This window comes from Trichomycterus rosablanca, chromosome 15, assembly GCF_030014385.1.
Source record: "Trichomycterus rosablanca isolate fTriRos1 chromosome 15, fTriRos1.hap1, whole genome shotgun sequence".
In the NCBI taxonomy this organism is placed as follows: domain Eukaryota; kingdom Metazoa; phylum Chordata; class Actinopteri; order Siluriformes; family Trichomycteridae; genus Trichomycterus; species Trichomycterus rosablanca.
In genome coordinates, this window is record NC_086002.1 from 22,537,662 (window position 1) to 22,591,825 (window position 54,164).

The 54,164-nt window shown below is 36.2% G+C and overlaps 1 protein-coding gene and 1 pseudogene across 5 annotated transcripts; one reads left to right on the forward strand and one right to left on the reverse strand.

Moving 5' to 3' along the window:
* The first annotated feature begins 1,680 nt into the window (after window positions 1-1,680).
* On the forward strand, window positions 1,681-11,418 carry LOC134329422 (uncharacterized). Of its 5 annotated transcripts, none has more exons than XM_063010682.1 (10): window positions 1,681-1,720; window positions 3,854-4,091; window positions 7,819-7,896; window positions 8,322-8,390; window positions 8,530-8,586; window positions 8,727-8,789; window positions 8,907-8,963; window positions 9,066-9,286; window positions 9,408-9,567; window positions 11,265-11,409. In XM_063010682.1, coding segments are annotated over exons 3-10 (705 nt in total). In that variant the 5' UTR covers window positions 1,681-1,720; window positions 3,854-4,091; window positions 7,819-7,820; the 3' UTR covers window positions 11,267-11,409. The 5 variants fall into 5 exon arrangements, with proteins under 5 accessions (XP_062866752.1, XP_062866751.1, XP_062866749.1 ...); XM_063010681.1 differs by lacking the exon at window positions 1,681-1,720 and adding an exon at window positions 6,788-6,875 and having other exon boundaries at window positions 4,006-4,091; XM_063010679.1 differs by lacking the exons at window positions 1,681-1,720; window positions 3,854-4,091 and adding exons at window positions 6,671-6,875; window positions 6,953-7,119 and having other exon boundaries at window positions 9,069-9,286; window positions 11,265-11,418.
* A 28,493-nt stretch (window positions 11,419-39,911) lies between these two features.
* On the reverse strand, window positions 39,912-43,851 carry LOC134328388 (NACHT, LRR and PYD domains-containing protein 9-like; annotated as a pseudogene).
* Window positions 43,852-54,164: the final 10,313 nt, after the last annotated feature.

Consider the following 54,164-nt stretch of genomic DNA (forward strand, 5'->3'; position numbering starts at 1 on the left):
CAGCAGTCAGGTCGGCAGTCTTACCCATGAATGCAGTTTTGAGTAATGAACCAGGCTGGGAGTTTTTAAAAGCCTCAGGAATCTTTTGCAGGTGTTTAGAGTTAATTCGTTGATTCAGATGATTAGGTTAATAGCTCGTTTAGAGAACCTTTTCATGATATGCTAATTTTTTGAGATTTTCATGAGCTGTATGCCAAAATCATCAGTATTAAAACAATAAAAGACCTGAAATATTTCAGTTGGTGTGCAATGAATCTAAAATATATGAAAGTTTATTTTTTATCATTACATTATGGAAAATAATGAACTTTATCACAATATGCTAATTTTTTGAGAAGGACCTGTATTTACTAGACTGAACACCCTGAGGAGGGCGGCGGGAAAGTGTGAAAGTGACTGCACGCGCTAGCAGTCTCGCGCAGTTTGAGGGTATAAAAAGCCGTTTTTAACCCTCAGTTCGTTATTTCTGGCTTTAAGGAGTTTACCAGAGCAGAGTTTAGAGGTAAGAAATAAATAAAATAAAACACAAGATATGAAAAATTAATATGTTATAATGGGTGACAAAACAATATAATATACCGGTATATTAATCAGAATAAAATAAATCTTTTTAGATTAACCAGGTTAACTTGAGTTAGCTTTGAGGCTAACACAGATGGATTGTTGTGGTAAATAAAATACCAAACAATATTTTTCATTTTCAGTTTGAGAGGAACAACATTATTAAACGTTTAATATTTTATTAATTCTCGAAATATATAATTCAGAGGAGTTGATTCCTCTACACCGATCGCCAGAGGAGTCGATTCCTCTACGCCGATTACTGTTGTTATTGTAAAGTGTAACGGAATCGTGGATCCCGCTTTGGTCCGCGATGCGTGGTGCCGTGGTTAACATCGAGTCGACTCAGAGTCGTGATTTATTAGTTGACCATCGAGCACCAACAAAACGGAACACTGTAAATTCTCTTAAGCTCTAAGATGTTCAGTAGTAAAACATTAGGCACAGTTTAAACACACACTTTAAACTAAATGTCCAACGTGTCTGACTCCAACAGGCTAAACAGCTGGGCTGCTCACGTTCAGCACAATATCACTGACATATACTGGACAATTACCATTTAAACAAGAACTTAACACATTACCGACATTTCTTAAAGCTTAATTACGTGCCACTACTTTATAAAGTTCAACAACATGAAAGACTCACCTCATCTGATAACAGAGGAGGACAAATCCACGACCATCCCCCGTTCTGCTCCCACACGTGGACTAACTGTTTACAGCTCACTGCAGACAAGAACCGCCTACTTTCAGAGAAAGATCTGACTGACACTTTCCTCGGTCAGGTTTGTGATTAAACATCAGTAAATGATGTGTAATTTATTTTAGAATCCAGTTCTTTTGTGGATTCAATACCTGAGCCTTTTAGTAGAATGTTTCCGCACACTACCATAAAATGCTGTTGGGTAGTCCACAGTGATTTCACATTCTCAAAATTTTAAGTTTAATCTTAAAATAATTATTTTAATCTTGAAATATTATGACTCTGTTCTTGAAATACTTGAGTTATAACTTAAATAGTGAAGTTCTACAATTATGTTCTACAGTAACAGAGCATGACATAAGTAATACTATAGTTTTTGTTATAATTAATATATTTCTCTTAAAACAGATTTCCAATTCTGTGATTATCCTGTGAAGTTTTTCATCTGCATCCAGTAAGTAACCATTGTCAAGATGGAACAGAAGACTGTTTAAAACATTTATTTTATGTTTCATGTTTGGTCTTTTTAAATTCTCAGTATGGCTTTGACAACACCCTCATATTGGACAATAAGAAGAAAATCCAAAGCCAGAGTTAATGAACAATTAATTTCTGTCTATGTAAATGAACTGGGCTGTGGGAGTCCATATCAAAGGCAGGAACAAAATACTGAGGAAATTGAAGACTGTTTGTCCAATGAGGACAACGAGGAATTTTTTGATGCCTTTGAACTCACAGAAACAGAATCAGACACAGACTCAGATTCAGAAGTCCAAGCCTCTCTGCATAGTAGACTGGCATCATGGGCTGTTGAGCAAAATGTTACACATTCTGCTTTAAACAGTCTCCTAAAGATCCTGGCAGATTACCACCCAAAACTCCCTCATGATGCAAGAACATTGCTTGGAATTGTTCGTTCTACAAAAATGACCTGCAAAGATATTGCTGGGGGACAGTATTACCATTTTGGTGTGCTTGAAGCTATTACACATCTCTTAGAAGAACACAAGCATGTCATAAAAGAAACACACCTTCTGAACCTCCAGGTCAATATTGATGGTTTACCTTTATTCAAGAGTTCCACCACACAGTTTTGGCCAATTCTAGGAATTATTGAAAATCTTCCAAAACATGACCCAGTCATAATAGGTTTGTTTTGTGGCAACCAAAAACCAGGATCCCTGGATGCCTTCCTAGAAGATTTTGTGTCAGACATTTCTAATCTGGAAAAAGGATTTAATTACAAAGGAGATTTCCTGTACTTAAGGCTGTGCACAGTAGTTTGTGATGCTCCGGCATGTGCCTTTGTGAAAAACATAAAAGGTCACTCTGGCTATAGTGGCTGTGGGAAATGTACCCAAGAGGGGAAGTATATTGAGAATCGAGTTGTTTTTCCTGAAATTGATGCTTTACTGAGAACAGATGAGTCATTCAGGGCTCAAATAGATGAAGAACATCATCATGGTCCCACACCACTGCAAAGAACATCACTGAAAATGGTAACAGGCTTTCCATTAGACTATATGCACCTTGTGTGCCTTGGTGTTATGCGCAGGCTCCTTTTGTTGTGGCTACGGGGTCCTTTGTCCTGCAGACTGCCTGCCTCTACTGTTGACAACCTTTCAAGCAGACTTCAGCAAATCCGTAAAAATGTTCCCTTGGAATTCTCGCGACAACCAAGGTCTGTAAGAGAGTTAGACAGGTGGAAAGCTACTGAGTTCCGGCAGTTTTTGTTGTACAGTGGGCCTGTTCTTTTAATAGCACACTCATTACAACAGCATACCAAAACTTTCTTCTACTTTTTGTGGGAGTGTTCATTTTATCCAGCAAACAGCTACTCCGAGACCATCTTGAGTATGCTAATGACATTTTGGTTTTATTTGTGAAACACTTTCAAGAGCTCTATGGGGAAAAGTTCATGTCTTACAATGTACACAACCTTGTTCACTTGGCACAAGATGTAAAAATACATGGTGCACTCGATAATTTCAGTGCATTTAAATTTGAATCTTTCCTTCACCAGATTAAAAAGCTAATTAGAAAACCTGGCTTCCCACTCAGTCAGGTCATTAGAAGACTGTCAGAGAGGCCCAAAAAACTGAATCGAAATAGGAAAAGAATGGGATTATACAAAGTTCATGCATGTGGTCCACTTCCCAGGTCCATCCAAACAGCCAGTCAGTATCACGAACTGAGGACACAGAGTTTCTCATTGAGATTAGATGAAGCCAACAGCTTTATTTACATCAACAACAAAGTTGCCAGAGTGAAAAATATTTTCTCCCATGGAAATGAGGTCTACATTGTATACTGCTGTTTTCTCGAACAGGAATCATTCTTCGAATACCCTCTTTCCTCAGCCACACTTGGCATCTACTTAATAGACAAGGTCTCAGGGGCCACTGAATATTGCAAATTTTCAGAAGTTCAACAGAAGGCATTTGTTTTGCCATATAAGATGAAATTTGTATCTTTTCCCCTTCTGCATACCAGTTCATGAGAAATTTGCTACCAGAACCTCCCTTTTCATCCCCACTGAGTTTTTTTAAATTTTCTTCTTCATAATCAAGTTTATTTTTTTTTATAGTTTTCATGACATATGAGTAGCATGATAGATCCCTGTATGATAGGAATGTACCTACTGGTTGAATTTGTGGATGAGGGAACAACAAGCCCGGTGGCAGCAGAGTGGTAACATGAGGGCATATCATGGTGGCCTCCATACACAGACAAAGCCAAACTTCTAAAAAGTATCCGAGGCAGTGAGGTCCCAAATGTGAGCAGAGGATGGACACAGCACCAAGCTCGTATCCTTTACAGCTCAGGTAATCTAAAATGTATAAGAATATTGATTAGATAAACATTATCTATATTATGTACATTATACAGTACAGACCAAAAGTTTGGACACACCCTTCTCATTCAAAGAGTTCATGACTTATTTTCATGACTATGAAAATTGTAGATTCACACTGAAGGCATCAAAACTATGAATTAACACATGTGGAATTATATACTTAACAAAAAAGTGTGAAACAACTGGAAATATGTTTTATATTATAGTAGCCACCTTTTGCTTTGATTACTGCTTCGCACACTCTTGGCATTCTCTTGATGAGCTTTAAGAGGTAGTCACCTGAAATGGTTTTCACTTCTCAGGTGTCCCCTGTCAGGTTTAATAAGTGGGATTTCTTGCCTTATAAATGGGGTTGGGACCATCAGTTGTGTTGTGCAGAAGTCAGGTGGATACACAGCTGATAGTCCTACTGAATAGACTGTTAGAATTTGTATTATGGCAAGAAAAAAAGCAGCTAAGTAAAGAAAAACGAGTGGCCATCATTACTTTAAGAACTGAAGATCAGTCAGTCCGAAAAATTGGGAAAATTTTGAAAGTGTCCCCAAGTGCAGTCGCAAAAACCATCAAGCGCTACAAAGAAACTGGCTTACATGAGGACCACCCCAGGAAAGGAAGACCAAGAGTCACCTCTGCTGTGGAGGATAAGCTCATACGAGTCACCAGCCTCAGAAATCGCAGGTTAACAGCAGCTCAGATTAGAGACCAGGTAAATGCCACACAGAGTTGTAGCAGCAGACACATCTCTAGAACAACGGTTAAGAGGAGACTGTGTGCATCAGGCCTTCATGGTAAAATAGCTGTTAGGAAACCTCTGCTAAGGACAGGCAACAAGCAGAAGAGACTTGCTTGGGCTAAAGAACACAAGGAATGGACATTAGACCAGTGAAAATCTGTGCTTTGGTCTGATCAGTCCAAATTTGAGATCTTTGGTTCCAACCACCGTGTCTTTGTGCGGCGCAGAAAAGGTGAACGGATGTACTCTACTGCAAAGCAGTAATCAAAGCAAAAGGTGGCTACTATAATATAAAACATATTTTCAGTTGTTTCACACTTTTTTGTTAAGTATATAATTCCACATGTGTTAATTCATAGTTTTGATGCCTTCAGTGTGAATCTACCATTTTCATAGTCATGAAAAAAAATAACAATCTTTGAATGAGAAGGTGTGTCCAAACTTTTGGTCTGTACTGTATGTACAGTCATGTGAAAAAGTAAGTACACCCTCTTTGAATTCTATGGTTTTGTGTGTTCAGACATAATAAAAACCATCTATTTCTTATCAGGTCTTAAAATTACATAAATACAGTCTCAGATAAACAATAATGCATAATAAATTACACTCATTCATTCATTTGTATAAAAACACTAGACCAAAATAGAAAAAGCAGTATGTGAAAAAATAAGTACACCCCATGAATGAATAGCATGTAGAATCTCATTTATTAGTAATAAGTTGTAGTAATGGTTTTCTGTATGACTTTATCAGTCTCTAACATCGTTCTGGAGGAATTTTACTCCACTCTTCTTTACAACATTACTTCAGTTCACTGAGGTTTGTGTCCATTCATTTGTAAATGATCTCAAATTTTACTCTAGAATACTTTGGTTTCAAGAGGAGTTCATGGTCGACTCAACGGCTGTAATCTGTCCAGATCCTGTGACTGTAACACAAACCCCTAATCATCACCCCTTCACCACCATGATTGACAGTTTGTATGGGGTGTTTGTGCTGATATGCTGTGTTTGTTTTTTGTCAGATGTGCCATTGTGAATTTTGGCCAAATATCTCAATTTTGGTTTCGTCTGTCCACAGGACATTGTTCCAGAAATCTTGTGGTTTATTTCAGATGCAACTTTGCAAACTTAATCTGTTTTGTCATGTTCATTTTAAAGAGAGAACATTTTCTTTCAGAAACCCTTCCAGCAGGCCAAACTTGTTCAGTCTTTTTGTTTTAGTTGAACAGTCATTAAATTGAACATTTAACATGCTAACCGTAACCTGTAGAGTCTTAGATGAAGCTCTTGGATGTTTTGCAATTTCTCAGAGCATTGCACAGTCTGATCTCATGGTGAACTTGCAGGGACGTCTACTACTGGGAAGCTGCCTTGAATGTTTTCCACTTGTAAATGATCTTTCTTACTGTAGAACGATGAACTTCAGATTTGGAAATGGCTTTATAACCCTTCCCAGAATAATCAGCAGGAACAATTCTTTGTCTAAGATCATTGTTGATGTCTTTCCTACTTGGTATTGTGTTTACACACACCTGAATGGTCCAGACCACAATAAGTGCCAAAACTTCTGATTTTATAGACGTGATCACACTTACTAATCATCAGTTAATCAAGATCATTTGATTAGCAGAACCTGACTGATAAATACCCTCTTAATTCCTTTAGAAACAGTAAGGGTGTACTTATTTTTTCACACACTGCTTTTTGTATTTTGATCTAGTTTTTTATATAAATAATGAGATGGTGTAATTTCTTATGTGTTACTGTCTATCTGAGGTTGTATTTATATAATGGTAAGACCTGATGAAGAACAGATGATTTATATTATGTCCTGATACATAAAAACATAAAATTCAAAGAGGGTGTACTTACTTTTTCCCATGACTGTATATTATGCATTTAATTGTCTGCATGCAAAATATATTACAGATTGTTTGGACAAGGTCGTCCAGAAATGGAGAATATCCTGCGAGACCTCGGATTTAAATTCAGACAATGATTCCCCACGAAAACGAAAGTAATTTTATAACATGTCACACAACATTGTGTAGTACTTCATGAAGATTTCTATTTGATTTTTCTTTTACTTTTTAGACCTAAAAAGCCATTTGAATTTATTGAAAAGTCTCAAGCAAAATGGCATCCCAGCCCTCAAAAACTGAATCTCAAAATGAAAAAGAAAACAGTGCATTCCCTACCACCACCACCAATACCACCACCACCACCTGCTGACCATCGAAATCCTGGAACAAACAGAAGTAGTACGTTTAGTGTATTTTTCTTCCCAAAAAAAAAACCAGTCCAAGATGTAACACTCTTTGCAACTTGAGCTGGACTAGATGGGTCTAAATGGCTGAAGGCTGAACAGATACATACATGCGCCTGGCATTTTTGTGACATCACCAAAAAACTAAAAAAAAAAAAAAAAAAAAAAAAAAAAAGACCCTCAGCCTTATTTTGATAAAATAATAATAAAAATACATTTTGAATCTTGTTTATATACTTATACCACCTTATAGGGCCCCTTAAATTTTAGGAAACACAATAGCTCAGAAGACTTAAATCTTTTCATTCCATTGCCTGAATAAAATATAGTTTGAAAGACTGGGAAAAGCCTGGCAAATCTTTAAAACACAACACTGGCTTTAAAGCTTATGATATTTCACATTTCCACAAGTATTACTGGGCGTTTATTAGAAATCTCATACTGAAGATTGTTAATATTCACTATAATTAGTTAGATACTGTTAAGAATGTGTTTGTTAAACTGTTTGAGGACTAAGCAGTGCAAAGCTAGTCTATAATAATATAACCAATGCCCAGAGAAAAATAAAATCATTTTTTTTCAGTTCCATCATATTTATAGAAGCTTAGTATTTCAAACATCACGCATAAACGCATATTGAAAAAAGCAGGTTTTTAAAATGGACAGTGTACTTACCAAATTATGATTTTTTTAGTGATGTCACAGGATGAGTGCTTCCAGACAAATGTTCAGGGATACTCGGATGAAACCTCCTTCCCAGAATCTAGACAAGGTAAAGTTCATTGAAAATGAAGAAATTAAATATATAAAAACATTACAACACTTTCCAAAAAAGTTGGGATGCTGGGCAACATATAAATAATAACAGAATACAATGATGTGCAAATTATTTACATTGTATTTTTAATTGAAAATAGTACCAAGAAAACATATCAAATGTTGAAACTGAGATATTCTCCTACTAATTAATAAAACAAGTTTAACATATTTAAATAAATTCAATTAAGCAATGGAACAAAAATGTTTCATGCTGTGGAAAAGACTAGATTTAAGAGAGCTTACAGTATTTTTTTCCTTTTATCCTGTCCAACTAATAAAAGTTCTGAAGTGCAGTTTTAATTTCAGTCCACAATAAAACAAACTTAGAATAACAAATTTAAATTATGAATATAGTACATATCTATTTCTTTTTTTCAGTGATGGCAAAGGCCCAGTCCTATCAGGGAAGAATTCAGGATGCTTGGTTCACTGAACCAACACAGCAGAGTAAAATCACATTTGTCATATATGCTATTCATAGAAACCCCCTGCTTGATAAGTATTTATCAAAACAAATAGAGAAATATACATAACCTTACAAATTCATAAAAAGTTTAATCACCCATGCATAATTATTTGCTTTCAGTGATGTCACAAATCCAATTGCTCAGTCAAGATGGACAGTCCACCATCACAGAACAAAGTAAGGTTTCTCTACAGTCATTAACATTACAATTAACTAAAATGTTTCTTAATAATTTAATAGAAAATTTCACTATAGATCTTCAGCATGTTTAAGAAGACAAACTTAAATCTTACCAAGTGCTTACCTTTCTCCTTAAGTGACAGAAGACAATCAAAGTGTTGGTTTGGAAAGCCACTGTGACATTCTGTCAGCAGGACCAGGTAAGATAACAGCACTGCACAAATTACAGTGACTTTATATTTGTGGTTAACCTCACTTATTATTGTTATACTTAAATACTTATGAGTAGACCAATATACTGTCCTTGGTGTTAATAGCTAACGCACCTAGAGTCCGTCTGCCTACAGGCCGACTAGTGCCGGGTCAATGCACACGTAAGTTTAAGTAAATTCTATTTTATAAAATTCTTAATTGTCTTATTTATTGATCTAATAAAGATGTGTGAATAACCATGATATTATTATGTGACTTCCCAGCAGCAGAGAGGGCCATCTTAGAGATGCTGGGGGAACTGCAGCTCCAGGTCCAGCATCTCACTTCTGTTATTACCCAAAGAGGCCCCTTTTTGGGTAACAGCAGCCTGAAGATGCCACCTGCACCAGCAGATAAAGAGGAAGAAGATGGACCACTGGAAAGCATTCAGGCCTTGAATGACTTTGAAGTCCATCTTCAAAACAAGATCTTCAAGCAAAAATTGGTAATTTACTGTACCTTACACACACACACACACACTATATATATATATATATATATATATATATATATATATATTGTACATTGCATGTACATTACTTACAGAATATTTTTGTCAACTTCAGGTGTCAAAACTGTCACTGGTTGGGGGGCAAACACTTAAAAAAACAGTGTGGCGGATTTGTGGCAAAGTGTTTGCTCCTCAACTAGCTGTGCAGTTGAACTGGTGTGGCAGAGGAGAGAAAACGGCCATCAAAAACACACACCTGAAAGACACAATTGTCTGTAAGTATAAACATTTTTGTCAACAATTTTTAGTTCTGTATATTGACTTAAGATATCTTGTTTGTGCACCTTCTAGTCCACTAGACCATAATCAGTAGTCATTTTCTAACCACAGGATCATTGCTGGATGGATATTTTTGTGATCTTCCATTGATTAACAGAGTACAGTAGTCTTTATATGGTGTATAGGCTGTAGTCTTTAATCCTAGATGAATGCCTTACCATTCTCATGTGGAATTGTTTAATATGCCAAAAATTCATAGCTCTATCAAAAGATGACAAGCTATTGCAGTCTAATGGCATTAACCCTCCTGTTGTCTTCGGGTCAAAATGACCCGCCACTGTGTTAAAACCCCCCAAAAAATCCACTAAATGCTATTTTTTTACCTTGAAATTTTATGACTTTTCCTAGATTGGCCCCAACAATAGAAAAAGTGAAATGTTGCTTTTATTCACATTTCCATGTAAGCTGTACAAAAAAAGGTACAAAGGTAGTCTTCGGGTCAAAATGACCCGTGAGGCAAATAGAGTTGAAATCAAGGTCACAGAGTTATTTACAACCCACAGAATGTTACAATGTTTTAGTTGTGTCTCAGATCAAAAAGTAGAAGCGCAAAACTATAAAACTCCTTTCTCTCTCTCTCGTGTGTTTGTGTGTGTGTTATACCAAGATCAGTATAAGACCAACTCCTATCTCTTTGAATGGGGAGATGTCTATTTCTCCGAAACTACCGATAATTACCGATAGAAATACATGTTTGAAATCACTGGTAAAATCTGCTGAAAATGGCGTACCTTACCTTTGCTCTTGGATTAATATAAAAGAAAAAAAAATTATATTCGTCTGGCTATTAAGCATGCGCATCGCTCATCCATAACGTGAGACAAGACTACGATAGGCCCATATTTCCCTCTTTGACACCTTTACTAATATACTGATTGGTTCTTTCTATTCAGGGGCGGGACTTAGAGAAATAGAGACAGATATGGTGACGGTCCGTGTATGGTCCGTGTATAAAAAAGAAAAAAAAAGGACGGTGATATTTGTTCAACACGTCACTAATGAACACAGTTAATGAATGTGAATGAGGGGTTTGAGGCCGACCCCTGTGTTCTCCTCAGTCATACAGATTCAATGTGTCTATTCTCCTGTCACTTACACCACGTGTTCCTCTTTATATTATAAACACACCTCACATCACTCTGAGTTTGAGATAATCCACTGATGATCTACTGACTAACTTGGTGCTTCGATTGCTTTAACTTCAGTTAACTTTAATAAAACTTCTAACTTTACTTTACACTAATAAAACTATTAGGAAAAACAGACAGTAACACTATGACACTATATATATATATATATATATATATATATATATATATATATATATATATATATATATATATATATATATATATATAGTTTTATTAGTGTAAAGTTAGAAGTGTACTATTTGACACAGATTGACCTGGTCCACCTGATTTACCTGTTAAACAGCCTATGTGAATAATTAGACATCTGATGACAAATTTGGAGGAATATTAGTTGTGTTAGCTGATTACTCATTTGGTTGGTTGACTAATCAGAATGTTATTCAAAATATTAAATGTTGTAAATGTCTCAGTTAATATTTTGTATTGTGATTACACAAGAGAAACACAGCACCTTGTAATGATATTTTTTGTCTTTCTTTTAGGACACAGGAGCAGTCGTTTTATGAGTTTTTGCAACCATCTTTAAGAATGGAAAAGAAAGTTCAAGGAAGATATATTTTGTACATTTACTGGTAAACTGTTTGTAATCTTGTTTTAATGTATTGTCACAAAAAATAATGTTATTTAAACATTTGTAATATTATACAGTAAAATAAAATGGCTACATGTGTATTCGTCTTTATTTTACCCATTTTCTTGATTACACATAATCAACACACATTGTGTAAGAACAACACATTGTGTGTGTTAATTATCCTAACACGGTCGGTGTGCAAAAACAGGATGACACATTTACTGTGTTTAAATCAACACAGTATGTGTCGTCCCTGAGCACACTCCTCACATGTGTTGAAATTCCACACAGTGTGTGTCGTTTTTAACACATGACTTTTTAGAGTGTAGTTTTTACATTTATTTTATGTTTTATATATATAATAGTTTATGTATATATAAATACTTGTAAATATGTTCTGTTTTTTTAAAGTTAAGGCTAAGTTAGTAGTATGTAAGTTATTATATATTTATTTGTGTATGTTAAAATAAGAAAAATTTTATATCAAATGTTTTACATAATTTTGCAATTTTTTTTTAAATTTTTAATTCCTAATAAAAGTTTATTGTTAAACCTTTCATAATTTGAACTCAGTTTTGCTAAAAGACAAAACACAAAATAAAAATAAAACATTAAAACAAGACTGTGATAGAAGTAGTACAGAATTCATGTCGCCGAAAGGGAGTTTGGAAAATACATCGCGGAGACATCGGATGAAAGTCGTAGAAGGGGAAGCTGGACGTAGGTATGTCGGAAAATACGTCGCGGATACACCGGATCAGCGTCGTTTTAAGGGCGCTTTTTCATCAAAGCTACGTAGTGCCAATGTGCAAACGACATAAATACTATGTAACGCCAACCATTCCAAGTAGGGAGCAGCGACGTAGCAGCGACGTATTTGTGCTGTCTGGGTAGTGGTGTGTGATACTGCAGAATCTGGTATCAATCCGATACCAAGTAAATACAGGACCGGTATTGATCTGATGCAGATACTTTTTAATGATTAAGGTTTATGCATCATCAAATTGCTAAATCTGAATGAATTTTTATGACTTTTAGGTGTATTCTTGTAATACATACATTTTTGTAAGTAGCTGCTCTCAGTAGGGTTGTAGATAAATTCAGATATACAGTACAGGCCAAAAGTTTGGACACACCAGTCAAAAGTTTGGACACACCTTCTCTTCAATGTTTTTTCTTGATTATTTTTATTTTCTACATTGTAGATTAATACTGAAGACATCCAAACTATGAAGAATTGTGTAGTGAACCAAAAAGTGTTAAACAAACCAGAATATGTTTTATATTTTACCAACTCTACCTCTGCACAACCCAACTGATGGTCTCAAACACATTAAAAAAGCAACAAATTCCAAAAATTCACTCTAGACAAGGCGCAAACATTCATTGAAAACCATTCCAGGTGGAAACCTAATAAAGCTGGTTGAGAAAATTTCAAAGAGTGTGCAAATCTGTCATTAAAGCAAAAGATGCTACTTTGAAGAATCTAAAATATAAAACATATTCTGGTTTGTTTAACACTGTTTTGTTTACTACATAATTCCATATGTGTTCCTTCATAGTTTGGATGTCTTTAGTATTAATCTACAATGTAGAACATTTAAAAAAATTAAGAAAAAACACAGGAATGAGAAGGTGTGTCCAAACTTTTGGCCTGTACTGTATAAAGCTCAGATCTCTTGTTTATGATGCTTTACTTTCTTACAACATTATCATCAACTCATACCATGTAGTTGTGTTTGCTGGGTAAATACATTTGTACAATTTTAATAGTGACCGAATACACTGTAAATTCCATGCATTATTGCATTGAATATGTTGTATGATTAAGTTAGAGTTGATTGCATAATAAAGGGATGCTGTGATTGGTTAATGAACATGCTAATTTGCTATTGGTTGAATTATGCAGACGTGTGCATACAGTGGGTGGGACATAAGGGAAAGTTGTTGGTATAATGGTGGAATAGTAATGTGATATGTAAATGTGCTGATGTTGAATAAAATACGCTTAAACGCCAATAACTCATTGAAGTCATTGATACTGTATACACCCCAACCACGAAAACCACTGAATTTTGGCAGAATTAATTTAAAGCAAAACTCAAGAAAGTTTAACAGAACATGTGGCACTTTTAGCACTTTAATGATCTGCTCAACCATTAGTTTCAATCAAAATATTTGGGTAAAATAAGCTGCCTTTAAATCATATCTTTGATCGGTGTGAAAGACATGCTTCCCTCTGATCGATTTTAGAAAAAAATTCATGTCATTTTATTTTGTAGTAACGAGTAACAAATTTACATACGGTAAATGTATCGGAGAAAAAGTACACCTTTTCTTTAGGAAATGTAGTAAAGTGAAAGTAAAAGTTAATTAATATATTCCAGTAAAGTACAGATACTCCAAAAAACTACTTAAGTACTGTAATGAAGTATTAATACTTCGTTACTATACACCCCTGATTCTTGGTTGGTTTTAGGAAGGTCAATCATTAAATTCAGCAGATATTGAATAGCAAATGCACAGTAAGCAGCAGCTTTTCTTCGGTTTCTACTACATTAAGATCATCATGTTTAACAGAGAAACACATTTAACTTACACTGCACAACACCATGTCTCCTTTACTTATTTTTAATCAGGTAAGATACAAATACATGTTAATTTTTTTTTTTTTTATATTTTACTATTAAAAATTGTTAGTTTTTAAAATAACATTAATATCTGGGTCCCACTTTAAAATAAGGCTCCCTTTATGAAGGGTTTATAAAGGGTTTATAAAGGGTTAACAAACTGTTTGTTAAGGGTTATTAAATAGGTTGTAAATGCCTTATAAGTCATTAATAAGCTGTTATAAAGCATGAATAGAAAGCGCAACCAGTGTCGCTTGCCAAATAGTGATCCTACATCATTGCAAAATAGTGAACCCACATCAATCTGTAATGTTAAACCTCAGATCTTGTCAGATACTTATCTAGCTTTGTCTTCTCGATCAGTCAGCATTAAACCTGTCAGCGTCATCACATGTTAATAAGTTTAACCATTTAACCACCATGTTTAACCATTTAACCACCAACAGGATGCCTTTTTTAGTCATTAAAAATAATGTGGCGAACATCAACATATGAAATGACTAAATTCACATTCTAAGGTCTTATTTATTTTTACCTTGACATTTTCAGCATACTGACATCTTCCTCATGGTTGCCACAGGTTCTGGTTTGCTGCAGGTCACTCTCAGATATCTGTGACCTATCTAAACCATCTTAAACTTATTTTAAAGTGTAACACACTTCACCATTTGTTAATGAGTTATTAACATTTATAACTGCAAAAAAGGAGCCTTATTTTAAAGTGTAACACACTTCACCATTTGTTAATGAGTTATTAACACTTATAACTGTAAAAAAGGAGCCTTATTTTAAAGTGTAACACACTTCACCATTTGTTAATGAGTTATTAACACTTATAACTGTAAAAAAGGAGCCTTATTTTAAAGTGTAACACACTTCACCATTTGTTAATGAGTTATTAACACTTATAACTGTAAAAAAGGAGCCTTATATTAAAGTGTAACACACTTCACCATTTGTTAATGAGTTATTAACACTTATAACTGCAAAACAGGAGCCTTATTTTAAAGTGTAACACACTTCACCATTTGTTAATGAGTTATTAACACTTATAACTGCAAAACAGGAGCCTTATATTAAAGTGTAACACACTTCACCATTTGTTAATGAGTTATTAACACTTATAACTGCAAAACAGGAGCCTTATTTTAAAGTGTAACACACTTCACCATTTGTTAATGAGTTACTAACACTTATAACTGCAACACAGGAGCCTTATATTAAAGTGTAACACACTTCACCATTTGTTAATGAGTTATTAACACTTATAACTGCAAAACAGGAGCCTTATTTTAAAGTGTAACACACTTCACCATTTGTTAATGAGTTATTAACACTTATAACTGCAAAACAGGAGCCTTATTGTAAAGTGCAAAACACATAATTTATTTACAAACATTATTACAAACAATAACATTTAGCTAATATAAGAAATACAATCTAAAATGCACACTGAAAAAGTTTTTGTCTTTGAACAAATGTCCAATGAACAAAAGTGGCCCATCAGTATGACAAGAGCCAAGCCAGGATGACCATTCGAGTACTCTTCTTCTGGCATTCCAACTTCTTCAGACAGTTCAGTTCTTGTTTCTCCTTGTTAAGCAATGTTGCAGTATGGGTTATATCAGAGGCTGAGCCTTAAAAAAAACAAGAGTTATAACAATTAGAATGACAGAACATCTACTGTCTAATTCGATATCATGTATTAATTAAGCCAAAATCAGTTCTCAATTCAGAATCAGTTCTGACTCAGAAACCCTAATTTAAACTCAACAAAAAAATTCCAGAATCAATCCATTCTCAAGATTTTAGCAATATAAAATAGCAAAAATACAATATATATATATGTACATACATACATACAAACCAGAATATGTTTTGTATTTTAGATTCTTCAAAGTAGCCATCTTTTGCTTTAATGACAGATTTGCACACTCTTTGAAATTTTCTCAACCAGCTTTATTAGGTCTCCATCTGGAATGGTTTTCAATGAATGTTTGCGCCTTGTCTAGAGTGAATTTTTGGAATTTGTTGCTTTTTTAATGTGTTTGAGACCATCAGTTGGGTTGTGCAGAGGTAGAGTTGGTAAAATATAAAACATATTCTGGTTTGTTTAACACTTTTTGGTTCACTACATAATTCTTCATAGTTTGGATGTCTTCAGTATTAATCTACAATGTAGAAAATAAAAATAATCAAGAAAAAACATTGAAGAGAAGGTGTGTCCAAACTTTTAGCCTGTACTGTATATATATATATATATATATATATATATATATATATATATATATATATATACATATATAGCTATATAAATAAATTAGACTTAAATTTAAAAGAAACATAATCGGTAGCAATTGTAAATGCAACTCCTATTGTTATGATGTCAAGCTTGTACCAATAGAAGAACTCTTTTGGTGCTTTATAGAAACCTTTTGTCATGCAAAAGGTTCTTTGAAGGTTTCATGGTTCAAAAACAACAATAATAGTAGTAATAATAATATTAGAGATTATATTTAGATTTTGTTTAAATGCATTGTATTTAATTGTATAGTTTTCATCGTGATTCTTTGTGATATACAACAATATTGGGCCTGTATCTTGATTGGAGCTCAAAATATATCTTTCATTCGAACTGATTCTCTTCTATAGTGTCTGACAGGTGTGAACACCAAGTTTGAACCAGGTATATGGTAAAAATGATTCGTTTTGGCAATTTAACTCATTCTGTAATCATAAATGCATACATATATAACTTATTTTTTTACAGATCTATGCTAAAAAATGTGGAGTATTATCAGGTAACCTAAATTAAACTGTAATTATTACTGCATGTATATACACTTGTTACATATTATTAGTTTTGACTATGTTTCGGTTGACTATGTACATGCACTGATTTACAATTAAACTAATTTGCAAGCTGGATGCTACACAGCCACGTAAGGTGAGGTAACGTTAGATTATCGGAATAGTTGAATTAGCTGATAAATCGACATAAAAATAACGTAAAACTTACTTTTTCGCTCATCTGTTGAAGCCTTTGAAACTGGCAGCAGAGGAACACGATTCTTTTCCATTTACATCATCCATAACTCTGCTTTAATCAGCTGCCAAACCCGGGTGAGACGATAGCGCGCGGATCAGTAAGTCTGCCTGTGATTGGATGTTTGTATAACATCGTCTGTGATTGGATGTTTGCGTCCTAGCGCCAAAATCTTTCGTTTGTTTTTTTTCTCGCCTAAATCGGCAACAAGCAGATGGTACCATACAATCTCTGCTAAGATTCACCCACAAACAGGTAAGCACTCTTTAAAATAATATATTTGTCTCACCTGTAAACATGTATGATTTATTTAAACTGCAGGATAGATGCAATAAGCTCTGGTTTTCTCCCTCAGTCTAAAAACATGCCAGTTTGGTGAACTGAAGATATAAAATTGTCCATGAGTGTGTATGTAATCTTGTGTAAAGAGTAACTACCGTTCCTGTCATGACTGTAACCAAAAGTGAAAAATAAGATGTAAAAAATAAGAAATAAAATCTTAATAAATAAATCATGCTTATAAATACATAACTTTTTGTTCATATTTATAAATAAAAAGACAAAACACATTGTGTAAAATTTTGAAGTGGATACATGTACTAGAAATATACTAATAACAATATCATGTAGATGTTCACTTCATTAATTAAAAATATTTATGGGAATTATGTTTTTTAAATCTCTATTGTTATATTATTTTTTCATATGAGGGAATTCCATAACAAAAAATGCTGGAGACATCATTAGGGTTCTTTTGTGTATATTTATTCATAAATTAAATTACACCATGTACCTTATTACTATTGTGACAGTTTGAAGCAAGATTTCCTATATTTTCTGTAATTTGTGTACACTAAATTGATCATTCACCTTTTTTTAGGATGCATGAGGATGGTTTGGAAAAATGTGGAGAAGGAAGAAATGGGTCTTTGGAATGCTGGGAGTCGAAGACAAAAGATGGGTCACTTGGACATTAGTTCAAGGACAAAAAGCTTTTTCAGTGTGCATTTTCATAATGTATTTCTTATATTAGCTAAATGCTAAAGTTTGTAATAATGTTTGTAAATAAATTATGTGTTTTGCACTTTACAATAAGGCTCCTGTTTTGCAGTTATAAGTGTTAGTAACTCATTAACAAATGGTGAAGTGTGTTACACTTTAATATAAGGCTCCTGTTTTGCAGTTATAAGTGTTAATAACTCATTAACAAATGGTGAAGTGTGTTACACTTTAATATAAGGCTCCTGTTTTGCAGTTATAAGTGTTAGTAACTCATTAACTAATGGTGAAGTGTGTTACACTTTAAAATAAGGCTCCTGTTTTGCAGTTATAAGTGTTAGTAACTCATTAACAAATGGTGAAGTGTGTTACACTTTAATATAAGGCTCCTGTTTTGCAGTTATAAGTGTTAGTAACTCATTAACAAATGGTGAAGTGTGTTACACTTTAATATAAGACTCCTGTTTTACAGTTATAAGTGTTAATAACTCATTAACTAATGGTGAAGTGTGTTACACTTTAATATAAGGCTCCTGTTTTGCAGTTATAAGTGTTAGTAACTCATTAACAAATGGTGAAGTGTGTTACACTTTAATATAAGGCTCCTGTTTTACAGTTATAAGCGTTAATAACTCATTAACAAATGGTGAAGTGTGTTACACTTTAATATAAGGCTCCTGTTTTGCAGTTATAAGTGTTAATAACTCATTAACAAATGGTGAAGTGTGTTACACTTTAATATAAGGCTCCTGTTTTGCAGTTATAAGTGTTAATAACTCATTAACAAATGGTGAAGTGTGTTACACTTTAATATAAGGCTCCTGTTTTGCAGTTATAAGTGTTAATAACTCATTAACAAATGGTGAAGTGTGTTACACTTTAATATAAGGCTCCTGTTTTGCAGTTATAAGTGTTAATAACTCATTAACAAATGGTTAAGTGTGTTACACTTTAAAATAAGGCTCCTGTTTTGCAGTTATAATAATAATAATAATAATACATTTAATTTGTAATGCACTTTACATTTGTGTACAAATCTCAAAGTGCCAAAACAATGCAACATTTAACAAATAATTAACATACATACAAAACAACATACATACGCACCAACATATAAACATGTCAATCAAATAAAACCACAAATGGACTCAAATGCCAAAAAAATATTACTTTTCAAATTTAACCTAAATGCATCTATTGTGTGGGACTCCTTTATGAAAAGAGGAAGACTATTATTAGTTATAAGCATTAGTAACTCATTAACAAATGGTGAAGTGTGTTACACTTTAAAATAAGGCTCCTTTTTTGCAGTTATAAATGTTAATAACTCATTAACAAATAGTGAAGTGTGTAACACTTTAAAATAAGTTTAAGATGGTTTAGATAGGTCACAGATATCTGAGAGTGACCTGCAGCAAACCAGAACCTGTTGCAACCATGAGGAAGATGTCAGTATGCTGAAAATGTCAAGGTAAAAATAAATAAGACCTTAGAATGTGAATTTAGTCATTTCATATGTTGATGTTCGCCGCATTATTTTTAATGACTAAAAAAGGCATCCTGTTGGTTAAATGGTTAAACATGGTGGTTAAATGGTTAAACTTATTAACATGTGATGACGCTGACAGGTTTAATGCTGACTGATCGAGAAGACAAAGCTAGATAAGTACCTGACAAGATCTGAGGTTTAACATTACAGATTGATGTGGGTTCACTATTTTGCAATGATGTAGGATCACTATTTGGCAAGTGACACTCCGGTTGCCCTTTCTATTCATGCTTTATAACAGCTTATTAATGACTTATAAGGCATTTACAACCTATTTAATAACCCTTAACAAACAGTTTATTAACCCTTTTTAAACCCTTTATAAACCCTTTATAAAGGGAGCCTTATTTTAAAGTGGGACCAATATCTGTTTTGTTTATTAAATTAAAAAAATGAAAGGAACCATTTGTATCATGTTGTAAAACTCATTTAATTATTTCATTAAAACTAGTACAGAATGAAGCTGCATTTATGTGCATGGATTTAAAATCTTGTGTGTGTTTATTCTCATGAGCAGAAGAATAAAGTGCATCTGATAAAAGATGATGAGGAGACTGTCAGCACTACAGAAGAGTAAGAAATAAATCATAAACATAAACTTAAATCACCTGTATGGATAATGAAGATCAAATCAGCATAGAAGTGAAATGATTGTGTAAAGAAAATAATTACAGAACAGCAGGGTTAGTCATGTAAAACATCTGTTTTTATAAACCCAGTTAGTGCTGGACAATAATTCAATATCAATGTATATCATGATAGAAAATGTTTCAATAACGGTGATATGATTTTTAAACAAATTCGATCAATATACAGTACAATTCATCAGTGCGTGATGACGTACGCCACAGGCACAAAGCCAGTGCTCAGCGTTACCGCTCTGATTACACTCCGCTACCTACAACACGCTGGATATCAGCGGCAAAATGAGTTCATCAGGTGTGAGTGAATGAGCATCCAAAGTCAGGGGCGGAGTTCCCACAGGGACGCAATTCAACAGCGCACCTCAAGCAAGTAGTTCTCCACCAAAACAGTGCAGTAACACACTCAACATAAATGTCAACCACCAATTACAGAAAAAGTACTACTACTGAGTACTACTACTACTGAGTACTACTACTAATGAGTACTACTACTACTGAGTACTACTACTACTAAGTACGACTACTGAGTACTACTACTACTGAGTACTACTAATGAGTACTACTACTACTAAGTACTACTACTACAACTACTACTGAGTGCTACTACTGAATACTACTACTACTGAGTACTACTACTACTGAGTACTACTACAACTGAGTACGACTACTAAGTACTACTACTGAGTACTACTACTACTACTACTACTACTACTGAGTACTACTACTACTGAGTACTACTACTACTGAGTGCTACTACTACTACTGAGTACTACTACCACTGAGTACTACTACTACTACTGAGTACTGCTACTACTGAGTACTACTACTACTACGACTGAGTACTACTACTACTGAGTACTACTACTACTATGACTGAGTACTACTACTACTGAGTACTACTACTGCTACTGAGTACTACTACTGAGTATTACTACTACTAAGTACTACTACTGAGTACTACTACTACTGAGTACTACTACTACTACTACTGAGTACTACTACTGAGTACTACTACTGAGTACTACTACTGAGTACTACTACTACTACTGAGTACTAGTACTGAGTACTACTACTACTGAGTACTACTACTACTGAGTACTACTACTACTACTGAGTACTACTACTACTGAGTACTACTACTGAGTACTACGACTACTACTGAGTACTACTACTACTACTGAGTACTACTACTACAACTACTGAGTACTACTACTACTGAGTACTACTACTACTACTGAGTACTACTACTACTACAACTACTACAGAGTACTACCACTACTGAGTACTACTACTACTACTGAGTACTACTACTACAACTACTACTGAGTACTACTACTACTGAGTACTACTACTACTACTGAGTACTACTACTACTGAGTACTACTACTACTGAGTACTACTACTACTACTGAGTACTACTACTGAGTACTACTACTGAGTACTACTACTACTACTGAGTACTACTACTGAGTACTACTACTACTGAGTACTACTACTGAGTACTACGACTACTACTGAGTACTACTACTACTGAGTACTACCACTGAGTACTCTTACTGAGTACTACCACTACTACTACTACTGAGTACTACTACTAGTGAGTACTACTACTGAGTACTACTACTACTACTACTACTGAGTACTACTACTACTACTACTACTGAGTACTATTACTGAGTACTACTACTACTGAGTACTACTACTACTACTACTGAGTACTACTACTGAGTACTACTACTGAGTACTACTACTACTACTACCACTGAGTACTACTACTACTGAGTACTACCACTGAGTACTACTACTGAGTACTACTACTACTACTACTGAGTACTACTACTACTGAGTACTACTACTACTGAGTGCTACTACTACTACTACTGAGTAGTACTACTACTACTACTGAGTAGTACTACCACTGAGTACTAATACTACTACTGAGTACTACTACTACTACTACTACTACTACTGAGTACTACTACTACTGAGTACTACTACTACTACTACTACTGCGTACTACTACTGAGTACTACGACTACTACTGAGTACTACAACTACTACTACTACTGAGTACTACTACTACTGAGTACTACAACTACTACTGAGTACTACTACTACAACTACTACTGAGTACTACTACTACAACTACTACTGAGTACTACTACTACTGAGTACTACTACTGAGTACTACTACTGAGTACTACTACTACTACTGAGTACTACTACTGAGTACTAATACTACTATTGAGTACTACTACTGAGTACTACGACTACTACTGAGTACTAATACTACTACTACTACTGAGTACTCTTACAGAGTACTACTACTGAGTACTACCACTGAGTACTCTTACTGAGTACTACTACTGAGTACTACTACTGAGTACTAGTACTACTGAGTGCTACTACAACTACTACTGAGTAGTACTACCACTGAGTACTACTACTACTACTACTGAGTACTACTACTACTGAGTACTACTACTACTACTGAGTACTACTACTGAGTACTACTACTACTGAGTACTACTACTACTACTACTACTACTGAGTACTACTACTACTACTGAGTACTACTATTACAACTACTACTGAGTACTACTACTACTGAGTACTACTACTGAGTACTACTACTACTGAGTACTACTACTACTACTACTACTACTACTACTGAGTACTACTACTACTACTGAGTACTACTATTACAACTACTACTGAGTACTACTACTACTGAGTAAGTACTACTACTGAGTACTACTACTACTACTGAGTACTACTACTACTGAGTACTACTACTACTGAGTATTACTACTGAGTACTACTACTACTGAGTACTACCACTGAGTACTCTTACTGAGTACTACTACTACTACTGAGTACTACTACTACTACTGAGTACTACTACTACTAAGTACTACTACTGAGTACTACTACTACTGAGTACTACTACTACTACTACTGAGTACTACTACTGAGTAGTTCTATTGAGTACTACTACTGAGTGCTACTACTACTACTGAGTACTACTACTACTACTACTGAGTACTACTACTGAGTACTTCTATTGAATACTACTACTGAGTACTACTACTACTACTGAGTACTACTACTGAGTACTACGACTACTACTGAGTACTACTACTACTACTACTGAGTACTAGTACTGAGTACTACTAATACTGAGTACTACTACTGAGTACTACTACTACTACTGAGTACTACTACTGAGTACTACTACTACTGAGTACTACTACTGAGTACTACGACTACTACTGAGTACTACTACTACTACTGAGTACTACTACTACAACTACTGAGTACGACTACTACTGAGTACTACTACTACTACTGAGTACTACCACTACTACTACTACTGAGTACTACTACTACTACTGAGTACTACTACTACAACTACTACTGAGTACTACTACTACTGAGTACTACTACTACTGAGTACTACTACTACTACTGAGTACTACTACTGAATACTACTACTACTACTGAGTACTACTACTGAGTACTACTACTACTGAATACTACTACTACTACTGAGTACTACTACTGAGTACTACGACTACTACTGAGTACTACTACTACTGAGTACTACCACTGAGTACTACTACTACTACTACTACTGAGTACTACTAGTAGTGAGTACTACTACTGAGTACTACTACTACTACTACTACTGAGTACTACTACTACTACTGAGTACTACTACTGAGTACTACTACTGAGTACTACTACTGAGTACTACTACTACTGAGTACTACTACTACTGAGTACTACTACTGAGTACTACTACTGAGTACTATAACTACTACTACTGAGTACTACTACTACTGAGTACTACCACTGAGTACTCTTACTGAGTACTACTACTACTACTACTACTGAGTACTACTACTGAGTACTAGTACTACTGAGTACTACTACTACTGAGTGCTACTACTACTACTGAGTAGTACTACCACTGAGTACTACTACTACTACTGAGTACTACTACTACTACTGAGTACTACTACTGAGTACTACTACTACTGAGTACTACTACTACTACTACTACTACTACTACTACTACTGAGTACTACTACTGAGTACTACGACTACTACTGAGTACTACTACTACTGAGTATTACAACTACTACTGAGTACTACTACTTCAACTACTACTGAGCACTACTACTACAACTACTACTGAGTACTACTACTACTGAGTACTACTACTACTGAGTACTACGACTACTACTGAGTACTACTACTGAGTACCACTACTGAGTACTACTACTACTACTGAGTACTACTACTACTACTAAGTACTACTACTGAGTACTATGACTACTACTGAGTACTTCTACTACTACTACTGAGTACTACTACTGAGTACTACTACTACTTAATACTACCACTGAGTACTCTTACTGAGTACTACCACTTCTACTGAGTACTACTACTACTGAGTACTACTACTGAGTACTACTACTGAGTACTAGTACTACTGAGTGCTACTACTACTACTACTACTGAGTACTACTACTACTGAGCACTACTACTACTACTGAGTACTACTACTGAGTACTACTACTGAGTACTACTACTGAGTACTACTACTGAGTACTACGACTACTACTGAGTACTACTACTACTACTACTACTACTACTGAGTACTACTACTACTACTGAGTACTACTACTACAACTACTACTGAGTACTACTACTACTGAGTACTACTACTGAGTACTACTACTACTACTACTGAGTACTACTACTACTACTGAGTACTACTACTACTGAGTACTACTACTGAGTACTACTACTACTGAGTACTACCACTGAGTACTCTTACTGAGTACTACTACTACTACTGAGTACTACTACTACTGAGTACTACTACTGAGTACTAATACTACTGAGTGCTACTACTACTACTACTACTGAGTACTACTACCACTGAGTACTACTACTACTACTGAGTACTACTACTACTGAGTACTACTACTACTACTGAGTACTACTACTGAATACTACTACTGAATACTACTACTGAGTACTACTACTACTGAGTACTACTACTGAGTACTACGACTACTACTGACTACTACTGACTACTACTACTACTACTGAGTACTACTACTACAACTACTACTGAGTACTACTACTACTGAGTACTACTACTGAGTACTACTACTACTACTACTGAGTACTACTACTACTGAGTACTACTACTACTAGTACTGAGTACTACAGCGGGGCCAAAAAGTATTTAGTCAGCCACTGATTGTGCAGGTTCTCCTACTTAGAAAGATGAGAGAGGTCTGTAATTTTCATCATAGGTACACTTCAACTATGAGAGACAAAATGAGAAAAAAATCCAGGAAATCACATTGTAGGATTTTTAAAGAATTTATTTGTAAATTATGGTGGAAAATAAGTATTTGGTCAATAACAAAAGTTCAACTCAATACTTTGTAACATAACCTTTGTTGGCAATGACAGAGGTCAAACGTTTCCTGTAAGTCTTCACCAGGTTTGCACACACTGTAGCTGGTATTTTGGCCCATTCCTCCATGCAGATCTCCTCTAGAGCAGTGATGTTTTGGGGCTGTCGCTGAGCAACACGGACTCCACAAATTTTCTATGGGGTTGAGGTCTGGAGACTGGCTAGGCCACTCCAGGACCTTGAAATGCTTTTTACGGAGCCACTCCTGCGTTGCCCGAGCGGTGTGCTTGGGATCATTGTCATGCTGGAAGACCCAGCCACGTTCCATTTTCAATGCTCTCACTGATGGAAGGAGGTTTTGGCTTAAAATCTCACGATACATGGCTCCGTTCATTCCTCCCTTAACACGGATCAGTCGTCCTGTCCCCTTTGCAGAAAAACAGCCCCAAAGCATGAGGTTTCCACCCCCATGCTTCACAGTAGGTATGGTGTTCGTGGGATGCAACTCAGCATTCTTCTTCCTCCAAACACGAAGAGTTGAGTTTTTGCCAAAACGTTCCATTTTGGTTTAATCTGACCACATGATATTCTCCCAATCCTCTTCTGGATCATCCCTATGCTCTCTGGCAAACTTCAGATGGGCCTGGACATGTACTGGCTTAAGCAGGGGGACACGCCTGGCACTGCAGGATTTGAGTCCCTCTCGGCGTAGTGTGTTACTGATGGTAGCCTTTGTTACTTTGGTCCCAGCTCTCTGCAGGTCATTCATCAGGTTCCTCTGTGTAGTTCTGGGATTTTTGCTCACCGTTCTCATGATCATTTTGACCCCACGGGATCGAGGGAGATTATCAATGGTCTTGTATGTCTTCCATTTTCTTACAATTGCTCCCACAGTTGATTTATTCACACCAACCTGCTTGCCTATTGTAGATTTACTCTTCCCAGCCTGGTGCAGGTCTACAATTTTCTTCCTGGTGTCCTTCGACAGCTCTTTGGTCTTGGCCATGGTTGACTGTTTGAGGCTGTGGACAGATGTCTTTTATACAGACATCAAGGTCAAACAGGTGCCATTAAAACATCGAGTGGAGGACAGAAGAGCTTCTTAAAGAACAAGTTACAGGTCTGTGAGAGTCAGAAATCTTGCTTGTTTGTTATTGACCAAATACTTATTTTCCACCATAATTTACAAATAAATTCTTTAAAAATCCTACAGTGTGATTTCCTGGATTTTTTTTCTCATTTTGTCTCTCATAGTTGAAGTGTACCTATGATGAAAATTACAGACCTCTCTCATCTTTCTAAGTAGGAGAATTTGCACAATCAGTGGCTGACTAAATACTTTTTGGCCCCACTGTACATGTCCACTCTACGAAACTACATGCATCACCGGAATTGGAACCTAAAGCAGATACCACTGCTGCACAAATATTTTTCAAGAGTTTTTTTCGTGGACTCCATCCATAGAGGCTGATATTATGCAATGTCACTTTCTGAGCTGTTACAGGAACTCCTATATGTATTCACTTTAGTAGCATTGATTGTCTACTTTGAGGTCTGTATTTTCAACATAGTCTTTCTAAAGTATTTATTATTGGTTGTTTATAAGAGGGAAAACTCTACTTGTCAACGTAAAAACGATGCAATTATTGAGAGGTGATACAATTTAGAATTATGTGATATTAAAGTGATATTGCACAGTGTTGTACTCACATATAGATAAATAAATTGACTGACAACAAAACGTCACTAAAAATAAAGTATTTTCAAAAGAACAAAACTGAAGGAATAGATGGACTGACTAGGAACAGTATATGGCTGAAATATATCTGCAGATGCATGATGTCCAGTTTAGTGGACACATGGTTATTCAGAAGTTACTCCTTTTGTAAAATCAATATTAGAAAAATAAAACAATTATATTATTCCTCACATTACATTATGTTGTAATATTTTTAACCTGCAGCTGGTCCTGACTGCTTCAGTTCTGGATGTGTTAAACTTTATAAAATAGTCCTTTTTGCTATTGCAGTTTAGTTAGTGAAGCTTCAGGTGTGACGCTCTGCATCGTTCATGTTCTTGTATTTCTCTGTGTAGTACCTGATGTGGTCTGATTATGTACACCAAAACCCATGGCCTCTACTTTTTAGGTCTCTTCCAACCATTCAACAAGGTCCCTTAGAAAGTTCCAGGATGAGAATCATACAGAAGAGACTTTCTTGACCAGTCCTCTAAACATCTTGAAAATCTAACTTCAAGACCTCATCATCTGTAATTTTTCAGTGAAGATCCTTGGAGATTATCTGGCCACTCAAGTAATCCTCCTCATGTTTTCATCAAGGCAGAAACATTTCTAGTAGCTTTAAACGTCTTTATTACAGGCCAAATAGTGAACATCAGCTCCTAACTTACAGTGGGGCCAAGAAGTATTTAGTCAGCCACTGATTGTGCAAGTTCTCCTACTTAGAAAGATGAGAGAGGTCTGTAATTTTCATCATAGGTACACTTCAACTATGAGAGACAAAATGAGAAAAAAAATCCAGGAAATCACATTGTAGGATTTTTAAAGAATTTTCTTTAAGAAGCTCTTCTGTCCTCCACTCGTTACCTGTATTAATGGCACCTGTTTGACCTTGTTGTCAGTATAAAAGACATCTGTCCACAGCCTCAAACAGTCAGACTCCAAACTCAACCATGGCCAAGACCAAAGAGCTGTCGAAGGACACCAGGAAAAAAATTGTAGACCTGCACCAGGCTGGGAAGAGTGAATCTACAATAGGCAAGCAGGTTGGTGTGAATAAATCAACTGTGTGAGCAATTGTAAAAAAATGAAAGACATACAAGACCATTGATAATCTACCTCGATCTGGGGCCCCACGCAAGATCTCATCCCGTGGGGTCAAAATGATCATGAGAACAGTGAGCAAAAATCCCAGAACTACACGGAGGGACCTGATGAATGACCTGCAGAGAGCTGGGACCAAAGTAACAAAGGCTACCATCAGTAACACACTACGCCGAGAGGGTCTCAAATCCTGCAGTGCCAGGCGTGTCCCCCTGCTTAAGCCAGTACATGTCCAGGCCCGTCTGAAGTTTGCCAGAGAGCATATGGATGATCCAGAAGAGGATTGGGAGAATATCATGTGGTCAGATTAAACCAAAATGGAACTTTTTGGTAAAAACTCAACTCTTCGTGTTTGGAGGCTGAGTTACATCCAAAGAACACCATACCTACTGTGAAGCATGGGGGTGGAAACATTATGCTTTGGGGCTGTTTTTCTGCATAGGGGACAGGACGACTGATCCATGTTAAGGGAAGAATGAACGGGGCCATGTATCGTGAGATTTTAAGCCAAAACCTCCTTCCATCAGTGACAGCATTGAAGATGGAACGTGGCTGGGTCTTCCAGCATGACAATGATCCCAAACACACCGCTCGGGCAATGAAGGAGTGGCTCCGTAAAAAGCATTTCAAGGTCCTGGCATGGCCTAGCCAGTCTCCAGACCTCAACCCCATAGAAAATTTGTGGATGGAGTTGAAAGTCCGTGTTGCCCAGCGACAGTCCCAAAACATCACTGCTCTAGAGGAGATCTGCATGGAGGAATGGGCCAAAATACCAGCTACAGTGTGTGCAAACCTGGTGAAGACTTACAGGAAACGTTTGACCTCTGTCATTGCCAACAAAGGTTATGTTACAAAGTATTGAGTTGAACTTTTGTTATTGACCAAATACTTATTTTCCACCATAATTTACAAATAAATTCTTTAAAAACCCTACAATGTGATTTCCTGGATTTTTTTCTCATTTTGTCTCTCATAGTTGAAGTGTACCTATGATGAAAATTACAGACCTCTCTCATCTTTCTAAGTAGGAGAACCTGCACAATCAGTGGCTGACTAAATACTTTTTGGCCCCACTGTACATGTGCCAGGTCCTGAGTGTTCAGTCTATCAGATTAATTCAGCTGGTACCAGAAACCTGATGGACTCTTCAATCTCATTGCTTCAGTACTGATGTATAGAAGGAGGAGATGAAGGTCTATCAACACTTCAGAGTGGGTTTGAAAATGTTGATCTTGTACAGGAAGTGATGTCATGCACACAGTTATACAGAAAGAATGTTTACAGGTTTGAGCAGTAAAAAGCTGAACAAAGCATCACCATGTAGAATCCCAGTGTGAAGAGTAGATGGTGTTTATCTCCACTGCTCTTCTTCTTCTTCTCATAATTTAATGTTTGTTAGAATCCGAAGCTGTAGAAGAGATCAGACATGATCAGTTGTTTGTCACCTATTAGACTCAATCAGAAACAGAATAAACACCAGCACACACACACACACACACACACACAGACACACACACACCAGCTGAAACAATAATAGAACATTTTACATGATTCATTGTTCAATGAGGAACCCTGATACAAATGAAATTCTGCTAATGAGCAGTTCTGATTCCACAATAAAAAAGACATACCATTGCATGTGTGTCTGTGTGTGATATCTGTGCATGTGTGAGTGTTAAGGTGTGTCTGTGTATAAAGCAACAGTAAGTTAGTTCCATTAGGTTACATTGTGGATCCACCTGTAGATCTTTGAGCAGTTTTACTCCTGATTCTCCTGGATGATTGTGGTTCAGTTGCAGTTCTCTCAGACGTGATGATGGATTTGATTTCAGAGCTGAAGCCAGAGCAGTAAAACCTTCATCTGTAATACTGCAGCTCCACAGCCTGCAGAAGAAAATCATTTAATAAAAATCATACATCATCTTCTCCCACCTCCTCCTCCATCTCCATTCAGATCAACAACCAGACATCACTGAGAAATCTTCAACATGTAAAACTATTGTATTATATTAATGATAAAGAGTTTTATCTTGTGTGGGGAAAATGAGTAAAATATCAAACTCATACACACATCAATAACAGTTTCTGTATGAATGATCTTCTACCGAGTGAAAGTGAAGAACTTACCCCAGTATCTCCAGTTTACATTGTGGATTCTCCAGTCCAGTAGAGAGCAGCTTCACTCCTGAATCCTTCAGTTCATTAAAACCCAGGTACAGATGTTTCAGACTGGAGGAGTTCAAACTGAGAACTGAGGACAGAACTTCACAACTTTTCTCTGTTAGATTACAATTCCACAACCTGGAGAGAAATAATCAGATCAATCAGAGAAATGAAAGACGTCACCCTGCACCAGTAGGTGGAATCCAAAGTACAGTAGACCATTTAATTGGCTCCGAAGGGCTGTTCTTAAGTCAAAATGTTCATAAGTTAAACCTACTCTTCCCATAAGAAATAATGTAGACAGAATTAATGAGTGCCAGACCTCCCAAACCATCCCATATACAAGTATATTTTCTCTTAAATCTTATATTGGCATTACTGTAATAAACAATAATAAACAACAATAATAATTATAATAATACTTTTTTTTTTTCTAAGCAAAATTATAAATAAAATACACATTTACTAACATGGAAAACACCAAACATGTGGCACAGTTCACCCAAAAGCCAGCTAAAAAAGATCAGTTTTGAGACACAGCTGCAGATGAGCAGGCACGTAGCTTAAGAGGGAGAATATTCCACAACTTGGGGCCTGCAACACTAAATACCCTGTCACCAAATGTACATCATTTTGAGGGGGGAACTTTTAACAGATGCAGGGTGGAAGAGTGAAGAGACCGAGCTGGAGAATATGATTTTAGCAAACCTCCAAGATATGAAGGTGAGAGACCATGTAAAAACCAGCATCAACAGTTTATATTGTATTCTGTATTAGACTGGAAGCCTGTTTAGGTGTTTTAAAGTTGGGGTGATGTGCTCCAAAGATCTAGCATGGGTTAAAATCCTTGCAGCTGGTACTGTACTGTATATAAAAAAGACACACATCACATTTCAGTGTAATAAATGTATTTCTTATTTCTATAAAATATAACTTCCTTATACTTGTCTTTTCTACTTTGAATCATACATATTGTCGATTTTGCCATTCCAAACATAGAGGCAAGATCAGTCGCTCAAACGCCATGCTCATATTTCTCGATAGCTTCCTTTGTTTTTTTTCAATAGAAATATATTTTTCATTTTCTCACCACTACGCTTTCTTTGCAACTTATTTGGGGCCATTTCGATATTGAATTTTTACAAAATATATGAAATCCCCAGAAAAACACCATCCGCTGCTCACTGTATATACCAGGGGTCACCAACCTTTTCCAGACCGAGAGCTACTTCAAGGCTACTAAATGATCTGAAGGGTTACTTGGTGATACAAACTTCCTGAATAACATAAAGTTGCACGGTTTGCCTTTAATTATTATTATTATTATTATTATTATTATTATTATTATTATCAATATTCATATATATGAAGAGACTGTATGATCATTTTAATGTTAATGGGTCCTCAGAAAAATGATTAACAATGATTTACCACGGTAGGAAACACATATATTTCAACATGTAACATTATTTATCTCTATTAATCTAAATCTGTTTCAATATTTGAAATTCAGAGCCATCACATTTTTGATATTTTTGTAAATGTCTTACTTGACAGCATTTTGATCAAAATCAAACCATTTTTTGTACAAATGATCATTACACTTATTTTGGATTTACTGATCTTTATTATATTTTAATATAAAATAAATATAAAAGGATTTTTAAAAAAACAAACAAACAAGGTTTGTAGGAGGTAAGGGACATTAATTTTGTGTATAAAAAATTACATTACATTTATTTTTACTTTAAAATTAATGGAAAATAAATACAAACATTATTTTTTTAATATGGTTTGTAGTATTTCATTTGTTTGTATAAAACAGTTTGACATTGAGCCATCAAATCATTACAATACTTTAATGGATTTATTTGTGTGTAATCAGTGCAGAGTAAATGTTTCCTATTCTGTTAGTTTGATGACGCTCCCTAACGCATTAGCTGAAGTGGGAGATCGATCAGCGGTTGTATTTTAACCTTTCTTTAAATAAATACATGTAATCTTAAAATTACTGTGAGACTATGTGTGACAAATACGATGTACATGGAAGTTTTAGTCACACATACTGTAGTGTCTCTCCACGTTCCTCCCAATTATTGTAAAAATATGAAGTTTTCTTTTTTTTTCTTGTAGGTTTTTTCATTATTATTATTATTTCGGGGTAAAACCTGCATCTCGCTCCGTATCATAGCCGCGCATGCGTAGCTCGCACGCTATAAAACTACGCACGCAGACCAGATCAGAGCTCATATAAACATCAAACATTATTGTTTTTAAAATGTTATATTCAGTATTTTGTCATTTTCAAATATACATCAATGCAAGTGTCATTGATTTAAAAAGAGCAGCATCACAAATCTAATTTTTAGACGAAGCTCTATAGTCACTAGTGCTATTTTAGAACATGCCCTGCGGGCGACTCAAGTGGTCCCTGCAGGCGACCAGGTGCCCGCGGGCACCGTGTTGGTGACCCCTGGTATATACAGTGAGGAAAATAAGTATTTGATACACTGCCGATTTTGCAAGTTTTCCCGAATGGAGAGGCCTGTAATTTTTATCGTAGGTACACTTCAACTGTAAGAATCTAAAAAAAATCTAAATCTAAAAAAATCTGTAAGAATCTAAAAAAAAATCCAGATAATCACATTGTATGATTTTTAAATAATTAATTTGCATTTTATTGCATGAAATAAGTATTTGATACAATGGAAAAACAGAACTTAATATTTGGTACACAAACCATTACAGAGGTCAGACGTTTCCTGTAGTTCTTGACCAAGTTTGCACACACTGCAGCAGGGATTTTGGCCCACTCCTCGACCCAGCCACGATGGGAAAGAGGTTGTTGGCCAAAATCTCGCAATACATGACCCCATCCATCCTCCCTTCAATACAGTGCAGTCGCCCTGTCCTTTTGCAGAAAAGCACCCCCAAAGTATGATGTTTTCACCCCATGCTTCATGGTTGGGACGGGTTGTGCTCATCCTCTTTCTTCCTCCAAACACGGCAAGTGGAGCTGATACCAAAAAGCTCTATTTTGGTCTAACCACATGACCTTCTCCCATGCCTCCTCTGGATCATCCAGATAGTCATTGGTGATCTTCAAATGGGCCTGGACATGTGCTGGTGTGAGCAGGGGGGCCTTGCGTGCACTGCAGGATTTTAATCCATGGCGGCATAGTTACCAACAGTAATCTTTGAGACTGTGGTCCCAGCTCTCTTCAGGTCATTGACCAGGTCCTCCTGTGTGGTTCTGGGCTGATACCTTTCTCAGGATCATCCTTACCCCAACAGGTGCAGTAAATACAGGTAATGAGTGCAGAATAGGAGGGCTTTTTAAAAAAACAGGTCCAGAATTCTTGCTGGTTGGTAGGTGATCAAATATTTCATGCATGGGGTAAAAACATCATAAATTTGGGGGTGCTTTTCTGCAAAGGGACAGGACGACCGCACTGTATTGAAGGGAGGATGGTCGGGGTCATGTATCACCAGATTTTGGCAACCACCTCCTTCCCTTAGTAAGAGCATTGAAGATGGGTCGTGGCTGGGTCTTCCAGCATGACAATGACCCGAAACACACAGCCAGGGCAACTAAAGAGTGGCTCTGTAAGAAGCATTTCAAGGTCCTGGAGTGGCCTAGCCAGTCTCCAGACCTGAACTCAATAGAAAATCTTTTTAAACTGCTATTACCACAAAGCGGTAACCGAGTCAGACTCGTCAGTCTGATGATCCTGAACTAACGAACTTAGTAACTGATGTATTTTTGTCTCTGCCTGGCTCTGTGAAGTAACGTTTTCTGCTCTAATTTACATCAAAAGCAAGAACCGCTTACGATTTACAAAAGTGAACCACAAATTTATATAATGTGCTCATAGAATCGGCTCAAATGGAATCTGACTGTATTATCTGTATTAAGTAAATATTTCAATCAGCAAAATTGCATCGTATGTATGATGTGCACAACGTTAATTATGTTATTTTAGCTTTCGAAATGGTTTCTGTGCGATGGTTGCTGGGGGGGCGTGGTCGAGGTGCACCTTTGAGTGGGGGGATGGGGGGGGGGGGGCGCAGATTCGCAGTTGACACACACAGCCAGGGCAACTAAAGAGTGGCTCTGTAAGAAGCATTTCAAGGTCCTGGAGTGGCCTAGCCAGTCTCCAGACCTGAACTTAAAAGAAAATCTTTGGAGGGAGCTGAAACTCAATGTTGCCCAGCGACAGCCCCGAAAGCTGAAAGATCTGGAGAAGATCTGTATGGAGGAGTGGGCCAAAATCCCTGCTGCTGGGTGTGCAAACTTGGTCAAGAACTACAGGAAACGCCTGACCTCTGTAAAGGTTTCTGTACCAAATATTAAGTTCTGTTTTTCAATTGTATCAAATACTTATTTCATGCAATAAAATGCAAATTAATTATTTAAAAATCATACAATGTGATTATCTGGATTTTTTTTTAGATTCTGTCTCTCACAGTTGAAGTGTACCTACGATAAAAATTACAGGCCTCTCTATTGTTTGTAGGTAGGAAAACTGGCAAAATCGGCAGTGTATCAAGTGTATCAAATACTTATTTTCCCCACTATATATATATATATATACATAGATAGATAGATAGAGAGAGAGAGAGAGAGAGAGAGAGAGAGAGAAAGACATTAATTTTTTAGTGTGTTAAGTTGGAAAATAAAAAAACGCTCGTAGCCCAAAATGTTTGTATGGTAAACGGTTATGGAGGACGAAAAATGACATAAGTATAAATAAATAAATGCACAAATAAATAATGCAATGAATAAATAAATAAACTAATAAATACATTTTCGTCATGAAAATAGACATATTTAAATAAATGGCTTGAATCTATTTCTATACATCAGATTTTATTTGGGCTGTTTCTGTATTTATACATTTATTTATGTATTTATACATTTATTTATTTCTGTATTTATTTATTTATATATTTATACATTTATTTCGTTTTTTCCACATGTATGCATTTATTTATTTATGTATTTCCACGTTTATGCATTTATTTATTTATGTATTTCTGTGTCCGTACGTTAATAAGGTAGGCGGGTCCTATCCTCAAGCTACAGCAGGATTGGTCAGGTTGGCAAACTAGGCAGAAGTAACCGATTTCTAACAACCTTAACGTTACACCAGACCTGGGCATGGTACGGCCCGCATGAGGTTCGTGGCAATTAAAAATTAGATGTAAATAAATGTCCATCAAACATGCAATAAAACAGGATTGATTTTGATGGAGCGCTGTGTCTTTAAATATCCGTATGTTTTGATTGGCGTGTGTGCGAGTGTATCAGCTTCACGTAATGCGAACAGAGTGTGACTGACGGTGGAGTTTTTAACAAGACGTGAACTTCAGGTCAGGTGTAAAATCACAATCTAGGCTCTAAATCGCGGTACTAAACGGAGAAAAACATGAACGATGCAGATCACCACACCTGAAGCGTCACTAACTAAATTGCAAAAGCATCAAGGACTTTTTAAGAAGTTTTACACGTCCAGAACTGAAGAAGTCAGGACCAGCTTAGTGATTTTAAAAAGAATAAACAACATTAACAAAGGACTGAAAACAGCAAATGAGGTGATTAGACAAAAAAAAAATAGTGTAACGTTTAAAAACCACATTTAGTTCACATTTGTTTGTTTTTGCATTTGTTTGTTTAAATAGAGAATCAAATGTATTAAATTAATTTAAATGTTGATTTTTACTCTGCCTACTTCTAATTTTCTGATTGTAACATCTAAACATTAACAGCTTATTAGAACTGCACAATTTACTGCTTTTTGTAAAGAGTGGGCAGTTGTAGCCTAGTGCTTAAGGTTCTGGACTAGTAATTAAAAGGGAGCTGGTTCAAGCCCCACCACTACCAGGTTGCTGCTGTTGGACCCTTGATCAAGTCCCGTAACCCTCAATTACTCAGACTGTATACTGTAACTGTATTGTAAATCGCTTTGCATAAAGGCGTCTGCTAAATGCTGAAAATGTAATGTAAATGTAAATAAAGAGATAAAATTAATATTGAGCAGAATTAAGTTCACCTTATAAGTTCACTTTATTCCAATCTTTTCCATTTCAAAAAAAAAAAAAAAAAAAAAAAAAAAAAAAAGCCACTTTGGTTCTAACAGGTTTTAGCAGATTTGTGTTCTTCGACTGTTGTTTACCTAAACTTGAGAAATGAAATGTTCACTAAAGAAGCACTTCTGTAAGTCGCTCTGGATAAGAGCGTCTGCTAAATGCCGAAAATGTAATGTAAATGTATTGGTCCGGCCCTCCACATTCCCAGTTTCTTATGTGGCCCCTTGGAAAATTTAATTGCCCACCCCTGCGTTACATGAACACTAGCTAGGCCAGCGGTTCCCAAAGTGGGGGGCGCAGAAGCGTGACGGGGAATTAAGTCTGACTGAAATTAAGCGCGGAACCAATGTTTTAATGTCTGAATTTTTATTATGGTGGACGATGAACAAACCGTGTTTTCAGGACTGTCAGGATTCATTCTGACAGAGACTCTAGATCGGGGAGCTTAATACATCCATCACACAGTACACGCTGGCAGGGGCGGACCCATTTCTGCATGCAGGTGTTCCCACAGGGACGCAATTCAACAGCACACCCCAAACAAGTAGTTCTCCATCAAAACGGTGCAGTAATACACTCAACATAAATGTCAACCACCAACACAATTACAGAACTTACTACTATTACTACTAATACTGACTACTATGACTACTTAGTACTTTAGTAGTAGTTGAGGCGTGCAAAGAGTAAAGGCACCCTTGGGCTCTGTGCGTTCCAGTGTTGCCAGATTGGGCGATTTTCCGCCAAATTGAGCGGATTTTGTTGGAAAACAATTTAATAGCAGTTAAATAACACTTCCATCCAGTTTGTATCATATTGTTAATATTTGTTTTCTATGCATTCAGGCTAGCATGTTCTGGGGTTTAACTGAGTGTCTTTATTACACACAAATTGGCAGCCAAAAGTTTTACAAAGAAATACTGCCTCATAATGTTCAGGTTGCTATATTTAGCTTTTTCACTTGTCAGGGAAAATGAAGAGGGAAAAAAATTATTATTATTATGCGGGTATTCGTGATGTAATTCTACATGACCCTCACTGTCTGTATAGGTAAATGAGTGAGTGACCACATAAAAAAGGTATCAGTTTTTCATCTTTCAAACGGGGGGTGGGGGGGCATGACAGAAAAAGTTTGAGAACCACTGCGCTAATGATCTTAAATCATGTGCAATGACTCTTAAAAAAATCGCCATCAGTAACACAGGACTGCTTAAAATCAAAGAACATCGACAACTTGTTGCTAGCAATGCTTCAGCCTGGAACACAGCCGCTGTAGGGCCAAGGCATTAGTAGTAGAGTCGAATTGATTGCAACTCGCTGACCAATCCTGTTGTAGCTTAAGGATAGGACCCGCCTACCTTATTAACATACGGACACAGAAATACATAAATAAATAAATGCATAAATGTGGAAATACATAAATAAATAAATGCATAAATGTGGAAAAAACTAAATAAATGTATAAATATATAAATAAATAAATGTATAAATACAGAAATAAATAAATGTATAAATACAGAAATAAATGTATAAATACAGAAACAGCCCAAATAAAATCTGATGTATAGAAATAGATTCAAGCCATTTATTTAAAAATGTCTATTTTCATGACGAAAATTTATTTATTAGTTTATTTATTTATTGCATTATTTATTTGTGCATTTATTTATTTATACTTATGTCATTTTTCGTCCTCCATAAACGGTTTGTAAGTCTACTGTAGGGGTCTGCTGTACCAGATCTGATAATATTACCCAGACCAGGGATTTTCAACCTGTGGGGCGCGAGTACCTGTCCAGGGGGAGCGAGTGCCTGACCAGGGGAGACATGTTTGATCAGTCTTGCTGACCACACACACACACGTAGGTTTAATGTTATCTGAAAAAAACCCTTACAAATTAGGCGAACAGTGAAGATAAGTGACAAAAACAATGAGCGCTGGTAAAGTATGTGTATGTGTCTTTAAGAGAGGTGTAGGAGACGCTCTGTTCAGTGTCGCTATAAGTGAGTCAGGAGTCAATTAATTTCAACCGAATCGCAAGTTTTTTTTCTCAGTCATCTCTCCGTGTTTAATGTTATTAATTAATGTTGTGGTTTTAAATAAACACCAGATACTACAGAACATTTTGTGTGACTTAATTGGCTTAATTAAACTGCTATTACCACAGAGCGGTAACCGAGTCAGACTCGTCAGTCTGATGATCCTGAACTAACGAACTTAGTAACTGATGTATTTTTGTCTCTGCCTGGCTCTGTGTAATGTTTTCTGCTTTAATTTACATTAAAAAGCAAGAACCGCTTACGATTTACAAAAGTGAACCACAAATTTATATACCGTGCTCATAGAATCGGCTCAAATGGGATCTGACTGTATTATCTGTATTAAGTAAACATTTCAATCAGCAAAATTGCATCGTATGTACGATGTGCACAACGTTAAGTATGTTATTTTTAAAATGGTTTCTGTGCGATGGTTGCTGGGGGGGGGGGTGTTGGGCGTGGTCGAGGTGCACCTTTGAGTGAGGGGATGGGGGGGGCGCAGATTCGCGGTCGACACCCAGAGGGGGCGCATGTCCAAAAAGGTAGAAAACCCCTGACCCAGACTGCAGTGCAGATGAAAATGAATGCAGCTGAACTGATTTAGCTAAATCAGTAATCATTCCAACATGAGTGTAAAATGTGATTTTTAGGTATGAAGTGGATTTTTAAAAACAAATGTAGAATCTTCAGTAGATCTTTGTTGCTAAATGACCAGCTAACAATCACATTATAACATCTACACATTCAAAACAAAAACCCTTTCTAACACCAACCAATGGAACCTGGGATTTAAGTTCTAATTTTATTCATTGATGCTTCATAATCAGAGAGATTATCAGATGTTTTATAGTGGTGGGTTTATTGTTTACATTCTAAGCTTAGCTTGCTAACAGTTAACTGAACAAACAATTTTAATCACCACCTTAAATTGGATCCTAGTTCAGGTAAGCTAGTAAGCTGCAGTAAAGAACCATGCTAGCTAGGCTGTGATGACGTATGGAAAATCCCATACAACAACCGCTAAGGTTGTTTTATTAAATTGATTATTTAGAGTGAAACAGATCTTCTGTATCTACAGTGTGAAAGTGAAGATCTTACTCCAGTATCTCCAGTTTACAGTGTGGATTCTCCAGTCCAGCAGAGAGCAGCTTCACTCCTGAATCCTTCAGTTTATTGTAACGCAGGTTCAGATGTTTCAGACTGGAGGAGTTTAAACTGAGAACTGAGGACAGAACTTCACAACTTTCCTCTGTTAGATCACAATTCCACAACCTGGGGAGAAATAATCAGATACAAATTTTCTCTTCATTAATTACAAACACAAAACTGCAGTTTCAGCTCTGTATGATGTTTAAAATGCTCACTCTATACTGTAGAGTCTAATATGGAGAAATACTTGAAATTGTTTTATTTATTTCTCAAACATTCGTTTATTTAATAAATCTGAAACTTTCCACTGTTCACTGTATTTCACACAACCAAATATATGTAATATTGTATAATTAATTTAAAGAAAAATGTCTGTTTCCACTAACTGTGACTCTGTTGTTTATGCCTGAAAAGAAAGTGAAGTAAAAGAAACAATCCTGCCAGGATGTGATGATGTATGACGACTGTGAGGAGTTCTAAACAATGTCTTCTTAATTCATTTTCAGGTTTAAATGATTCTTTTAATTAGAACAGATCTTCTGTATCTACAGTGTGAAAGTGAAGATCTTACTCCAGTATCTCCAGTTTACAGTGTGGATTCTCCAGTCCAGCAGAGAGCAGCTTCACTCCTGAATCCTTCAGTTTATTGTAACTCAGGTTCAGATGTTTCAAACTGGAGGAGTCTAAACTAAGAACTGAGGACAGAACTTCACAACTTTCCTCTGTTAGATCACAACCCCACAACCTGGAGAGAAATAATAAGATTATACTGCACTGCAGATAACAGTGAAGGCAGTTAAACTGATGAACCAATAGGAGGACTGCTTTACTGTACTGATTTACAAATGGGTGGAGCTTCACATTTCTACACAGTCCAAAATATTGGAAGCACTAAATATAGCTGTTTAGCGACTAAGAGTTAATACAATGTTACTCATGGATTATAAACAACAACTTCATTTCCATCTCTATTCTAAACATGAATGAAAGTGACTGTGTGTGTGGCACCAGGGAGTGTTTCAACTTCCTTGCAAGTGTTATATTTACATTCCATAATTGCTCACTATTTTACTATTTAAAGGTTTCACTAATTATTAATTCAATAATTATCAGAAAGCTCTACGTAGAAACTGCTGTTACTAACATTCAGGGTTAGAGGTACAAATACTTCAGGTGAAATTCTACATTCTGTATAAAACTAGTGCACGAATCTAAACATGTAATTTTCACGTCATGTTTATGTAAACTGAGCTCTGTTTATTCTACGTCTGATTTATGATACTGTCGTATAGCAAAATGATCTAATTATTATTACAGTGTTTTCATCAGAGTAAAATTCATTCTCCTGAAAATATGATTACACACCAGTCAGATCAATTCCCTCCATGCTAACATCCTCAGATCTCAGCTAAAGTTGGCTAGTGTACCTCTGCACCACATGGACCACCATTTCACATCAGATTTTACTCAGTATAATTAGCAGATTGCAAGTTAGTAGGTGGTGCAGAAACAATTAACATTATTATCAAAGTTACTAAATTAGATGTAAATTTCAGACACATTTTGAGATCAGACTGCAACACTAGTTTTGCACCTTCATAGCTTCATAAATCTAATCATTATGAATCTAATCATTATGATGAAACCCTTAAATCAAACATTTATCAATAAATTACTCACTCAGCTCTTCTAGAAGCTTTTACCACTGGCAGCATCTTCAGAAGACATTCATGTGATGGATAATATTTCCTCAAATCAAACTCATCCAGCTCCTGATCTGAGTTCAGCAACACAAAAACCAGAGCCGACCACTGAGCAGGAGAAAGATCATTGGGATTAACAGAACCTCTTCTGTTCAGGTATTTTTTGGATTTCCTGTACTAGAGAATCATTGTTCAGTTCATTCAGACAGTGGAACAGATTGATGGATTTTTCTGGAGAGGGATTCTCACTGATCTTCTTCTTGATGTACCTGACTGTTTTCTTTTTGTTGTAAGAGCCACTTTCTGTTTGTGGCAGTAGGCCTCGTAAGAGAGTCTGATTGGACTCCAGTGTGAGACCCAGGAGGAAGCGGAGGAAAAGATCCAGGTGTCCATTCTCACACTGTAAGGCCTTGTCCACTGCACTCTTCAGAAAGTCAGACATATTTGTATAGTTTCTAAAGAGGTTAAAGAATCCAGTGTTTTGCATCACATGCACATTTCTGTTTTTGTTGAGGAAGGTGAGAAATACATATAAAGCAGCCAGAAACTCCTGAACACTCAGGTGCACAAAGCTGAAGACCTGACCCAGGTGCAGTCCAGCCTCTTTTTTGAAGATCTGGGTGCAGACTCCTGAGTACACTGATGTGTTTTTGACATCGATGCCACACTTTGTCAGGTCTTCTTCATAGAAGATCAGGTTTCCTCTTTCCAGCTGTTGGAAGGCCAGTTTTCCCAGTCCCAGTATCATCTCACTGGTCTGGTGTGGATCAGGGTCAGATTTTCCATGGTACTTTTGTTCCTTGTGTTTTATCTGAAAGATCAGAAAGTATGTAAACATCTGAGTCAGAGTTTTGGGGATCTCTTTCCCAATAGGTCCATCAAGAATTCTCTCTAGAACAGAGGCTGAGATCCAGCAGAAAACTGGAATGTGACACATGATGTAGAGGCTTCTTGATGACTTTATGTGTTTGATGATTTTACTTGCCAGGTTCTCATCACTGATCCTCTTCCTGAAGTACTCCTCTTTCTGAGGGTCACTGAACCATCGTACCTCTGTTACCTGGTCTACACACTCAGGAGGAATCTGATTGGCTGCTCCTGGTCGAGTGGTGATCCAGAGGTGAGCAGAGGGAAGCAGGTTCCCCTTGATGAGGTTTGTCAGCAGCACATCCATTTTTACTGACTTTGTCATGTTACACAATCGCTCATTATTTTGAAAATCTAGGGGAAGTCGACACTCATCCAGACCATCAAAAATGAACAAAACTTTATAAGCATTACAGTCTAATGATGGCAGACCATTCACTTTTGGGAAAAACCAATGAAGAAGTTCCATCAGACTGAGGTTTTCCTGCTTCATCAAGTTCAGCTCTCTAAAAGGAAGTGGAAATATGAAGATAACGTCCTGATTTGTTTTTCCTTCAGCCCAGTCTAAAATAAACTTTTGTACTAAGACTGTTTTTCCAATTCCAGCAATTCCTTTAGTCAGCACAGTTCTGATGGACGTGTCTTTAAAAAGGTCATTACATTTGATGGGTTTCTCCTGTGTTACTGGTCTCCTAGATGCTGCTTCAATCTGTCTGACCTCATGTTCATTATTGACATCTCCACTCCAACCCTCTGTGATGTAGAGCTCTGTGTAGATCTCATTCAGAAGTGCTGAGCTTCCATGCTGGAAAATTCCTTCATTAATTCTTTTACATTTCTCTTTCAGACTGGATTTGAATTTTTTCTGATGTATTAGTTCTAATAAACAGAATAAACAGATAATGATCAGTATTTCAATGCATGATCAATAAACATCATATTTTAAAATATTAACCTTTATGATTATAATTGGCTTATTTGTAGAGCTGTACCTGTATCAAGTACCTGATGCTTATAAAACGTTATATAATAGATTCTAAAAAACAATTAAAAGCCCAGATGATTCTAGAACCAAGTATTTAGGTCTCTTACTCCTCTGCAGGGTGTTAGCGAGGTCTGTCTGGTTCATGATCTTCAGAACATTCAGTGTGATCTTTAGCGACCCCTCTCTAAAACTACTCAGATCTTCCACATCCTTCACCTCCTGCTCAGAGCATGCTGGGTAATCTTCATTCAGGAGCTTTTTGAAATTATTTAGCTCAATCTTTACTATGCTGATGACTTTGAGCTCCAGTTCCTGTTTAGAGGAACAGATCATCACAACAAGCACCATGAGGTAATAAAGATGAGTGATGTGACCATATAAGGAGTGATGTAGTTCTAACATTATACTGAAACTAGCTGTTGTGATACATTTAGTATAATAACTTCTGTGACATATTGTTTTATTTTTTTCTGCATGTTATGTTCAATAAATGAATGAACAGTAAATGTTCATTAAAATGTGCTTAAGTTTTAAACTGGAATTTCACCTTTGTCCAAACCAGTCTTATTAAAAAAGTGAAAGGTTGTGTGTTTAATACCCCTAATAAAACCCAATAACCCCATACAGCAAAAATCAAGAGATCATTCAGATTCCTCAGTATTCATTTAACCAATCAGCAAACAAGATAAGCATTTTTATTATTACACACACATACAAACAAACCTTAAATATGAATTCCAGCTGATCTCTGTAAGTAACATTTAATTTCTTCATTTGTGGTCTGTAAAAAATGACAAATGAGACAGTATTGAACACTAGCAGGTTCTATCATCCTGCTATTGAAACATTTCCTAGATGATCAGTATATTTAGGAATGAAATGCTTAGTAGTCTGAGTTTTATGAAATTAATACATTTGATCAGGTGGAACTGAAATAAAAAAATACTGCAGTAGAACATGAGATTATACTGACATCAAATCAGTAGAACACCCTCCATCTTTAAAGTTAATTGGTATTCCCATTGACTTGTCGCTTTTCATGGAGACACAGCTGGGTTCAGGTGAATCTGGTTTCTGACCCTCCATCACACTAGGATACAGGTAAAACCAAACATAAAGAAACCAATAAATGGGTGAATGTTTAAATCTGAAATGTGATTCTTCCATCCTAATTCAAGCTGGAAACAAATTAATAAATAAAAATTAGGGCTGTTGTTAATTGTGAGTCAGTCTATAATTTGGGGTACATTCCATGTTCAATGATAATAATTATATTTATTCTAACTATTTTCTTTAAAAATGTCATATTTTACCTATTTTGCTCTAAATGGTGTCAGGTTTATGTGGTTTGGACAGGAGCTGCTGATACTGATTCTCAAGCAGTTTTTTCAGGTGTTCATCAGTAAGGATGGACCCATATTTAGACTTCATGATTTTCATGAGGGAAAAGACTGATTCACACAAGTAGGTCCAATTGTCCAGCAGAGACCCTTGACTTCGTATATATGTCAGATTGTAGGTTAAAATTTCTCCATCAGAAAACATTGTAGATCAGCGGTGCTTTAGGTGGGCTAAGGCATAGTTATTGTAACAGACTTTTCTGTGGTTGTATTGTCACACTGGTTTGATGGACATTTCTACATGAAAAGAGTGTGTTTTTACCCTTTGGGGCTTTCATAGTGCATGGAATAGCATGCTTGGCTAATGTGATAACTCTAACTGGTGTCTAGTCGGTACAGTAACAGAAGAAGTAATTAAACTGTTCTGCTCCCAACAACTTGTCAATATACCGTGTATTTAATCCTTTATTAATCAAGTGCATCACTAAGACGCTCAATCACATTATGTTAACAAACTGCAAATGAAACAAACATTGGCCCACATTTTCATGACATTACATGTCATGATGTATTGGACACTGCTGATCTAAACTGTTTGTTTATTGTCCACCATAAAATAAAAAAAACGTTGGTTCTACCAGTTAGTTCTACGCCATATCCACTACACTTCACCTGGCTTCTACACACCTGGACAGAAAGAACACTTACGTCAGGATGCTGTTCATAGACTTTAGCTCAGCATTCAACACCATCATTCCTCAGCATCTAATTGGAAAGCTGAACACGCTGGGCCTGAACACCTCTCTCTGCAACTTGATCCTGGATTTCTTGACTGAGAGACCTCAGTCCGTCCGGATCGGTAAGAACACCTCCAGCACCACCACACTGAGCACCGGCATTCCCCAAGGCTGTGTGCTCAGTCCACTGCTGTTTACTCTGCTTACGCACGACTGTACAGCAATGCACAGCTCGAATTCCATCGTTAAGTTTGCAGACGACACAACTGTGGTGGGACTAAATCCTAAAGGGGGGGGGGGGGGGTGTACCGGGGCCCGTGGCAATGGGGGGGGAGGGGGGGTCCTCCATGACATGAACTCAACCACTCACCGCACTGACCTCCCATTGGCTGCACTTCAGGTCCTTATTATTATATTACAATATTTTTGTTAAGTAAAATAACTAATAAAGGAAAAAAAGTAAAATATCTAACTTAAAATACCAGTGGCAGGAATTTGGACCTGATGTCCAACTTCTGAGCGAGTACTTTTAATTTCTTTTGATCAGAAATGAAGCGCAGAAGCAATGTTTTAACATCGGAATCTTTCAGTGGACAATAAACCAACCCGTGTTTTCAGGTTAGAAGTATTCATTCTGACAGAATACTGATCAGGGGTGCTCAATACATCTATCACACAGTAGCTGGTACATCGTTCCTCATTCAAACAGGTCAGCGTGACTGATATGAAATGTGGCTACTGTTTGTTTAATATGTGGTTTGTTACCATAACTATGCCTTAGCCCGCCTAAAGTACCGCTAATCTAGAACATTTTCTAACGGGAGACATTTTAACCCCCCCAATCTGACATTCATATGAAGTCGAGGGTCTCTGCTGGACAATTTGGAACTTCCACATATTTGACAGCTTTTTCGGATCAACCTACTTGTGTGAATGAACTTTTTCCTCACATAAAAATAATGAAGTCTAAATATGGGCCCACCCTTACTGATGAACACCTGACAATCTGCTTGAGAATCAGTATCAGCAGCTCCTGTCCAGATACATAAACCTGACTGATACCGATTAGAGCAAATCATCAGAATAATGTCAGTGGGATTATTCAGTCACTTGCTCTGTAAAGCTGAACATGGATACAGGAACTGAAGCACATTTAAAAAAGCTTCAAAGCTTTTGTTGAAAAATAATGAGGCAGACCTTAAAACGTAGATCATGACAACCTGTAGACTGAAACAGAAGATCTCAAGTGTGGACACCCCGGTCTAGATTTACAGAATGGAGAGGTAATTGACAGGGATAAAAAGAAAAACAGCCACTAATACAGTAATAAGGCTTGAACTCTCACAAATTACTTTTTTTTAGGAACAGATTCTTTGTTGTCTTTTTATTTCATTTTTTAATTTTTGAAATAGCAGAGTGGTTGAAGGAGTAGTGATCTTTGAATCTTACAGTTTGGATTGCCCCTCATTCCCCAGAATTACTACCTCAGATGAGTAGAAGAGTCTCTGAAGTGGCTGTGAAGTCCTTTAACCAGTTACTCTTTACTAATAAATAATTAGTTAGATCTGTGTCGATTATTTTGCTTCTCTCAAGGTAGTTTTGTTCAGAGTTGGGTGCATGGCACAGCGGTCTAAGGCACTAACACACCATGAGATTATACTGACCTCAGATCAGTAGAACATCCTCCATCTTTAAATTTAAGTGGTGGTCTCATTGACTGGTCGCTCTTCATGGAGACACAGCTGGGTTCAGGTGAATCTGGTCTAGTACCCTCCATCACACTGGAGTAAAATATCATTTTACAGTAATCTGCAGTCAGATTATTAAAATGTTTTTAAATTAAATAAAATGAGTTTAAATTAAATAAAAAAACTTGTTAAAACATAATTCAACATTTAGCAGAACGATATGGCAAAATGTTTATTGTGTCAGTTGTAATATTTGTCTAGATTTTTTCCCCCTTTCATTTACTCAATCTAGGTGTAATCTAGGTAGAATCAGATGCGCATGGCAGCAGATAAAAATGAAACACAAAAATTGTCTGTGTTCAAGTCATGTTTATTACATGTAAATCATTAGTTTATAGTGCATAAACTGTGGAATATTAAGAACTGCATTGGTACAGTCTGAACACAATCGGATTGGTGGTGTGGTTTTGAGCCTCCTGCAATTGTTAGTGATCTAAATGTCACTAGATCCTAATGAATATAAATATACAAAAAAAAAACACTGTTAAAGGATGATAAAAAAAACATCTCCGCTGCCTTAGAGTGGGATGATACTGGAAGGCCTACAAAAGTACAGTATGTGTTGAACAAAGAGCACGACATTTCATTTGTGATAATGTGTGCGACTGTCCTCTAACAGAATGTAATGGGCAGTTTCGAATCAGATGAGGGACCATCAAAGCTCAGTTTAGAACAGTAAAAATGTCTTATCAAATATCTGAAATATTTAGAACACAAAAAGTTGTGTTTGATCATAACATAATATAACACAATTTGTCTCTTTCTTTTAAGTTGGGTGTAAATGATCTATACAAGGTCCATCTGGAGAAACTGAGTGTGATCCTCAGGTGATGCATATAAAACAGACAAGGCTAGAAATTCAGTTGCTTGAATTTAAGATGGGTGTCAGTGCCAAGGGTGTATACATATGAATGTTCTTACTAAAGTATAAGGACAAGACAATTAACTTGTTGCACTGTTTTATTTTCAGTAATCTTACACAGAGCCTGACCATTTAGCTTCAATATTTGTAATGATCCTGATAAGATAAGATCTTGATGGAGAACAGTAAGTTGCTGAACATGTATTAAATATTACACTGTTTTATTTAAAACATTTGTTGTTTTTTTCAGGTAATGGTCACTACCTGTACGTGGAGGGATATTCTGTCTGCTGTTCACATAATCCTTTTCATTTTGGGAATATGGGCTCCATCCATTCAGCCACTAACCCTTGTGAATCCTGAAGATGGCGCAGAGCTATTTTATATTACTTTCTAGTTTTAATCTTTATTAATAAAGGCAAACCTGTGATTTTGTGGCATTCCTTGTTGATATTTATTACAAACAAGCGTTTTAATGCTAGGCATACTTTTTGGATGGACCAACATAGTTGCCTTGCCTATACACGTATGTTTAGCTTCTCCTACATCCATGGAATATTTTATTGGCAAAAAACAGAGAGCAATGCATACAGTCTGCAAAGAAGTGAGGGCTGATCCACGAAGTGCAATATTGCAAATGTGTAAAAAATAATACTTGAACAGACCCATAACAGGGCAGCTGTTCATCGATATGTAGTAAAATCATTCTTTAACATAATTTTGCAAAGACTTTTTTTTATTTGTGTACAGATAGGGTTTTCACTCATTAATTTGGCTGTAAAAATACCACTACTGGTAAAAGGATATACAGTGCTGTTTCTTAGTTGTTGTTTTTTTGTCATACTTACATTTTTATCAGATTATCAAACAAATTTCAACATCAAACAAGGATAAACTGAGTGAATACAAAATGCAGTTTTTCTAATGATTATTTTATTTATTAGGGGAAAAAAGCTATCCAAACCAAACTGATCCTATGTGAAAAGGCAATTGCCCTGTAAACCTAATAACTGGTTGTGCCACCCTTGGCAGCAACATCTGCAATCAAGAGTTTGCGATAATTGGCAATGAGTCTTTCACATCTCTGTGGAGGAATTTTGGCCCACTCTTCTTTGCAGAATTGTTTTAATTCAGCCACATTGGAGGGTTTTCCAGCATGAACGGCCTGTTTAAGGCCATGCCACAGCATCTCAATCGGATTCAAGTCCAGACTTAGACTAGGCTACTCCAAAACCTTCTTTTTTTTTTTCAGCCATTCAGAGGTCAACTTGCTGGTGTGCTTTAGATCATTGTCCTGCTGCAGAACCCAAGTACGCTTGAGTTTAAGGTCACAAACTGATGGCAGGACATTCTCCTTCAGGATTTTCTGGTAGAGAGCAGAATTCATGGTTCCATCAATTACAGCAAGTCGTCCAGGTCCTGAAGCAGCAAAGCAGCCCCAGACCATCACACTACCACCACCATGTTTGACTGTCGGTATGATGTTCTTTTTCTGAAATGCTGTTAGTTTTATGCAAGATGTAACGGGATGCACACCTTCCAAAAAGTTCCACTTTTGGCTTGTCAGTCCACATTATATTTTCCCAAAAGTCTTGAAGATTATCAAGATGTTTTTTTGTCAAATGTGAGATGTGCATTTGTGTTCATTCTGGTCAGCAGTGGTTTTTGCCTTAGACCTCTCCCATGGATACCATTTTTGCCCAGTCCATTTCTTATTGTTGAATCATGAACACTGACCTTAACTGAGGTGAGTGAGGCCTGCAGTGCTTTAGGTGTTGTTCTGGGTTCTTTTTGACCTCCTGGATGAATCGTCGATGCGAGTAATTTTGGTAGGCCGGCCACTCCTGGGAAGGTTCACCACTGTTCTATGTTTTCCCCATTTGTAGATAATAGCTCTCACAATTACTTTTTTTTTTTAATTACACAAATTCTTTTAGGGCCGGGTTGTTTGGGATTTGAAAAAATGTGCAAAAACAAAATAAATCTGTAAGGGGGCAAATACTTTTCAATCTTACTAAACTGTGTGTGTTAAATGTATTTTAAATGAATCCATAACATTCCATCCATAATGTTATAATGAATGTTATAACAAGCCTTTTTATTATTATTGTGATTGATAATATTGCAACCATCCCCACTCTCCCCAAATTGACTGACTGTGATAAAAACAGTAACGTTCACGGAGAAATTCATCAGGAAATGACAGGATGTTTAATCTGAGTTTAATAACTCGTTCCCGACTAAGATCTCTTGGAATAATTTGCACATTGGGATCCACTGGATCCTGGAGGAAAGGACCTGCCAGGTTTACATGAGAAAAGTGTGTGTAACCCAGGGTTAGGTTTAAGTTAACCTGCCAGCAAGCAGCAAACATCCCAGCTAAGACATTTATTTTATTACTTTTACACCACTATGCCAATAACTCTGATCTGGTTTACATTCTTAATTCTTAATAACATTCTTATATAAATGAAAGTGTATTAATAACAATCTCACTCTCATCAATGTGTTAGATTAGTGCTTTCTTTATAATCACACACAGCGTGGACACATTATCAGTAATGAATTCCAACCTTTCTTCAGTAAAGTTTGAACTCTTGATGTAATCCTCTCATACATGTTTATTATTTGATGTTTTATGTTTATTATTGATTGTGTGTTTCTGTTATATTTCCGCCTGCATGTATGTATGCACCAGCGCGCTGACGTCACAACATCTGTATAAAGTTACATTTTAGTATCCAGACGAAAACAAAGAAGCAGTTTTCAGAAATCTCTTTATCCTGTTTCCATTAATCGTGGGTTTGTGAGTTCGTGTGGATGAGAGAAAAACACAGAAGACTAACGTGTAAAAAATATCCGTGTTGTTGTTGACACGCCTAAATAACGATGTTAAATGTGACGTTTCCTTACCGAAAAAATATCAGGTAATAAAATCAATCATAAACATTTCTCCATCAAATACAGATTAATAACATTCACATATTACAACTTTATATTCACAAACTCACCGTGATTTTCTAGAAAACTTTATATTTCTCTCCACATAAAGCGAAGATTTTACTTTCACTTTAACTCGATGCAGCCTTCAACTGCTCCTCCAAATCTCCCACTGTCTGAGTTCAAAGTCGCGAGTGTAACCTGAATCTACAAAAGAGAGGATTTTAGTTTTTTTTAAACAGTTATACATACCGTATCAGACAGTAATAAAAATAATATTCATGTTCTGTGTGAATGCTAATATTAAACAGCCATACTGTGCTGCTAAAGAAGAGCAGAAATTCTATCTATTTTTACGAACAATTTGTCTACTTGTGAACTCTGCATTCAAAGTAGCGGTCGCCGTTTTATTACCACAGTCCAAAACATCCGTTATACACATACAGTCTGTATTACAGTCTCTAATACAGGTATGTATGGTGATGTGCGTGTATATTTGTTTATATATGGTTATCCTCAGAACGGCCGCATCCACCCGCTGTGTCCTTCACACCTGGAGGAAGAAATAACAGCAGCTGTAACGCTGATCACCACAGTCCGAATCTAGATCCAAAATAATAAAACTACATTTAAAACACAAATACAGGAGAATAAATCTCTGTGAATGTGAGTAAACGACTGATGAAAGATCGTCATTAACGCTCCTGTTTAAACCTCCCCAACGTTCTGTTCTGGTACAACACGTGACGTCACACGGCAGGAAAACGGTGTAAACATAGTGACCATGATCAAGATGAGTTAGTTAGTGTTAGTTAGTGAGAGAGTTAGTGTAAATAAATATATAAATGCTAACTAAATGCAACATTATTTTTGTTTTTTTTAAATAGAGAGGTATTAGTTTCCACTGTAGTGATAACATTTTTATTACTAATTCCTCTTAATATGAAATAATAATAAATAATAACAATCATCCATTTTATTTATGCGCCTTTCAAAACACTCAAGGACACCTTACAAAAGCAAGAAGGTAACAGACATCAATAAACCATTAAAATCTAATAGAAAAAATAATAAATATAAATACAATAAAATCAATACAATACAATAAATAAAAACTCATTACATTACTCAGTACAAACTCATCCATAAAATCAATACAATCTCTAAACAGTCAAATGTAATCACTGTTAAATAAATGTTGGGGTAGTACACTGTAAAACCTGATGAGTTAGGTTAACTCAAATGGTTTGAGAAAACCGATTGCCTTAAACCATTTAAGTTTATTAACTCAAATAATTTAAGCATAAATAATATTCGTAAATAAGTATGACCAAAGCATATATTTAATGTTATATGCAATTAAATAAATTAAGTAAACTGTACTGTCTGTTCACTGTTTTACAATTTTTTTGTTTAAGTATTTTGAACTTAAATGTAATAGTTGTACTTACTCATTAAAATTAAGTATGTGTGACTTGTGGGAATTACATTACACCAACTTAAATTCATTGTTTTACACAACACCTGCAAATCAAGTCGAACTAACTCATTTTCACCTATCAAGGTAAAAACATGGGACAGTCCATCCAGGACAACTAATCACCAGCTGCATGTATCTGAATGAACCTCTAGCTGATCCTGTGTAAATCTTATTCAATCTCCACCATCACAAGCAGGTTTATCACATGTCTACAGGTGGGCTGGATTGGACATTGCTTACTCAGAGTTAAGATTGCCCAGAGAAAAGAATCATCTGCCCATCCAATGAAAATTCTCAGTTGTAGGCAGAGATGGACTGGCCATCAGGTATACCAGGTTTATAAATGTCTCTGCTGTTCTTAATCCACTGAAGATACATTTGAAGTTTGTATGCTCTTTATATATGATTGTATTGTATTCTGTGTTAACATGGTCAGTGCTCATATTTTATGTTAATGTGACACTTTGTTTTTTGCTTTTTCATTGTGAATCCACTATGGGGGTTTGTGTTGTGTATTTGTGTTTGAATACACTGCTGCAGGGTTTAAAGTGTTCAGTATTTGTTTTGATGTGAAACTGGTTTATGGGAAGTCAGTTCTCTATTCATGGCAAAGTTTGTGCAAGTTCAAGTTTTACAAAACAAACTGACTAAAGCAATTTAGTACAAACTTTCTGACTGCTTTTTGTCTTTGCAAATATAAATGTTTACATTCATGTACATTTATTGTATTGTTATATTTGTATTATTAGATATACACTTAACATTCCTATGATATATTTAAATAGAGTTAATTTTTATAAAGCAAGTTAGATTTTTAGACTTGGTACCATGAACATAATGAAATTGAGTTAAATATTACAGTTGTGTTGAGACCCCCGCAGCATTCACTGTGTTTTCTTTCTCTCTCTTAAAACTATATGTATTATATTAAATATGAAGCATCTATGTGGAATCTCTCCGCTGGACTGAGGAGGTGAACTTGCGCCCCTGCTGTTCGTGGCCGGAGCCGCTACTGTCACCGCAGGAGTTTATTATTTCTATAACAGCTTCACCGATCAGCAGCGGAGGAAAATGATGGAGGATGAAGCGATCCAGACTCATCCTGAAGGTAACCAAAGTATAAACGGTGTGTTCACTAAAGTAAAAAGTAAAAAGTCCCGCCCACCCGTCAAAACGTGGCCAAAACTCTAACTTGAGAAAAATTTTGACTCGAGAGAAAAACTGAGAGAAGCGTAACTGAGAGCAGCACAGAAAAAAGCGTAAGAGAGAAACTTTTTATACTGAAAGCGAGACCGAGAGAAACGTGACTGAGAAACAGCGCAGTCAAAAGCGTAAAACAGACTATTCATAATTGTAAAATACAAAATGAACTAAAAATCTGCTCTTTAGATTCTCAATATCTGCTTTTTGGTTCTCAATACTTTTGGCCCTATTTTGACGCCATACATGTGTGTGTGTGTGTGTGTGTGCATGTGTGTGTGTGTGTGTGTGCGCAACCCCGGCTCCTTCACATCTAACACACACACTTCGCTCCTCCTGTTTTATCCAAAAGTA

Bases quoted from the DNA above. Each gene is read 5' to 3' on its own strand.
- LOC134329422 (XM_063010678.1), top strand. From the start codon at position 6,739: ATGACTGTATATTATGCATTTAATTGTCTGCATGCAAAATATATTACA. The intron at 8,587-8,726 runs GTAAGGTTTCTC...TTTCTCCTTAAG, and splicing joins GTCCACCATCACAGAACAAA to TGACAGAAGACAATCAAAGT. The intron at 8,790-8,906 runs GTAAGATAACAG...TGGTGTTAATAG, and splicing joins CATTCTGTCAGCAGGACCAG to CTAACGCACCTAGAGTCCGT.